This window comes from Streptopelia decaocto, assembly GCF_964273445.1.
Source record: "Streptopelia decaocto genome assembly, chromosome: 2".
In the NCBI taxonomy this organism is placed as follows: domain Eukaryota; kingdom Metazoa; phylum Chordata; class Aves; order Columbiformes; family Columbidae; genus Streptopelia; species Streptopelia decaocto.
Genome location: NC_138655.1, coordinates 134,504,478 through 134,576,566, shown reverse-complemented (window position 1 = coordinate 134,576,566; position 72,089 = coordinate 134,504,478). Strand labels below are relative to the sequence as shown.

Genomic DNA, 72,089 nt, shown 5'->3' with positions numbered 1-72,089 from the left:
CTAATGGGCTTTGCCCAGTACCTGTTGGTAGGAGCAGATTTTGTTTGGCTTTATTTTAGCTGCCAAAAGGACTCCAAAAGAATCTTTTCACAAGAAGATATTTAAGACCCCAAAAAATCACAGTAAAGGTAAGCTGCAAAGTTTTGCCCTTGATGCTAATTTACAGCTGAAATAATTTGCCAAGAGAAAAGCAGATTTTTTTTCCATCCCTTGCAGCATTGTAGAGGGGAACTTTTTAGGAAATGGGAAAAATTACCATCATAGCTTTACAATGATTTAACCTCTCCTTGCTTTACCATTTGATCCTCTTCATTTAGTATGGCTTGTGATTAGCTTCTGCAGCCTTCAGTCAGAGGTGCTTGTTCAGAAGCACTTGCCAACAACCATTCCCTTGGTACCATCAAATGGAAATGCTCAAAGATTTTGGGCTCGCTCTCAGTGTAAATGGGGCCAAAACACCCACTGCACTGAGGAGGGTAAATTTTATTCTATAGTGTGTATTTTTATGTGCATCAAAGGTGAAGCCAGGTTTTGCTGTGTTTGCTTCAAAAGAGTCATATAGCAAGACTAAGGTAAGTGCTGTTGATGTGAGGTTTCCTGTTGTTTTTATTTGTTTTGCCTGTGTCAGAAGGCACATCAGGATTTCTTTCTTAACATTTGGCAGAACTGAACTCAAACCGAGGTCTGCAACACTATCTATTCAGATTTTGTTGGAACAAATAGGAAAACACTTTGAAATATATCCATTTTGTTTACTGCCTACATTAAATTACAGACTCCTAGGTAAATATATTAGCCTGTTTTTGTTTTCTGTGAGACTCACACTGAAGTCCTCTGAGTTGCTAAGCAATAAAAAGTACAGTTAGAGCTTTACATTGTGAATTGGATATGCATGTGAACCCTCAGATGCACACAATTTAGAGGGATGTTTACTGTCTCCAGAATGTATTCAAATTGCTTGTTTTTCCCAACTGTCTTGATTACAAAGCATTGTCACAATGTTTGGTTTAGCTTTCTCATTTCCATGCTTTTTAGCAATACTGAACCTGATGGAGAGACAGATTTGTTTCCTTTTTTTTTTTTTTTTTTAACAATTATTGTCTACACTGATTACTTTCACCCTTTAAAACATAAAATATACTATTAATGTCATGAGCTGTAATTTGTATTCTGTTGTAAAGGTTGCAACTCTATCTGTGTTGCTTGTATGTTAGGCTGTAAACAATAAACTTGATTTTAGGAGCAAAGCATAATTGTGTTACTGTGAGGACAAACTGGAAACTAAAAAGCTGTGATAGACAGTCCAGTGGTGCTTTTCTCCTTCCTCTCTTATCAAGTTAATAACTGGTAAATCACAGGACCCTTATTATTCCACAAGCTTTCTTGTAGATTCCTTCTTTTTCCCAGATCAAACCATGGAGTCCCTCTCAAAGTTGTCATACTAATAAAGAAAAGGTACTTGGAATGTTTTTCCTACTATCTAGTCTGAAATATACCAGGCAGAAGTAGAATATTTTTAGCTAAAAAAAGTATGAGAATATTGCCTGCAATGGTATTAAAGCAAATATCTACATAGATGCTGCACTTAATACAAATTATTCTAAACAGTTCTCTATTAATCTGTGTATAGCACTTTCTCACTTACCATATTAACCTTTTAATTTTGACATTGTGTAAAATACTTTGCCATCTGACTGCTGAGCAATTCATCCTTGACAATGTAATGTGGAGTTAGTACTTTACACATCTAACCCAATATTGTGCCTGTTTATTCAGAATAGAAACTCAATAGCATTTGACATATAATTAAAATGCTGGCTGCACTGAGTTAAAAGGCTTTTTTTGGTCACAGATGGATCATAATTAGGAATTTCCTCTGTTTCCAAATCCTACTGTGGTGCCATACTGGATAACAGTGAATCTGCTTGGTGTAGGTCTTAGGGCAGATACCCCTCTGGTGTGTTAGGAGAAGCTAGGGCTCTAAAGCTACATCTAGATTAGGATACTAAAAGTATCCATGCCCATTTGCTGCTAAAGAGACTGGCCAATAGGCATGATGTACCCTGCCCCTATGTAAACTGTCTTACCCTACAAAAGAACAGGTTGGGCACAAACTGCCTGCTGGGAATGGTCATCAAGGAGTTCAAACTCTGTCGGTGTCCTTAGGGGTGGCCTGGGACAGTGCTGGCTGGCATGGCCAAGAGCAAGGCAGACCATGCAAGCAGTTCACCAACACAGAATTTACTAACTTCCCAGTAACAATCCCTGCCACTGTTTAATGCAGAACCACATGGTTAGCAAGATTTTAATGCCGATTTCATGCTAGTTCTTGCTGTTTAGCTGTCGACTTGGTTCACCACATCCCAAATTCATCATGCCCAACCCATTTGTGATTTGAATGACTAAAGGAGTCACTTTCCCAAGCAGAGAAGTAGAGGGAAGGCTGACTGGAGGGGGGGGTTGGGGCTGAATACTGAGAGGCCTGCCATACTTTGTTGCTTGTACACACCAGGAAATACTGGGATACTAAACTCCTACCTATAATACATACAGGTAGCAAAAAATGTCAGAGCATCCTCTAACTGCACAGTTTGGAGAGACGTTATACACAAAACCGTAAAGGGAATAATGAAGTAGGCCAGGCCAGAAGAATGTGTGGGGTACACACTCTCCTCTTGCCTCTGTGCTTTGACTGCCTTCTATCCTGAGTTCAGTTTTTTCCTTATTGTTTGTTTCTTATTTTTCTTCCCTTGCTAGAGGTTTACAATCCTCCACCAGCAGTTCATCAGCAAACTCAAGGTTAGCAATTTGTGATGCCCGGAAATGTACAAAATACCTTTTTTCAATAACTAGTATTTAATGGAGCTTGAGTAAACAAATCTATAAAACTGTGATTTTCTTCTGGCAAATGGAAATAATGCAGAGATGGATGGATTTCAGTGGGCTTTAGTTTTGGCTGATTACTGTGCATATGCTAATATGGAATTGTATTTCAGAATTAAAGACTATAAGATGATCACAAAAAAACCAAAAAAAATCACAAGTCTCAAGGCATTTTTTTGAGATTGTATTTTTTGTCCTTGTCAGATAATATATTATCTGCTGTTTGGATTTGGTACTTTGAAAATACCTCTTAATTATACTCTAGAAGTTCTGTTGTGGCTAAGTAATTCTGCTAAGTAATTCTAGGACCCATATTGCTGAATGTGAACAGAACCTAAAGAAACTGAGGAATGTACTGACAATGAAGAATAATTATGCTTCTGGCGAGCAAATAATTTAGTACATTTTGGAGAGCAAAAAAAGACCCTGCGGCGGGGTAAAGACAGCTAGTCACCATTAGCAAATAGATGGCAGGAAGTCATACTTCACATGGAACTGGAATAACACAAATGACACAGTGAAGCAAAAGCTAATAATTGCAGCCATTCTGCTGGGGGCAAGTAATTGAGAGACACAGGAAGCAGTTTTAGGAATGTCAAAAAATGCATCATTACTGGCTGTTTGATGGGACATGTCAAAAAGCCACAGTCAGCTAAAAAATAAGACACATTTGAATAAACGTATCTGTAGCATGTTGGACAATATTGTACAGATGTAGAGCTAATGCTCAGGAATGACATATGCCAGGAAGACATTAAGGTATTTACACTCCATTTTAGCTCCGTTTTAAACATAAACTGTGAAGAGCTTAGATGTGAAAACTCACCAAGTCCCAGTGGGACAATGTGATGTACTATATGGGCTGTGCAGATCGCTGGGTCATCTCCTCCTATTGCAAATCCATAATGGCCAATACTGAATGTGAGGATTGCAAAGGAGACACAAATTCTTGCAGTCTCATAATAACTCCATTCACTGTGCCAGACTGCATTGTGTATTGACTTCCATGTCAGCTTACAGATACAGATAACAGTGCTAGAGGAAAAATAGCTATGAATATGGTGTTATTCCATGCAGGTGTTCTTACCATTGAAAATAGGAAATAAAACTTTACTTTCCCAGACCACTATTAGATTATTTTTATTCTTATTATGAAACAGAAATATAACCCAAGGTTTTACAATTGTAATTTTTGCAACATTCCTTGTTTAGTACTAATTCAAAATTGGTTTTGTTTGGCTGTGACTACATACCACTTATTTTACTTTTGTAATTAGCCTCATTGCCTTCGCAGCAGTGAAAGTAACTGAAAAAAATAATCTCTATATGTACGCATTAGACTGCTACTGGCCAGCATCTAGGAAATAAGACTGGTTTTGCACTGGGTAGAGTTCAATGGGATAACTGTTGTACAGGCAAAATAATCGCAACCTGCCTTTGATAGGGCTGCTCAAGAGGAGCTTGTGTCCTTTTCTTCTCCTGGGCTGGGCTGGCCAGGAGCCACTGGTATGGTATATTTTTATGATGGGAAATGTTTCCTCCTTAGGGTTATTTGGCTTATCTAAGTTTTCACTTAGAAAACTCCATTCATCTGTTAACAATGAAAGTTTTGGCAACTCCCATTCTGCTTTAGAAAAAATGCTAAGACACTTAATGAAAGTTTGACAAAAAACTGTGTTAAAAAGGGGCAGTCTGTTCTGGCATTGTCTGGTCGCCTTCCTTAAGGCACAAGAGAGGCTACATAATGCAGGAATGGAGTTTTTCATCATTGAAATAATTAAAAATGAAATATTTCAACATTAATATTAACCATTGCAGAAAGGAAGAGACTATCTTAAAATCTGTTTGCATTATTTAGGCTTGTTTTCAGATTTCATTTTTTTGTACTTTTGTTATTCATTTCTCTTAAAATAAGACAGCACACATGACCAGGCCACCTATAAATCTCCAGCCAGCAATATTCAATTTGGAAGCAAAATCATATTACACACAAGCGATGTGAAATGAAAGTCTCAAGTGCTAAGCAGCTGGGCTTTTATTATGCTGATCTTCAACAAGTATAGTCAAATTTATACAGTCACTGTTTTGTTTTCAATTGTCTGAAACATTTTTGCTGAGCTTATTTCCACCATGTTTCAAGCCAGAGTGGTGTTTGCAGCAGCTCTACTCTCTTGTTCAGCAAGTAAGTCCTATATATGCAATACAACATCCATTACTCAGTTATAGGTAGGATCAGCATATATGAGGTGATGTGATTGATCATTTTGTGTCTGTGGGACACATTTCACCCAAGGACCTCTGAGTTTTTAGTCTCCTAATAGTTGACAATTAGGTGCAGAAAGATATCTCACTTAGATTGAATTACCAGTTGTGGTGGTCAGGACACCGGACTTTGATAACTGCCACCTTTGTCAGTGCTGGACTGAAACGACCTCCTAATAATTAGGTGATAAAATCGAAAAGCATGAATGTTCTCACTGTTGTTTTGTAGCAAGGAGAAGGAAGTTTTCCAGAAGAACCACAGACTAAGACATTGGATAAAAAAAAAATAACAAATGTAAAAATCACCTAAGGTAATGCAAGAGATTGCATTAGTAATGCTTGCAGGTGTGATGTCTAAATTAGCAAATGGAGAATCTTATGTCTTGGAGTTTAATTTTCAGGATTTTCAGACTGGGACTGTGCTAAAATGGTTCTGTTTTCATGGACATGTTTTCCGAGGTGTGCATGTATGTACAAGACTGCCATTTCATATTTATAAATAAGTGAAATTAAGAACAGTATTGCCAACTGTAGGAACTCAAAAGTCAGACACAAAAAAATGCTAACCAAAAAGAAAAATATTATTTTTCAAGAAGCTGGCAGAAGTTAAGAAGTTTATCTGCTTGAGTTTTCTAGGATCACATTCTTAGCTCTTTTTCACAGCTTTTAAAATTAAAGCTGAGAATTAAAACTACTCACAGGATTCCAGAACTGGTAGAGGAAGAAACAAACAAACAAACCACAACTTAACAAACTCAAAAACCCAAACAAACAAAACCACAAACTGTGAAAACCCTCCACAATTGGCAATACTGTCAATATACAAGTATGACAGTTACTACTAAATACAACATGGGAAGTCTTCACAGTCAGTGCAGATGAAAGCATTCATCAGAGCTGGTGTCCATCAAGGGTCTGAGTTTAAATGAAAGCACAGTGCGTGAATGGTGGAGACAGCTGAACTGATCCGTGGGAGACGGACCATCTAAGGGCACGTTTAAAAATAGACAGATGACAATAACAAATATGCTGGGTTTTTCCTACAAATTTTAAAATTTTGTCAATATATTTATTTTCTCCACCTGTTACCCACACATACATGAGTCAGAGGTAGATTTGAGATATTTTCACTGGCACTAATGATCACCTTCCCTTTTTTTTGTTTGTTGACCAACACAAATTTTAATTCAGTATCAACCTGTTTGCTCTGTCATTGAGGATTTAGGTTTGCAACCCTTGATTTTTAAGTTTCTTGGACCCAGATTCCAGCTCTTTTCAAATTAGAGGTGAGATGCCTCAATGTGATTATACCTATGCAGTTTGGAAAGAGGATGTCTACTGATGATTTTCAGATGAATGGCAGTGTTCTTTAGAAATAAACTGTTACCCAAATTCCCTCTTTTTTCATATTCATTGCCTGGCTAGATTTGCATGGATCACATGCAGACACATTTGCATCAGACATGCTGTCGTTATTTGAAATGTGGTCCAAACAAATAATACCATGTATACTTCAGCTTTGCTATTAGCTCTAAATGTGAGTTGCCTGACAACTTTCTGTTGCCTCACCATTTGTAAAGTGATTCTGCTCTTTAGTTTTCCCTCAGGAGTGCTGTGAAAATCAGCACAAGCAAGCAACGTTTATCATGAACTTTAAACTTGTAAAGTGCTACTAAACTTCTAAGTACTATTTATCTGAGGTGCCACTTTCTTCGTTCAGAGGTAGATTCGAGGTAATACAACTTAACAAAAATAACAATGACATGAAAAACATAGAAATATGTATTAAACCATTTTTTTAACCATCAGCAGCCAAACTAAAGTCTTCTCTGTTGGTGGACAGTAAATGACTGATTGTACTTTTTTTTTTTTTTTTTTAAAATAAGGGACCATTCAGACTGCTGATGTTTTGAATGAATTCCAGCATGAGTAATTACATCCTACCATATCTAAATATCAATTAGATGTGGTCTTTTTTAATTCATTTCCTGTTCTACATTGCTGGGTTGTGTTGCTGGGCCCTGTTGAACAGTAGCCACATTCAGCCTAAAGTTGGCAACATTATTGTGGCAGACAAAGTGAGATCTTTATGTCTCAAGGATGGTTCTCTGGATGCTTCCACAGACACTGGTTTTGCTCTGGGGCAGCTTGAGTAGTGTTGCTTTGGTTTACAGCAGCAAAAGTGTGCATAAGGATTATTGTACAATTTAACTATACAAATATCAAATTATTAATAATATTTGATATTGCGGACAGTTGATGGATATAAGGTCGAATCCTGTGAGGTAGAGATTTCACTACTGGAACAATATAAAATTGGCTACTCAATACTAAAACCCCCTTTTCTTAGAATTAGTATTTACCCTCTTGGGTTTTTTCCCTTGAGTTCATTGGGATGAATTATGAATATGGACTTTCCACTTCAATTAATTTACAGAACATTAGGCCCCTGGTATTTATACTGTGTGCAGTGGTGTGGTACCTGAGATATAGTCAATAGTTATACCAAGTGTTATTCAATTATTCTTTTCATTGGATATTATGCCAAATTTCTTTGAGGGTAAAATATAAGATTCAGTGACCAAAAAAAATCATTTATTTATGAGGGATATGGTTGAGAGCCCACAAGCAGTGAGGAAATAAAATTATTTTCATTTACTTGCAAGCCCACTTCAGCAACTCAGAAGACTACAGTGCAGGATGGGAAGAGGACTATTTCAATTTAACTTTGACAGCTTTGTGAGATACTGGGCCCTTTAAACTCCTGGCCAAATAGAAATTCAAGGTAGCTGGCACCTTGCAACATCATTCCCTTTATTTGCTGGGATGTACGGCCTGATACAACAGTCCTGAAGAAAATAAGGAGGTTTCCAGATGGCTCTAAAGGAAACTGGATGTGATATTTAAGTGTCTCACAGTCTTGGTTTATCTGGACTTTGGTCCTTAAGAATAATTTTTATATATGAATCACAGATTTGGTTTCTGCTGATGGGTATCAGCTCAGCATCTTTCAGATAATGCATCTATAGAGTGGGGCTGATTTGAAAAACCTATAACAAGCAGAAAACTCCTTAGTTATAGTGAGATGGGCCTCAGCTTTCAAAATTAAACCGGGCAATATTTGTGTAAACATTTGGTCCCTCTGCATTGCAGCTACTAACCAAGGTGATCTGCAGTGGAAGATCAAGGCCTTGTTTTATAAAATGACAACTTTGAAGTAAGGCTTTATGTTTGTGAAATCAGACAACAGGTCACTACCCTACCTGCTTTGTAGAAATGGAAGATTTCTTAGCTTAGACATCTACAAATGTTCCTAAAAGATACAATCATATCCAACAAAGAATTAAGGTTACAGCTGAAAACTGAGCTGTTTGCCAAGGAATAAGAGAAGCCTTGATCTTTTTGCTCAGTAATCTTTTGATGGGCAAAGAAACACCATTTATTTTCCTGTTGGGTAATTTTCATCCAGTATTCAAAAGAGGGAGTAGTGATCGGGTGACCTTGTCTTGCATAAAACAGAGCTTCAAACACAGCTAAACTGTTTCTAGTGAGCCTGGCTGGTCTTTTGACAACACTCCTGTATTGCTTTGGGATACCCAGAGTCCCCAGGCACAGATATATTCTCCACTCTAATTGGAAATGCCTAGGAAAGGTGACAATACAAGAGATTTATAACTAATCACAATGATTAAAGTGTTAATTCTGTAATATTTCACTAACATATACCATTTCCATGTTTCTATCTAGTAAGCAAGATAAATCTGTGAACAAGTACTTCAGCGCACATCAGTCTTGTTAACTAAACATCACACATTGAGAGTTTGCCATAATGTGATGAAAATTACTTATTAGAATAGTGGTTTTGAAAGTTGCATACAAGGCTGGCATCCTTCAAATGAATATATATATTTCACGTAAATTAAAATAAGTCTTCATATTATGAACTCAGGGCTAGGTGCAATCTGTTTATGCAGTCCTTAGAGACCCTTAATTTTGGACACCAACAAGAGATGTGCATGGCAGTTATGGATGAATGTTTGTACACAGCCTGTACATATACAGTATTTCTGCTCACCTAATTCACTCATGTGCATGTTTCAAAATAAACCCATATACCGTTTTCCTTCTTTTAGCAGAATTATAGTGACTTTCATGCATATTTTTCAAATGACACGGTAGCCCAATTGCACTGGAAGACAGATCAGTATTCAAACTGTCAATGAAGAAGACTGATGTTGGTTATAAGTCCCTATTATCTGAAAGATCTGATGTGGACTTGAGTTGGGATACAGCCTTGATCAGCGCTGCTTAACTGTATCATTACTTGACGGCTCATATATACATGATAGAATGAACATCAAATTATGCTGAAAAGTACTTATAAATGTGGGTGCTAATTGTGATGCTGCACTGATAAACAAAGTGGCAGCTCTGGATGACATTATTAGATGTAACTGAGTTCAGCTGTAACAGTGCAGCTATGTTTGTCAGAACTTTGAACCACATGTACTGCACAGTGCTAAAAACGAGGTTCACTGTATATAACACCTCCTCATGTTATCTCCCACCCCAGAAAATGTACATGACTAATGAGATACTGACATTTTATTACATTATTGTGCATCACCACTGCATAGGCACGCTCTAAAATTTCATATCCCAATTTCTAGACTTATAATTTTCTAACAAGTCAGTACTTTTCGGAGCAGGTTGTTCTGTGTTACAGCTGGCTGACTCAAAATCTCATGGCACATGAAGATCTGAGCTTATACTTGAATATTTTTCACACTGTAATGAAATAAAAGTCTTTGAAATAAGCAAGAGACACATGCACAGGCTCTAGGATGGCCAGAAGTGGGGTATGGAGTGGCCATGGAGTTGCGGGAGAGCCCAGGCCTTGTACCTGCTCTGCCTCTGCAGAATCCCAAACTCCAGGTGAGCATCCTTATTCCCACACTGTATCGCCAAGCACCTTAACTCAGATCATGATGCAGGTTTCACTTCTTCCCTGTCTTCTCCAGACTGGGCAGCAGTGCCCCTCAAGAGGCTGTTACATGTTGCTGTCTATGATACAGGCAGCCGGTAGAGCAGGAGGATGTTGACGCTCCTTCCTCTACTGTTCAAATAGGCAAAAAGTGAGCCTGTGAATGTCCTAGTCCTAAAAAGGCTTTATATTGGTTTTAGCTTGAAACTAAGTATCAAATATAACCATCCCGACATGAATGAATGAATGTGAATTCCCTTTGTCTAACTCTCTACTTAGCAACTCCATTAGCTGCCATCATTTTTTTTATCAGATTGTGCTTCTAAGGCTAAAACATGTTGGATGCCCGGAAGCGTTTCTGTTTTCAGTGAGAACCTCTGTTAACATGACACAATCCCTTTAAAATGCAGACATGCACTCAGCAAATTTGATAAGCCCTGAGATGAATTTAGATGCACAAAGATGGTGAAGCAGTCTAATCCTTCCTACAGAAGATAAAGTTTAAACAAATTTACTTAATTCAATGAAACACCTGGGCAAGCTTATTTAATATAGTCTTTGCATTTAATTATTTCCACTGAAGGGGCACTTACCGTATTTCAAAATATGATTATTTTATTCCATATTAATTATTTTAACATCCTCAAGGGAAACCTGCAGAAAAAAATATAAAAAGGGATTCTTAATTAACCTGAGCCACCAGAAGTCATCTTTTGGAACAGGGAAGCTGGGATATGGGACTGAAAATAAATAGTGCTGCAAAAATCAGACTCTTCACATGAATAATGAAGAAACCCGAAAAGAATTCTGTATGAATGAATTGTTGCTAGGCATTAATATTAGAAAGGCACACTTACACATTAAACTGGAGAAAAGACAAAAATAGAAAAATAATTCTGTGAAGAATTCTATATGGGCAAAGTTATTGGCAGAAGTCAAGGAAGTGTACAGCTATTGTATAACCAGAGAACAATAAAGCCCAGAGTCAGCATCTCAGTTATTTGCTTCTCTCCTTCTGCTCTTGTGGGGCTGACATAAACAAAGCTCTTCCTTTTGGTAAGAATTTATTCCCCAAAATATTTCTGGAAAGGAATTTTACCAAGAGTGCTCTCACTGCACAATCCAGTTACCCTGGTACTTGCAAGAAGGAGTACTGTCTACAAAACTAGGAGACACTGTTCTCCCCACCACAACTGGAATTTTAATATGAATAGGATTTGGATATCTGTTTTCCTAGACAGCAAATTTACAGACTATGGCAATTTATCCATGAGTACTTAGATTGTTGTGGGTTTGGGATTTTTGTGTGTGTGTTGTTTTTTTTTTTTCTGTTGTTGTTTGTGGTGGTGGTGGTGTTGTGGTGTTTGGTTTTTCTTTCAGCATCAGTACTACATGAAAGGATATTTCCAACATGGGTTTGCACAGGATGAATGTAATTGTTTGTACATTTTATCTAAAAGATGCTTTGGTGGCCTGGATACAAGAGGGGAATTGTGCCTGTTTCAGGCAATAATTTAGTAGCACTTCTGGGCTTCTCTTGTTTAATCATTTAACATGTTACTTTGCTCCTTGAAAAGCTAAATACAGTCTCACAAAAATCACATTACAAGTGCCTTAATCTGTGCAAGAAGCCAGACAGCACCTCATACTATCAGTAATAGATTTGCCTTGTATTTTACTCCCTCTAGGAACTGTATGTTTCACAGTCTGTAGGTGTGAAAAGGGATCAAAGCCAGTTTTCCAGCAGAAGTACTTTTGCCTTTTATTCTATAAAGCAATTACACATATTTTGATTTCCAGCCAAAATGAATTCAGTTATCAGATCATGCTACAGCTTCATCTAGGCAACAAATTGAACTGTTTTATGCCACTCACAAAACTAATTCAAAAGCAAATCTCACTGTTGCAGACTTGTTTTTTCCTTAGTTTTTCAAAAGGCATGAGGTTTGCTTCACTTTTCTGTAGATGCTTTGCATAGGTGTTTATACTATCTTTTTATTGCTATTGGTCAATCAAACTCATCTGAAAAAAATCCCTTAGGCTCAGTCTTGGCACTGGAAGTGTTTGCCTTCTCTGGGAAACATTTGAAATTATAGGAAGTGCTTGTGAAAGATAAGAAATAATGAGGGGAAAAAAAGGTTTTCTGATAATCTGTGTTTGTGTTCCTGCAACTGAGTATATTTTCATAGCTGAACGGAAATATGTTGCTATTTTGTCACAAAATTCTATTCAAGCCATAACCAGAGATGGCACACTGGATGAGGTGGCAGCATGAAACCCATATTCCTCCCATTTTCTCATCTGCAAAATGGCAGTAAGTTCAGCACATCAGTCCTATCTCTTAAATCACCCTCAAATATTGTGTCATGATCATGGAATCATAGAATAGTTTGAGTTAGAAGGGACCTTCAAAGTTCAACTAGTCCAACCCCCTGCAATGAGCAGGGACATGTTCAACTAGATCAGGTTGCTCAGAGCCTCTTCCAGCCTGGCCTGGGATGTCTCCAGGGATGGGGCATCCACCACTTCTTTGGGCAACCTGGGCCAATGTTTTATCACACTCACTGTAAAAAACATCTTCCTCATGTCTAGCCTGAATCCTTTAGTTTAAAAGCATTACTCCTTGTCCTACGGTAACAGATATTTGTATGATATTCACATCTTATGGTGACTTTGAAAATGAATAGAAGCTAGAGATGCTGGAGGCTCACGAGAGGGAGGGAGGTCACTTCCATGGCAAGAGCAGTGCCATCCTGGAAACGGGTGGAAGGTTCAGCAAAGTCCTTCACCTGCGGGCACTTCAGCCCCGCTCAGGGGCTGCCCACGGCTGGTCTCTGCCAGCGCGGGGCTCTGGGCCAGCGTGCGGCCCGAACACCCCCCGGGCCTGGTTTATTTCAGCCGCTGCGGCCGCGCCCCGGGAGCGTCCTTGGCCGCCTGACATGCGGCCGCTGCCGCCCCGACCCTGCCCGCGCACGGGCAACCCGCTGCCCGTCCCGACACCCGACACGCCGCGGGGGGCGGGGGGAGGCCAGCGCTGGAGTGGGGGTGAGGAGGAGGAGTGGAGGAGAACGGAGAGGGGAAAAGCGAAGGGGGCGTGAAGGAGCGAGGGATGAAAGGGGAGTGAGCGGAGCGGGACAGCGGCGAGCTGCCCGAGCCAGCGGCTGCCGGCGGGCGAGACGCCCGGGCCATGGCGCGGCGAGACGGCGGCGGCCGGGGGCTCTCTTGGGGGTTGCCCCGGCTGCTGCTGTGGCTGGCGCTGTGCGGGCTGTGGCGCGGCGGCGAGGCCGGCACCCTGCCCGCCCGCGGGGCCGCCCTGCCCTTCGGTGCGGGCTCGCCGGCCGCCTGCAGCCCGCGCTGCCAGCACGGCGGGCTCTGCCTCGGCAACGGCACCTGCCTCTGCTCCAAGGGCTACGAGGGCGAGCGCTGCCAACACGGTAACAGCCCGGCCTCGCCCTGCGGGAGGGGCGCTCCGGGGAGCCGCTGGGTGGGGAGGCCGGCGGGGCGCAGTGGGGTGCGGCAGCGACGAGCGGCCGCCGGGCGATAGCGGGAAAAAGCGAGGGGCAGCGTGGGCAGCACGGCGCCCGGGCCGCCTGGAGACGGGGCGTCCCGCCGTGCGTCGCCTGCCCGCGTCTGGGGGCAGGTACGTGAGGGTCTTTCTTCAGGGACGTGTCTTGACCCGAACGAGCCGGACACAAGCACCTGTGTGTGAACACTGGGGGCTGTCAGCTTTCCTGCAAGTGACCCCTCCGGGAATGGCTGAGGAGCCCGGCTCTGGAGATGGTGTGACAGTGGTTAGATGCTGGGAGGATGCAAACAAGGTGTGGTGGAAGAAGAGGGGTTAGAGACATCCAGGTTCTGGTGAGGTGAGGCAATGACAGCAAAACTGATAGAGCACAGCCAAGAGCCAGCTCCATTCTGAAGACACTCATTCACTTGTGTAAGTGAGTAGACCCAGCTGTTGGAAATGGCTGTGTTGTGAGGAGGTTGCATTTTACCATTTGAACTTCCACTTACAGGATAGGGTTCTGCATCAGCTTCCTTTAAGCATTTTCTCTGTGCATGTTTGAATACTTGCCTAAGTAGGGAATCGTGCTTTTAGAGGCCTGACCACTTTCTGAGACAGACACAGTCATTTGTATATCCCATTTCCATGGTGGGAAGCGTAAAGCCGAGGGGAACTGAAGTCTGTTCCTGTTGGTTTCCCAGGGGAGACAAAGGATTTTTGAAAATGTCACCCAATATGAAAAAGTAAACAGTGGCAAGAAGACTTTCAGTTTAAACCCTACTTAATTTAACATGCTCAATTTCTAATTCCTTTATTCAAAAGTTTAACCACAGACTGTTGTGGCTAATTGCTAAGTAATACTCCATATCTGGAGATGTTCTTCTGCTTTACCACTTGTCCTGTGTGAAGAGGTAATATAATTTGCATGGTATTTGTTGTAGTTCTCAATGACCTACATCTAAAATATGATTTTTTTTTAATTCCGAAATGGGATGCTGAAAATTTCATTCAGCACCATAATCATTCATGGGGCGTTGTTTTATTTAGAAACTGATGCTAGCAGTTGGTGACAAATGATGTGCAGCTAATGCGCTGCATGGTGGGGATGAACAGCTATGCACTATATGCTGTTCCAAACAACTGTTTGATCCTAGATATTTTGGGGTTTAAAGAAGGTGTGAAAGATTGTCAGAGATGCAGATCCATTTTTGAACTAGAGAGGTGAACTGTCTGGTATTGTTAAAGGAAGCACTGAATGCTGATAATGTCATCAATGCAGAAAAAAATGGATAAAGGAAGTTTCATCTTCTGTCAAGAATACTCAGATAAGTTCACTTTTTCCTCCTTTCTCTCACCAGAAACATACAAATGAAGGGTGGGACATGTCTGTCTGACTAGAGGCAGGGAAGTGTTTTTCAGTTTTGCACTTTGCTTTTTTGCTTGAAGTGTCATGTTCTTGAAATAATGGGCTGAAAAAAGTGTTTGTGATGCCTCTAGCCTTTTCTGGCCATTGAGATAGCTTAGAGGGAAAGGAGAAAAATCCGTTCTGTAATTAACAAAAGGTGAAGTGAATTTCATTAAAGTTGAAGGCAGTTTGGAAAAAGTTATATTTGCTCTCATTTTAAGTAGGTGATCTTCAAACTTACTTGAATTTGTGGTTAGAAGATAAATGGATGTTGAGAGAGGTCCTCCTTCCCCTCTGCCCTGATGAGACCACACCTGGAATATTGTGTCCAGTTCTGGGCCCCTCAGTTCAAGAAGGACAGGGAACTGCTGGAGAGAGTCCAGCGCAGGGCAACAAAGATGATTAAGGGAGTGGAGCATCTCCCTTATGAGGAAAGACTGAGGGAGCTGGGTCTCTTTAGTTTGGAGAAGAGGAGGCTGAGGGGGTGACCTTATTAATGTTTACAAATATATAAAGGGTGAGTGTCACAAGGATGGAGCCAGGCTCTTCTTGGTGACAGCCAATGGTAGGACAAGGGGTAATGGGTTCAAACTGGAACACAAGAGGTTCCACTTAAATTTGAGAAGAAACTTCTCAGTGAGGGTAACAGAGCACTGGACCAGGCTGCCCAGGGGGTTGTGGAGTCTCCTTCTCTGCAGACATTCAAAACCCACCTGGACACCTTCCTGTGTAACCTCATCTAGGCGTTCCTGCTCCGGCAGGGGGATTGGACTAGATCATCTTTTGAGGTCCCTTCCAATCCCTAGCATTCTGTGATGTAATTATATAGACAGATGCTATGTTGAGTGTAGGTTAGCCTGTGGGATTGCAAAATATGGATCTAACAGAGGGAAAAAGTTGGGCAAGACTTTTTCTAAGACTGGTTGTCTCCAGCTGGGTGGCTTGCTTAGAAAAGAGTACTTCCTGCTAAGTCTTCTTGCTCAAAGTTGGATTGCAATAACACACAAGTCAAGTGTAGAGGTAGTTCTGGGGGACTCTACTGTAACACCTGCGAGCAATCCTAACGGGGCTCTGAAGACAGGTGTATTGTAAAATACTTCAGGGTGCTTGTGGCTTAACCTTTCTTGGGGTGAGGCCACTGGTATCATGTTGTGCTATGAAGCTGCAGGTCAGATCCCTCCCGTTCACTGGAGGTACAGTCTTGCTTATTCTTAAAAGTTTGGGAGGAATTGCAGATGTTTTGGCAAAGGGTAAAACAAACATTAAAGAAGTGTGGTTTGGAGATTGTGGAATTGAGGACAATATTTAATTCTTTCACACAGCTCCTGCCCTTCATTGAAATCCCTGCTTTGTGAAACATATGTGCCTCATGGAGCGTCTTCCTTCATCTCTCTTCTATAAATACATGTTTTGCATGGGAAAGTATCTAGCAGTCCAAATGGTAAAAGTTAGTATTAATAGATGAGAACAGTGGAATAGGATCACAGTACTGCACAGTGTTTGGGATCTCATTGCTGTTCTCTTCCCGCCCCCTCTCCCCTGTTTCATGCTAGTGCTTCCCACCTCTGATACTTTATTTATGCAAGTGGCATCAAATTTAATGATTGGATCTTCTCGGCAGGGCTGCTCTGTTACTCTGTGTATGTGACTTCACAGTGACATTCTGATGCTGCTGCCATATTAGTATCTTTTAACATAAATAGGTAAAGTAAACTTTATAAAATTATGTGAAATAACACAGATACAGAGTTTTTCTTAGATTAAGAGCTATGGCATTTCTGATTAGCTGAAACCATCTGGGAAAATAGTTATGCAGAACTGAGTGCTGAATGGCACTTTCCTACACATCTGTGTCCTTTATTTGCATGCAAATATACGTTCTGCAGATACTGATGTAAAAAATCCTTTATTCTTCTGTTATTACTTGAAAGTGCAATAACTATATGTTAATTATATAGTTATATGTTAATTATATAATTATATGTTAATATATGTAATAACTATATGTATATGAGGTCAAAATCAGTGTCATGTTATTCACAACTTCTCTTTTCCCTCTTATTCCCTGTTTCAAAATTCTCACCCACTCAAAGGATAAAGCAGTGTGGTGTAGAGAACTCATCTCACACCTGCAGTTAATGCAGATGAGACTCTCTGAAACACATGGGTTTCTAAAATATTTGTTTATTCTCACAGGTTTTCTCAGATACTAGGGCTGATTCAGGAATGATTTATGAGTAGCAGGGTGGGCTATAGGATAAGTATGGGTCCAGATGAGATGCATCCACGGGTGCTGAGGGAGCTGGCTGAAGTCATTGCTGGACCACTCTCCATCATCTTTGCCAAGTCTTGGGAAACGGGAGAGGTGCCCGAGGAAAGCAAATGTCACTCCAGTCTTCAAAAAGGGCAAGAAGGAGGACCCGGGTAATTATAGACCGGTCAGCCTCACCTCTGTCCCTGGGAAAGTAATGGAACAGCTTGTCCTTGGTGCCATCTCAAGGCATATCAAGGATAAGAGGGTTATTAGGGGCAGTCAGCATGGCTTTACCAAGGGTAGGTCATGCTTGACCAACCTCATAGCCTTTTATGAGAATGTAACAAGGTGGATGGATGATGGCAGAGCGGTGGATGTGGTCTACCTTGACTTCAGTAAAGCCTTTGACACAGTCTCCCACAGCATCCTCACAGCTAAGTTGAGGAGGTGTGGTCTAGACAATAGAGTGGTGAGGTGGGTTGCAAACTGGCTTAGGGAGAGAAGCCAGAGTGGTAGTCAATGGTGCGGAGTCTAGTTGGAGGCCAGTATCTAGTGGAGTGCCTCAGGGGTCAGTACTGGGGCCAATATTATTCAATATATTCATTAACGATTTGGACGAGGGAATTGAGTGTACTATCAGCAAGTTTGCTGCTGACACTAAGCTTGGAGGAGTGGCTGACACGCCAGAAGGCTGTGCTGCCATCCAGCGGGACCTGGACAGGCTGGAGAGTTGGGCGGGGAATAACCTAATGAAATTTAACAAGGGAAAGTGTAGAGTCCTGCATCTGGGCAGGAACAACCCCAGGTTCCAGTATAGGTTGGGAGATTACATATTAGAGAGCAGTGTAGGGGAAAGGGACCTGGGGGTCCTGGTGGACAACAGGATGACCATGAGCCAGCACTGTGCCCTTGTGGCCAGGAAGGCCAATGGCATCCTGGGGTGTATTAGAAGGCGGGTGGTTAGTAGATCGAGAGAGGTCCTCCTTCCCCTCTACTCCGCCCTGGTGAGGCCACATCTGGAATATTGTGTCCAGTTCTGGGCCCCTCAGTTCAAGAAGGACAGGGAACTGCTGGAGAGAGTCCAGCACAGGGCAACGAAGATGATTAAGGGAGTGGAGCACCTCCCTTATGAAGAAAGGCTGAGGGAGCTGGGGCTCTTTAGTTTGGAGGAGACTAAGGGGGGACCTTATTAATGTTTATAAATATATAAAGGGTGAGTGCCATGAGGATGGAGCCAGGCTCTTCTCGGTGGCAAACAATGATAGGACAAGGGGTAATGGGATCAAGCTGGAACACAAGAGGTTCCACTTAAATTTGAGAAGAAACTTCTTCTCAGTAAGGGTGACAGAGCCCTGGAACAGGCTGCCCAGGGAGGTTGTGGAGTCTCCTTCTCTGGAGACATTCAAAACCCGCCTGGACATGTTCCTGTGCGACCTCACCTAGGCGTTCCTGCTCCAGCAGGGGGATTGGACTAGATGATCTTTTGAGGTCCCTTCCAATCCCAAACATACTGTGATACTGTGATAAGTAATTTATTTTGTATCTGACTGGTTTTACTCAGAATTTTGCAAAATGAAGATATTTTTATTTGTGCCTTGTCCAACTTGTCCAAGCTGTCAGCGATGAAAAAGTTGCAAAATCTGTGATGATCATAGATGCTTTTCTCCCAATGGATAATTACAGTTATGACAAAATTTACATTTATCTTGGATGCTGTACATTTCAGAAAGGTCTCTGAGAGGTCAACTGAGGCAAAAAAAAAGGGTGGAGGAGAAGGAAGTGCAGACTTATTTCTGGAGACATTTTAGAAAATAGGTATGATGAAGGAAGCATGTGTGGTTTTTTTTTGCTGGAGAGGTATATGGGAATCCAGTGAAGAGTTAAGTCTAATATTACATCGTAAGAATTGGAAGGCACCACTGAAGCTGCAGCACTTCTTATTCAGTCATTTCTTCTTATCACCTCTTTTCTCACTTGTCATTTCTTGATTCAATTATCAAAGGCTTCTTTGGCAGGCCAGTTATGTTCCTTTGTTCCCTTTCAATATGGCTCTCTTCTCTCTAGGGTCCAAAAGCTTCCTTAGTTTTGAGTGTTTAAAATCTTGAAATGGTGGAGTGCTCTCTGTGCAGGGAAGCTATTGCACCTGACTGGTGACGTGGGATGGTAGGGCAAATATATCTTTGGAAATGTGAAGACAAACCGAGTGCTCAGAGACTAAAATAATGCCAGTGTCTTATGTACTTAAGAAGTAATTTTGCTAAGCTTCACCAGTATTTATCCAAGCTTTGTTTCTTGTGTGTCTTACAGCAACATGTTATCCAAAATGCAAAAACGGTGGGGAGTGCCTCAGACCTGGAAAATGCAGATGTTCGCCTGGCTACGGGGGTAGATACTGTCACAAAGGTGAGTAAAACCCAAATAAGTGATAGGTTGGAAAGATAAGAAGTTTGAAAATAGAAAAAATTCATTTGGGGCTACTCAAGTCCGGGATTTAATGCACTTTGAAATAATGACCTTAATTCCTTAGACCTCTGACCTTACTATGAAGAAATGCATGGCCTAGAGGATCTGCATGCTTGCAGGAGAATGGGGTGGAGTATATGTACTGAAATGTGTTGTGAGAATGTGAGACAATTTTATCCCTTGGAAAATACCCCCTTTCTGTGTTATGTAAATGTTCTGTTTAGCTCTATAACAGACTTTCTAAAGAATTTAATGGGATGAGTTGCATAGATACATATTTCTGCATTAGGTGGTTGAAACTTTTGTGTAGTATCTTTTGAGTATATATTGAGGGCAAGTTGCTAAAGATATGTATGGCAATGTATTGTTGATAGGTAGTGGGAGGTGACAGAAACAAAGAGCATCAAAGACCAATTTTTATGTTTTTGTGAAGCCTATTGAGTATAGGCATGGATGGGAAAAAGTGATCCAAGAAAACATTGTTATGTTATGAACTGATTAGACTACTGTTGATAACTTGAGTTCTGGGATAAAAGGGGAAGCAATCTTGAAACAGTTTGAGGGGTAAATGATGTTGTAGGCAAGACATCCCCAGAGAGTCCAGAAGTTCTTTTTGAACAGATGCTGATAAATTAGTTGGGCAGTCATCACTGCGCTGAGAACTTAATAAGCATTCTGTCTGACTGGGGTCAGAGCAGCAAGCAGCACCTCACAGGATTCTCTGTGTATTCTTGATGTTTATTCTGTGGGCATTTTCTTTATTTCCTTCAAATGTGTAATAGCTACAGGAGTTTACTTGGAGTGTAGCGTAATTAATACTTGGGGAAGAAATTCAGCTAATTTTTGCAGCTCTCTGGAGTCTTGTTGGGTTGTCTGGAGTGGGGTTTTTTTGTTTAATTTTTAATAAAGCTGTATTTGGTATTTCATGATGAAAGCATGACCTGAGTGTATCTGAAGTGGTAACATCTGTCTAAGTTTGCAGAAGCTTAAACTACAGCTCTGGGATGTTAACTAGACTGAATGGGAATTCAACTGCCAGTGAGAATAATTTGATTTCAAAATTGTGAACATTATAGAGGACTAAGAAAGATGAGGAAGTGTCTTCTGCTGAAGATATGTGTAACACAGTGCTGTTGTGTTATGTATTGGGAAATAACTAATAATTTTGAGTAGACATAACAGTGTTGACAGCAATGAGGTAAACTGGAACATGGTCAGCATCATTTTCCAGCCAAAGGAATTTTTTTTTAATTTCTTAAAAGCCAACTGAAAGTGTAGGTTTGTGGGGTCTGTACAGAAGGGGGAACTTAACCTTCTCAGAAGAGCCTAAATTAGAAGCTAGGTGAGAGATACTACTTAAACAGGAAAAGCAGAGTGAGGATTTAGTTTATGCTAATACTACAGTCTAGACTTGGGTATGTATCTGGGTAAAACTACTTGTATTTTTACTGTTATCCCTGTAAGGTAAGGGATGTGCTTGTATTCACCTTTAAGGTGGAGTACTGCAGCACATGGAGCCTGGATATACAAACCTGCAGTGTGGTCCAGTGTGCTATAACAGACTGCCACAGAACCACAGAATGGCTGAGGATGAAAGGGACCACTGGAGGTCACCTTGTCCAACCCCCCTGCTCAAGCAGGGCCACCTAGAGCCAGTTGCCAAGAATCATGTCCAGACAGCTTTTGACTGTCTCCAAGGATGGAGACTTCACAGCTTTCCTGGGCAACCTATGCCACTTCCTGGTCACCCTCACAGTGAAGCCATGATGACTATTCCTGATGATTTTCTTGTACTTGATGTGCCTGGAAATGGTCTCCAGGATCAGCTGTTCCATTACCTTACTAGAGACTGAGGTGAGGCTGACTGGTCTGTAGTTCTTTGCGTCCTCCTTGACCTTCTTGAAGATTTGAGTGACATTTGCTTTCTCCTGGTCTTCAGACACCTCTCCCAGTCACGACAGTTGATCAAATACAATCAATATTAAATACATTAACTTATGTTGTGTGACAGAGGTATGCAAACAAGCTTTGAAGAGCTTTTCTAGCTCTGCTGAAGTTGACTTGTGTGTCCTTGCATGTTCAGCATTTGTGCCAAAAATCTGTTAGCTGAAATTACGCTCAATACTTTTGGTAGAACAGAGATTTGGACCTCTTTGTACCAAGTATCAAGCAGACGTCCCAGTTGTCCATCCTTATAATGAAGGATAGTTGTTTCTCTTCAGTACAGTGAAGGTGTTGTATACACTTCCATTCATGCTTGTGAAAGGATGCATTTGATTTTACACAACAGCAATTATGCCGTATTTCAAAGATGGTGCACACCACAGTTGATACCAGCTGTATGTCTGGCATAAATAATACTTCATTAATGAGGCCTTCAGGGCTCTGGCATGTAGAATAACTCTGGAATGAGGAGGCTGACTTAGATAGTTGATCTTTTGGAAGGCACCACTCAACTATAGTCTAGGGTCATTTGTCAAAGTAATATCCCCATCTCGTGTTATGTGTAGGTCCTGCCAGATAAGGAAATATGTGAATCCTTGACCACGTTATTGACTTAACAGCTGTGATTTGGCAAGACTGATAAGAACATGCATGTTAGTAGTTACTGTGGTGTAGCTGATGAACAGCTGGCTCACAGCTGGGGAAGGGAGGAGCTGTGCCATAGCAATAATAATGTTTGTTGGTACTCTCAGGCTAAATGCTCAACAAGCTTTTAAGCACATGCTTAATTTTAACTGCATTTTGAGTTGGCATTTGCAGACATGGTTCTGTCATCCTCACTCCTTATGGAACTGTGCCTTGCTCTGAATAGTTGAAGCTTTAGTCTTTGAAGATGTGATAAAACAAGCAGTTGATGATATAACAGCTGTTTAAAGATAATTATTTGAATCCCTATGCTGCTTCTGAAATGCACTGCGTCTGCTGTTCTTCCACAGTCAGCTGTGAAGGTGGCTGTCAGAATGGTGGGGAATGCATCTCTGTCAATGGAGTTGTGAAGTGCCTTTGTGCTTCTGGCTGGACAGGATCAAGATGCCAAGAAGGTGGGTATCTACATTCTTGTGCTCTTTTGTACAACAGGTGACTTAAATGCTGACAGTTCCTGAGGCCTGTTAATAAGTCCTGATGGGAACCTGCTAAGAGGGCACTGGAAACAGAAATAATTTTCTAGATGCCGAATTTAAGTAGTCTAATTTTTTTATCACTGCATTCTCAATAACAGAATTCTTACTCATTTGATTTGTATAAAAAGCAATGTACAACTCCCAAACCAAATGAAACTCTGTCTTTCTCCTAGGAGAAAAGTTTGAAGGAACTCTTCTCTCAGTTAAAATGCCTGTATTATTTTGCTATTAAATAAGAATGCTAGGGTGACATTATCATGGCATGGGTCACTCACAGTACCTTGTGTATTTACATAATGAAAATATTGAATAAAAACATAACTGCAGTAATAAAACCATTTTAAAAGGATTAAGAGGCTAATAACTACGGAAATGTCGTTCTTTTACTATAGAAATGACCTACATTATTGGTACGTACTCGGACAAAATAGTGTCAAACTATTTTCCATTAAAGTGTAAATCTGTTAGCGTTCACACCAAAGTTCATAACACAGTACATATGTATTTTTTTCCATTTTCATGGTTCTGGAAATGCCTTTAGAGTTATACCAGTTGAGTTATCTGGCTTGGAAGAAAACGTATTTTGCCATTTTGATTTGTATCATCTTGAATCTTTCATTCTGTCAGAATTCTTTGATATCAGTTTTATAAGTCCTGCTGACTTACCCATTCTTTTCTTCTAGCAATTTGTCCTCAAGGTTGTCGGAATAACGGAGCTTGTGTGGCGCCTGGGATTTGTAGCTGTCCAGCTGGATGGGTTGGTGGAGCATGTCACTTAGGTAAATGACTTCTGGCCTGACTTCTGGCCTTTTTTGTTTACCTTTTCTCTACTTGTTTGATTTACCAGCATTTGAACAAAGTGTTCAAATCTTCAGTGCCTAACAAAGCTACTAGGAAAGTATCTTAGGATAGTAAATGAGAGCTGCTTTTGCATACTGAGGGTCTTACAAATATGCATAAGGCTTTTCAGTTTGGTCAGAAGGAACTTTTCCACCTCAAGTAAATTCAGATTCAGGTTTTGATTGTCACCAATTTCATTTCTTGGTATGTCTTGTCAGTATTTCTGAAATATTTTCTATAAAGCAAAGACCCCAGTTTAAAGGCCTGAAAATGGCCGTTACAGAAACACTATCACTACTGATGTTGGTTAGAAGCTTCATTAAATTTTATGAACATGGAAAACTGAAACTCATTTAAACATTGCTTTTGAACTCAATATTGTGGGTGCAAGGTCTTCAGATTAAGTCCTCTGTATTTGAAATTTTTGTGTGGCTGTGGGAATCCAAATCAGCTGGTGTGAGTTCTTCTGCAATATATGTAGTAAACAAGCATTAACAAATTATACTTAAGCATTTTGCTGGTCAAATGAGAATGTTAATAATTTTTATTCATTAGTCTATCGAGATAGAGGGTGATATTAAAAGGTAAGTATGGGAGATGCAGAGAATGTACAAAATGCTTAGCTGCACCAGTGATAACGGTAGAAGTGTTTGGGTTCTTAAAGTCGAAATAATCACTGTTCCCAAACTAACTAGATCTGCATCCAGTTTGATTTCTGTTGGTGCAGATGCTCGTAAGCAAATTGCAGCCCCTGGCTTGTTACTTGAACTGTTGTGTAGCTGGGGGACAGCTAAAGCTGTGCCTGCTCAGTCCTCCTCTGGCCTTCTTTTGAGGAGCAGAGGAACAGCTACTGTGTGGCAACAGTTTCCTCATGGATGTGGATCCAGGAAGTGGCTTGATCAAGTTTCAGTAAGAATTTTTATTGTTCCCTCAACTTCATGGAGTCATCCATCTCAAAAATAGCCTGTGCCTTAAAGAACAGAAATGATAGTATTTTAAACGGGGAATGGAGCACGAATAAGACTAGAGGTACTGTGGCTGTATTCCAGTGAAGACACGATGCCATAAATTGAGAGGCATTGCTTTTCAGTTCTTCCATTATACTTTTATTTATATTGTCCCAGTGTGGTCACCAGGGAACAATTCTGCTAGCACAGTGAGACAAAGAAGAAAAATGATCCTGTGTTGTACTGAAGATGTGCCATGTATCTGGTGTCTCATTTCAGCTGTATGTAAACTACCTTGTCAACATGGAGGAAAATGCATCGCTCCAAACGTGTGCAGATGTCGACTGCCATACTCTGGTCTGCAGTGTACAAAGAAAAGGAAGGAATGAAGCATCTTCAGCAAAGATAAGCAGCATTTTATTCCTGTAACTTCCATACAAAGATTACCAACATGGTAACTCATTGATTTCAGATAGTTTTTTGTCTCCAGTATATTAAGTAAATGCTTTTCTGTGTGTAAGAAAAGTATTGCTGATTGTAACAAAGCTGTTATAAGTATCCAAGTGTGTGTAGTGTATGGCACATGTTTTCTTCTGTCCTTGTTTTGTAAGCAGAAGTATTATGTCTTGGTTGATACAGCTTATCTTGAAATGAAATTCAGTCTTCAAATAAAGTACTTCAGAGTAAATCTATGCTCTTTTTTCCCCCTTTGATTAGAATTATTGCATTATATTAATGATGTGTTTTTAAAAAGCATGTGAAACAAAATGTCCTTAATTCAGATCATCGGAAGTGGATGTTACTTCAAGTATAATGTACTATCAAGAAGCTTACACAGTTGCAGGAGGAAACTTGCAGTTTGCATCTTTCTGGAACATCAGCAAACTGCAAAGCATCTGACCAAAATCCTGGTTATCACTTTATGTGTACTTCCTTCCCCTCTACTCCCCCAGTCAGATTTGGATCTTGATCAGTTAAGCAGTATTAAAAAACAAAACAAAACACAGTACTTGTTCAGACAGTTCCACTCTTACTTTCAAAAAGCTTAATCCATGCTGATATTCTAAAAGAGTCCTTATCTTAACTACTTCTGCAATCATATTATCTGATCATATTTCAACTTCCTATTATTTCTTTGCCTTAGCCCAGTAAGAAGGGGAAATGTGTTTATCTTCCTTCTGGATACGAAGACATTGATGATTCATTCGTATTCAAGATTTTGTTGTTACAGGAGCAATTTACTGGACAACAGATTGGCAGTGAGGAGAAGCTGTGTCTGTCACAGATCACCTGTGTGGAGGATGCTGAGGCTTGTCTTCTGGACATGTTCCAGTTTGGCCTCATTTAGCTTTTGCAGCCTTTTGAAAAGGCTGTGCATTGGTCCTACGTTCATTGTTCCATGTCTCATCTGTGCTGTTTCTTGAATGCCATGGTTGGGGTTTTGCCAAAACATGCATCTTCCATCAGTCAACTTTCTGAATGATGCCCTAATCAGGGGGGTTTTGTTTTGTTTGTTTGTTTGTTTTGTTTTTGTTTGTTTTGTTTTTGTTTGTTTTGTTTTTGTTTGTTTTGTTTTTGTTTGTTTTGGTTTTGTTTGTTTTGTTTTTGTTTGTTTTGTTTTTGTTTGTTGTTGTTGGTTGGTTGGGGTTTTTTTTAGATTTATTTTCATTGTCTTCTGGGTGAAACTGGAATTTTTGGTGGGACAATTTTAACTATGCATTACTGTAATCTATTTACGTATGCATTGTTTTAATCCATTTGGTGGAATGACACTGTATCTGTGTATAAGCTCCCTTACCAGAACATGCAGCTTTCATAGGCAGAGTGACTTACATGGATGTGTTTCTCCAGGGATTACAAACTGCTGAGCAGTGACAAGAAACGAAGGAAACAGGGTCTTCTCAGTTACCAGCCTTGTCTAAAAGTGAGAACCGAAGTGTACAGAGGGCAAGTGAAAGACAAGGGTGTAGTTCATGAGACTCCTGGTTTTCTGTGAGGAGCAGTTGCTGTGTTGAGTGGTTGAGAAGCCTTCCCCTGCCCTTGCTATGGAGGCTATTGCATTTGGTTCAGATGAAACCTGCTATGGACATGTGTATGTTTTTTGTGCTGCTTTTGCTGTGATAAACTGGGTATTTTAGACATGATGGTGAAAAATGTGGGTTTCACGCATTGCACAATATTATTTCATCCACAGTTCTGGAGTAGGCTTTATGATGATGAAATTCTGTGTTGCAGTTCACTACAATAATAACCATGCCATAATTTATAAATTTGGAAGTTAAGCTGAATACCTTAGGTGATATACTGGTTGCAGGAAAGTGAACAGAAAAAAATAATTGCCTCAGACCCAAGACTTCAGAGTACATGAACAGAAGTATTTAAATGCAAAGAGGTACAGTATCTCAGTATTGTTCCTGAAAAGATGGACTTACACTAATCAAACCAAAAGTGACAGAAATGGTGATTAGAAGCCAATAGAGATATTAGCATTGTTAGGAGCATGAGACCAGGAGCAGTCGGTGAGAGAGACCTGTAATTGGTGTTTCTGAGCAGGCCAGAACAAATGCTCATTTAAATAGTTCCCTGTTTAGAAGTGATTGAAGTAAGTAAGCAGGAATTTGATGGCACTCAGAATGTGATGGTATATTTTAGAAGTACTGCTTGAATGTGGCACCATCTACTGGCCACAGGGTTTTTCATTGGGGTTTTTTTTGTTTTGTTTTTAAGAAAAATAATTTAAATCCCTGCAATATCTTAAGTGAGTTTAAAAGTGAATTTTCTGGTAGTCATTTTAAAGTAGAACAGGTTCAGAATGTATTATTAATGACAGTCCAGGTCCCCAAATTATTATTTCCACAGTTCCACATATATGTACTAAAAGAACTGTCAGTATTCCTTGTCTTTTGTTTTGTTTCCCACTTACTGGAGGATTGAACATACTAGTTAAAGCATGTAGTTTTTTGAGCTAGATTTATCATCTTCCTGTGAAACGCTAGTTATAAATACAGCTCAAATGTCAAGAAAAACAATACAGAGCAGGTTCCCTCATTTATTAGAGCTAACTGTAACATGCTCTGTAAACATGCTCTGATTTTCACTAAAAACAACTGCAGGGGTAGTGCACTGGTTGTGTTTTGGATGTTCTTTTTACAGCATCTGTGGGAAGGTGAGAAGTGTTTTTTCTTTTCAATTTACTTACATGCACATTTTATCATTTGTAATTTCTCTTTTGCTGTAAGTGGTTGTAGCAAGAATGGAGCTACTTGGTTTATCTGTAAAATATTGGTAATTATTGGCTAAACTGAGCTGTGGGTGGAAGTCGAATTAAATGCTGTGTGACACCTTTATACAAGAGAAACAGCATAAACATCTTTAGTCATTGCTAACACTTTCTAACATCTATGTCTGGTTTTGTATATGCACCCATGTGTTATGTTTTATTGAGAATTTAAACATTGGATTTTCCCATTTGGACAAGTAATGGAGTGGATTATAGCCAATTTGTCAAGTAGTTTAAGCTTTTATACTGATTTGCTCCAGCATTTGCACTGATTTTTCTTCAGGGGTTTGCTTTTGGTAAATGGAAATGTTAACTCACTTTCTGTTCTCAGCTATGAGAATATATAATTAATTTTGTAAAAAGAGCCTTTCATATGAGGTCTACTTTTTTTTTTTTTTAAAATCACAGGCAACATGGATATAAATGTAGGAAATTGAGTCCTTGCTGAGATCTGTGGTATCTTCTGTGATACAAGTCTTTCCTTCATAAAACATTAATTATACTGCATCTTAAAGATCTTTTCAAGATCATGGGCAAAAGTCAAGCTGCACTTGGGAGAATTTCTGCCGGCCTGCAGAGCAACTTTAGTGCAACCAGACAATAAAAGGATAATGTACATAGGTACCTCCCAGCACTGTTTAGTATGTAAACAAATCATGCAAGAAAATTCAGTGATGATACCTATATTCTGCATAATGTCCTAAGAATAATTAAGATCTTCAGTTTGGTGCAAGTTGCCCTTTGCTCCATCAGAGTGGAACCATGGCAGCTCCTGCACTGTGCAACCCTTCTCCTCCCTTCCAAATCCCCTAATTCTTTTAGGCCTAATTTCAGATCGCATTATGCAATTTTAGAACAATGTTGTTAACCTGTGTACACAAGCCCTCAATATGCTTCTGCCTCTTGTTAAATTGAGCAATTTTCCTGCATTGTTGCAATGTGCTTTCTAATTACAGTGAGTTCTGTTTCACGTGTATAATGGACTATCTAGTAACAAAACAGTTCCAACTAATCACATAATTACTGGGCAGTTTTGAAGTAGCTGTCTGTCTTTATGCATGTGCTAATAATTTTTCTGCATAATGTGCTTGCTGAAAATAGCACAGCTTACTACTGAGCGTTTTCAACTACTGTACCAAAACACTGCATGTACTTTTGTTTGCACAGCTCGCATTTGGAAAATGTAAAAGAAATAATTTCTGCCTTTAGAACCACTGAAAAGAAATGAGAAATACTAAAAGTTATGATTAAAAAAAAAAAAAACCCTTTATTCAGCCTGAAATCCGAGAAAGGTGTGTATATGTCGAATCAGTTTTGTGAATCGAGGGTTGCACAAACTCATTAACCAGAGTACTATTAACAGTGTTCCTGACAGATGTTATCTCTCTCTTCAGCACAACACCTCTGTAACTCACACATGGAATGGGGGTTAGTATAATATGAGATTATGTGATATTGGTGTGTTTGCATTTTAAAAACATTTTCAGAACCTTGTGTATTCAAAGCATCATCCTGAGGCATGATTTCCAATAGCTAGTCAGGTTTTGTTCATAGAGATCTTTGTGAGTTGTGAGAAAGGAAACAGTTCAAGTGGAGTAGGCTTTAAATAATAGAACAGTTCCCAGAAGATCAAGCTATCAGCCACTGGGATGCTTGGTTAAAAGTAACTATGGAAACACTGAAACTGAAAATGCAAGGGGGAAATTGAAAACACTTTTTAAATACACCAGCTGGGCACTTGGAAATCCATCAGGTATCATTCTGGAATGATGCAGAGCTCACAAAATGCCAGCTTGCTTTGCAAAACGACTATCAAAAGGTGAGTAGAAATGTAGGCAAAGAGCAGCTAACAACGATAATATGGCAATCAGCATCTCACACTGGCAGTAAATGGCAAAATGAGCTATTTTCTTCCCATTCAGAATTAGCATATGTAAATTTAACGTTGCTCAGGAGAACAAGAATTCATGACGTTTACTTTTGGTTTAAAAACAGAACAAATTAGTAAGCTTCAGTGGCTTAGCTAAAGGGATGTTTGTATCTATTACCAGAGGTCAGCTGGTTGCAGCAGAAAATGAAATGTCTTTCACAGCTTTAGGGGAAGATGATGGTGTTTCTCTTTAGGAAACCAGAAAAAACAATTTCATTTGTTCAAAAACTATCTGGCAGCTGGTAGTTGCTAACAGTTCGTTGGAACAATAGGTAATGGGGAAAAAAAAAACCTCCTTTATGATGTTTTTACAAATACTTTCTGATTTGATGTATACAGGTGGCATGATGTTATCAAATTCCTCCTCTTATTAGTTCCTATGTTAAGATTCAGCATGGCTAAAAGTATTGTCAAATTTCTCTAACAGACTCAGGGACAAGATTTCCTCATATTACTAAATGCCATCTCAAAATAGGGGCCTAAAAGTCTTACAGAAATCATTCAGTAGCTGCATACTCAACTTTATAAGTCATGAAGTCCAACTAGACAAGTTGGTATCTGGCTCTTGGCTATGCAAGTTTGCCATAGATAAACCAGAATTATTCTGTGTCTGGTTGACTGTTAACGAGACATGCATCCTTGCCTCCACTGGTAGTAGCCAAGCTGTGGTTTAGGTTCCCGCTCCTTCCTCACTACTAAATAGTCATTATAACAGACTGAAGCAAATACAAGACAAAGAAGAAAAAAATAGTTCTGCTCTGTACACAGCCAAATTATTTGTATGTAAACAATGTTTAAAAGGAGAAGGTACCATTCACAAGGGAAGAAGTTCTGCCTTCTTTCCTAGAGACACACAGCAGCTGTTGCAATCTTGTTCCCACAAAGGAAACCTCATAGTCTAGTCGACAACCTCAAGAAACTGCAGAACTTTGAGTTTGCATCAAATCTGTGAGCTCGGTGGAGAATCAGAGGCTGTGGGGATTCTGCATGAGGTAGCAAAAAAATTATAGAAATATACATATGTTTTAATGACCATAAGATTGTTGTTTTGAAGTTCGCCAAAACAACATGACTGTAATACTAATCTTTTAAAATAATGCTTCTGGATATTCCTTTCATTTAAATAAACTCTGTAATAGCCTTCAACCTTCTTGGTATTTTCCGTCTCATACCTCCATGCAGCATTTCAGTTTAATCAATACATGTCTTTTCTTCAACCATGATGCCTTTGTACCTTGGAGAGAAACATAAATAAATGTAAAAAGAGACTTCAATAATACAGCACATTTTTACTATAAAGTTTAAGAAACAATTTTAATGAATCTCTGCTTTCCTGATATGCAGAAACACAGCATTAATTAAATTTGTGCCTAAGTTGATTATTTCTTTAAGAAAATGTGCCATTTTATTCATTGCATGATACAGCACTGTCTGACTGATCAACAGTGTATTTTCTAGATTAAAAATATACTAATGCTTTGCAAGATGTTTTTATGTGAACATTGAAATAAAAATTATTTCTTTTTTTAGGTCACATTTTGGAAATCCATATTGCAAACATCAGTCTTATCTTTATAGGAAGTGTAGTTTTATATTTTCAAACTGTGTATGAGCATTTCTTAACTGGTTCAATATCCTAAATATATTTGCTCCATCTCCAGCAAGTTACCTGCTATCTGACCACAAATGGTGTTGGCATTGTATATTGGACTTGATAAAGCAGAAAAAAAGATCTAAACTCCAAGTAGTTTCAACTGAGAGAAACTGAGGCTGGATGAAGGTTGAACCTTTGATATCTTCCCAGGTTTTTACCCATTTCTCACTAAAACTGCCTGCACATTTAGTAGTCACATTGTAAATTTTACATTAAAAGACATTAGTGTGGCAAAGTACTAGAAAGAAAGGAAACTTGGGAAGGATAGAATATACTATTTTGGCTGCAGCAGGAAAGAACTAAATCGTACAGGTGTGAACAGTGGCATGTAATTAAAGATGAATGTAAAGGAACAGCACCAGCATGCAGTGCTAAAATCAGCTCGTCTATGGCCCAGCTCCACCAAAGGAATTCTGCTGGCACCAGAGAAGTGTCTAAATATGTTGAAATGAAGAGAAACATCACAGACAATGCAAAAAGAGTAGAACGCCTTCTACTCCAGATATGACCAAAAAGTTCATTGTAATGAAATGTTTAATTAAATTACTTCAGTGAATGACTGTCAGCACTCAAGGAAAGGAATACAACAGAAGATGATGTGACAAAACAGAGAAATCGTCATCACTCACTGTAATGCCAAAAAGAAAAGCTATTCCTGAAGTTACACTTGGGAATAAGGAATGTTTATATAAAACAGGGATGAACTGAGTAACAGGGTTGTTAGGGCTATCCAAGCTAAGATAGGACCCTATCCAAGCTAAGAAAGTCAGCAGTGGGGTACTCTTCCCCAAAATGGGGCCAGAAAAGAGAATAGTGGTTGTTACTAAGAGAACAGTTACCAATTCCTACAGCAGCCACTCAGAGAATGACAAGAAATAATCAGCTTAATTTGAAACAAAGGAAATTTACTTCAGGTGTTGAGAACAATTTGCTAAGTATTAGAGCCTATAAATTACTGGAATAGCCCTCAGGAATTTTATTAACTTTCCCTTACTGGAGACTGAAAGGAAGAAAGTGGACAAACACATTTGGTGTTTTCGTGCTGCTTCACTGGACAAGGGTTGACTAGAAAATGGCTCCTAAATTGCTGTATCTGTGATGGTGTCTTGACTCTACAATTACCTGAATTTTCTTCCCACAGAGGACTCCAGTATAACCAGGACGACAAGAGCAGACGTTGGGCAACACACACTTGCCTCCAAACAGACACTTCTGGTTGCACACAGCTAAAATCAGAGAGGCACATACATTGCTTTATTCATGAAAACAACTTGATGAAGGAAAAGTGGCTACTAGCTATATATTTATTCTGCCTGCTTATAAGAGCTGAGAACATGGTAGATATTTTCACAGGGAAACACACCTCAGAGTAAGAAGACTTCAAAGTCACATAGAACCAACAATGTTCTTATGCCCATTCCATCCCCCTTATGCTTTGATACAGATTTAACATGGGAACATGCTGAGGGCATGAATGAATCTGAGACAGGGACAGGAGTAAAGGTGGTTTTTTTAAAACACCTACTATTTCAAGTTATTGCAATGGCCTCTCAGGGCTGTTGCAGCAGTGTATGGTGTTAGAGCAAGCCACCACATACTGCCATGGTCCCAGATGACCACTGTGTTCTGGAGGGCTTCAGAACAAGCAGAGGTATCTCTACCGTTTATCCTGCCTTTGACAGATTTGTGTCAAAATACCACCAAGGTGCAGGACTTCCAGGCACTATACATTGCTGAAGCAGTCTTAACTGTGCTGAAGCAAAAGGTTTACAGGTCACATCATTCTTACGTGTTTGACACTGGATTCCTTCCCACTGCGGAGGACAATGACATGTACTCGGTCCAATGCACTCGCCACCATTCTTACATTCCTGAAGACAGATTGCTGCACAGACATCATCACAAAGTTTGGTTACATCCCAAGTGATTACTTGTACTTATTATTTACACTTCAGAGTGCGCACGAGAGGTTGAGCGCTTTCCATACACAACAGTCGCATCATCTTCACTGAATATCCGTCTAAGATCAACAGGATATTAAAGAAGAGAAGCAACTAGAGGCAACATAAAGCCCTGCAGCCACAGCATGCATTGAGATGTTCTGATGCATCACAGATTGATAGAAAAGCCTGAAACTCTGAATTAAGTCAGCACCAAAGCACCACTACACAGCTTTCTTTGTTTTTTCCCAATCTACCATTCTAAAACCCACACCTTAGTGTGAGGTCTTTTGTCTGTCATGCAATTTACCACACAGTGAATTCATGAACGTTAGATCCAGAGTTATTTTCTATGACTCATTTTTCTGCACATTCTTCCCTACTTATTAAGCCATAATCTAAAATCCTATTATTTCTCATTGGTTAACTGACTATTTGACAATCAAATCTCTCTTCCACAGTGTCCAAGAATATCTCACCCCTGTCAATATCAGTAATACTTTTTTTTCAATAAAACTTTCCATCAATTACAGAAATTAATACTGGAAAGATTGTTTTTCCATCATGACATTATGGAGCTCATTGGCCATATTATTAATAATATCTGAGCCTTGGGTGAGTACTATGACAGACACTAATGCTTTACCTCTTGGATTTCTACCACCCATCCTCATGCTGATTTTCATACATTTATCCATGCTGCTTCCTTTTATTTATTCCCCATCAATATCTTCATTAAGGTACAATGTGACCCACAGCTGTGCTACCATCACAGTCCTATTCCTACCTTTCCTAAAGAGCTTGTGCCCATTGCATCTTCTATTCCAATCATTTTCCACTATGTGTCCACAGTTTTTTTTGCTGTAGTTCTTTTATAACATATCTGCTTTATGTCCTACAGCACAAATTTAAATTCTTTCACTTCATTGAGTCAGGTCTTCACAGTTTTATGTATTCAGAAATACAGATGCTTCTTATTTAGAGATGAATTAAGAAAGAAACAAATACTATTTGGAAGAATTTAAAAAAAAATTTGGTCTCATGATTTAGCCTAAGAACTGCATGGTGTTAGTTCTCCACCCTAAATTTTGCTGCCAAGTTCTGGAGCATTATTTTTTCAATGAGTGTATATTCTTGAGTTCTTTGGCACTAACTTCATACTACTTGTGTGGACATAGTTGTCCTTTAGACATATATTACTTTTAAGGTATTGTTGTCGTGTTAACTGAAAAATACTTACGTGTGTTACATCTTTTTCCTCTCCATCCTGAAGGACAAGAGCAAAGGTTAGGCCCTACACACCTTCCTCCATTCATGCACCTTGGCTCACAGACACCTTAAAATAAAAAACACTTGCTGTTTAAAACATTTAACTGATTACAGAATAATTTATTGGTTACTTTCAAATGCTGGAAAGATTTTAACATTGGCTTACCTTTTTCACATCTTCTGCCTGTGTACCCATCAGGACAAGCACAGACATTGTTTCTCATGCAGTGACCACCATTCTTACAAGGAGGGCTGCAGACAGCTAGAAAATATAAACAGGAGAAAAAGGCTGTAATTTGCATTTTGTTTCCCTTTGAGATATCCTTCTAAGAAACAAGAGTGAAACACTAAAATTCTGATAGTTCACACAGACATCAAGTCTGTCTAGTAAAAATTATGTTAATGTGTATTGGTGCCTATGTCAATAGTAAATACAAAAATCAGATAAAAAGCAGTCAAGGTTGGCAACTGTATGTGTACATGAGTAACCAGACTATACAATGCAACTGGTTGAACACTCCTCAAATGTTGAGTGGAAGATAAGGCACATTTAGAGTCTTCCTTCTCCTTGCACATTAACTAATCAGGGATAAAATCTAAAACATAACGTAATCTGTTTCATACCAGTATGTAAATTGATTGTGGATTTTGTGTCTGAAGATAACAATGTTTGCTCACAGATTTTCTCAGCAAAGAGGGGAGAGGGAAAAAATATTACCATTCTGACACTGGGCACCAAAGAATCCACGTGGACAGAGGCAAACATCTGGCTTAGTACAGGAACCACCATTGCGACACACAGGGTCACACATCGCTGTAGGAACAGGGTCAGGAAGAGTGGGAAGCATGACAAACCACATGAAGTCTATAAAATAAGTGCTTCTGTTGCAAGGAAAGGCATTAAACACCTAAGACAACTGCAAGGTAGCACCATTCACTTAAAGTCTTTACCCAGAATCCTGAGATCGATATTAGACCATCTAGAGATGTTGCTGGCAGCAGAACTAACGTGCAGAAACAAGGGGGCTCTACGGCAGTCAGCAGCCACCCATCGCTGGCGTTTGGGCCATCTGGTTCCAAATTTCAAGCTACAGGAGGTCCCATAGATGCTCTCCCAGAAACATGAAAGTTGCAAGAGTGTTACCTGTGCTGCATGTAGGTCCATACCACCCGGGTTTACATTGGCAGATGTCTGGAGTAAGACATTCACCACCATTTTCACAGTGTCTGTTGCAAACCACTACCATCCAAGAAGTTGGGCAAAAACAAAGGGGGAAAGAAATATGTTAAAAATTATGCTTGATTCATTTTTCAGTTCTTTCCCAAATAATAACACTGGAAATAACATACAATTTGCTTAGTTGAAGATAAATTGCTGAATAAACTAATCCAATCTCAAAGCTGTAAAAAGCCAGCACCAGACTATGAAGGTAAATAAAACTTCTTTCCATGTAATTATCCACTGTCTGGTTATATTCAGTGTTTAAAAAACTAGAAAATTTGATGGACTCAAAAAAATTTCACTCAAGTGTCCTTCATCACTTCAGGAAGTGCAGCTGCATGCACAGCGTCAGGAGACAAACAAGCAAAGACATTAAAATGTCCTGGCTGTGGAAAAACATTAATCACTTCTTCAGGACAACATCTCATTCTCTTTAGTATTGCTTAACAAAGAGCAGCATTTTTTTTGTGTCACAATTGAAGCTAGAACAAGAAAAACTGAGAAGGAAGAGTCCAGGAGTTTGAGGAGGAGACTAACAAAGGACTTCTTCAGTTCGGGGTGAATACAGTGGCACGTTCAAGTGAATGACATATCAACAGCATGTCTACATTTGGACTGTCTGAATGATAGAAATTACCAGTATGAAATCTGCCCAAAATTTCGAGTTGCCAAATTGTGGCACATAAAATTCGATATGTAAAAGAGAATTCATGTGAGACTAACTAATTCCAATTTTTCAGCTGTGATCACAGCAAATTTGCAAATTTGCATGCCAGGTGACAAAAAAAAAAAAAATCCCATAATATGATTCTGAATGCAGTTTTGCAGTATCCCAGCTTTTCTGGCCCACCATTCACTGATACCAACTTCTGACTGTACCTCAGCACCTAGACATTTTAAGATGATAGAAGTTAAAAAGCTGGAAGTACATATTAAACATCCGTGTTTGTTCTGAAGGTAGTATCACACGCAATGTGGTCAATGTTTCCATGTCCATGAATCATAAATAATAAACTATTTGCAATTTCTATGGTACCATATGTTTTCAAAGGTACATGCCAACACTATCTAACTAATGTTCAAAAAGCTCAAGTATTGGCGCCTTCAAAGAGGCACAGGTATTATGTCATTTGCTAGCATCAGACAGAGTGCATCAAAAATTTAAACCATAATTTCCTTTCTTGCTCCTGAAGAACAGGAGAAATGATCTACATTCTTCTGTCATGTTTTTTTGCTTACTTGTGTCACATCTTGGTCCCACAAAACCGTATGAGCAGGTGCAGAGATTTCTGGCCAAGCATGTCCCTCCATTTTGACAGGGTGGATTACAATGTGCTGCAGATACAGAATTATGTTGTTCAAGAAATCATCTCTAAAAAGATGCATGGTTAAGTAATGCTTTAGAAATGTTAATAAGGGAAATGTTAATAATTGACAATGAGCAAAGAACTGGAAATAAAATAAGGAGATGTATGCAATGCCTTTTTACAAGAATAAGTAACAAGAAGAACGTAATTCCAACAGAGTACACAGAGTCCCAACAGAGGTGGCCACCTGAAGAAATCTGAGACAGTTTCTGAACAAGACTTCACACTCTCTGGGAGTGTTTAACTTAGTGGTATCTACATTCACTGCTGAACTCCTCCACTTACTGTGAAAGCTAGATTTAGGAATATCTAATCGCAAGCACCATTTACAGGAGAGAGAGATATATATATATATATGTATATATTAAAAAAAAGTAGGGTATATACCAACATGTAGCTCAAAGAGTTCTGTTAATCTATAAGTAAAATGAACATACCTCTTTGCTGTCAGAATGAACAGTCATGGAAGTTATTCTATTTACAGCATCACTGGGGTATTTATGGATTCAAAAGTTAAAAATATTCTATTTACCTTCCTCACAAGTAGAGCCACTGTATCCTGGTAGACATTCACAGACATTGGGCTTAATGCACTTCCCATGGTTTTTGCAATCAGGTCTGCATAGTGCTGTGCAAAAAAACCAACAGCGATCTTCAAATCATTAATCTGTGGATATGAGTTACCACAGGCTAAATCAAAATGCCATACTCACCAGCCTGACAGTTATAACCAGCATAACCAGGCTTGCATCTGCAAATATTGGGTGCCACACACTCCATATTTTTGCCACATGTTTGTCTACATCTTGCTGAAAGGCAATCAAGAAAGCAAAGAAAGAAATAAGCAAAGTGAAAGTGGCATTTCAGCACAACTGTGTCTTACCAAACATAATAAACCAGATCACACAGAATCCATTAGGTCCCTGCCCGTAACTGGGGAGCCTGAGACACATCAGAAAAATATTTTTAAGTGCATCCATGCAACTAAAAGCCCACAGGCTATGCCAATATTAATAATGAAAATGAGAAAATTTGATATTCTATGCATTTCATTGATTACACAATGTACTTTCAAGTTATAAAGATGTCGTAAGATTCCTTTCTGCAAAGCACTTAGTGCAGTTATTTGTAATACCTCTGCAAGTGAAGCCATCTCCGTAATAACCATAAGGACAACGACCGCACTTGACGCTTCTGTCCTGACTTGGTTCACAAGGTACACCGGGAAAACAGGGTAAATCGCTGCAGGTTACTGCTCCAGGAACCACTACTTCACTCAGTTCTTCAGGAGGCATTTTTGGTGCGACAGTGACTTCAACAAGGACAAAAGGCAAAGGACTCGCTTTATGCTTGACTGATAGGTGCTGAACTCTCTGAGTATTATTTCCACCTCTGAACACTTTGCTTGGCAAAGAAAGCCCTTTGTTTATATTTGTTCTGCTGCTAGAAGTCTTCCTGCTGGGCTCAAAGTAGCTGTAGGCCTCAACTTGTGCCTTTGCTTTCTTCTCGGGTGACACAGCATGGCTCCTTGAAGATGCAGTCACCACAGCACGTACTGAAGAACTCTCTTCAGTGTTAAGAAGCTGCCCACTGATGGTGCTGAGAGCATGAGCAATGTTTCCAGGAACAGGTTGTACAGAAGCACTTCTTTGAGAATTTAGTGACTTCCAAGCAGTGATTATTTTTGCTGTGGAGGCTGGTGGAGTGCTGCTACTGACCATTTTTGTAGAAATAAATCTCCCAGGGACATCTGTAGAACCAGGAATATAACTTGAGATGCTAAAAACCTTCTCAAAGAATGAATGTTGAAAATCTACAAAATGTTAGAAAGAAAGGGGGAAAAAGTATGCGACTATTAGAGACTATTTTTTTCCTTCTGAAGGTGGGTAATATCTTCTGAAGAGAAAAAATGTACAGCCCATTCATTCTGTGCTTCAGGAAGTCCCTCCATGTGCTACATCAGAATGCACATATGCAGTAGAACCTAAGTCCTAACTAGCAGAACTGGAGAAGATTAAGGTATTCTGGCTATGTCCTTTCCCACCCTCACCATGGCCTTTTCATGGCTGGAAGATAAGGAGAAAGCACCATATTTATGAGGCAGACAGCAGATTTTTCCCCTACTGTGTCAATAAACAGCTTTACTGTCAGAGCAAGTTCCCAGCTCTGTATACTGCTTCCAACTAGGTAAATGAAACAGTTTGAATAAAACATACTGCTTATGGTTCACCAGTGTGTCTAAGTGCTAGTAATAAGCCTAGAGTCTACAAGCAGATATTTAATCAAAAGTATATACATGCTTATACTTACTGATACACCATGTACAGTATTTTAGGTGAGTAATTCGCCACCTTGTAGCAAAAGTATTACCATGTTTTAGTCTCCAAACTTTTTCATCAGCTTTCTTAAAGTTTCTGCATGAGTTTTATTAGTAGGATATTTCATGTGTTTTATAAACAGAGACTGACTCAGCCTCCTGCTTGAAAGGAGCACAAAGTGAATGAAACGTTCATAATATTCTGCCCAGGAAAAGCTGGTGGTCTGGTGGGTTGTGGGAAGGAGTACGGCACTGTTATCTCAGAATGGCAGAATGCTGTATATGTGCTTTTAGCATTATGGGGCAGAGGCGGAATGAATCTGGAGGACATTGTCAAACCTAACTTAGGCTCTGTCACTAACCCCATTTAGAATGGTGATAGAAAATGGTCTTCAAAAGGTTAAACTTTCCTGAATCTTATTACAGAGTGCTGTCTCCAACTGCTCAAAAGCAAACCGTTTTGCAGCCAATGAAGAATTATCCAGCACTGGCAGCGAAGCAAGAGAGTTTTCCTTCTCCCCCACTAACAATTCAGAGATAAAGGGAAAAGACACAAGAGAATTTCTTGCAAAAAACCCCACCAGGCACAGAGTTGGAAATGCCAAAAACAGCATTTACAGAGTTTCGGAATTCAGATGTTCACTTGCCATATCCTTCACCTTTGCTTTGAGTTAAAGTAGGAAATGGCATTCAACTTAATGCCATAAACTTTTGCTTATCTCGTATAACAGATGTCCCTATCCCCATGTTACCTATTTCATGTCAGTGGTTAATCACAAAAACAAAAGGCAACAATAAGAAAGTCATATATCACACTGTCAATAAAATTACTTGACTGGCCTAAGGGATTTGTTGATACTGACATTTCAGGCTCATTTTTCAGATCAGAATACAGCCCCAGTAATTAACTGAATTGAGTCAAACGGAAAAATTCAAGTGAATAACATAAAACTGACTAGAACCTTTATTTGCCAGCTATATCCTTATCAGTATGTTAATCAGAAATTCCATTTTCTTGATGAAAAAAATCACCTTTATTCCCTCCAATTTCTCCTGTGGTATCTTTTCTTTCAACATTGGCATCTTCAAAACTTTCTAAAAACAAAAGACGCAAAGGTACATTAGTAGTTACTTTTGCTTCAACTACAAATGAATTACAGAGTTAAAGTTTTAGTACATAAAAATAACTCGAAGGGTAAAAAATGTTTCTTAAAAGTTTTCAATAGAGTATTTTAAAAATACAAGTTATTCAGTAATTGCATTGTAAATAAATAATGGGACATCTTATGTGGCAAGTGCCTTGATCTGGCATTTCCACGTTAAGCAATGTAATAGAAAAATATTTTGTCAATAATTGCTCATATTATGAAAATAATGCAGAAAAAATTACATTTCATTGTATTCTACTCTGATATAAAAGAACTGGGGTAGTTTGTATCTGTTTTTTCTAGACACCTGAAAAAGTGTTTTACAACTATATGACCCAGTGCAGTTTGATGTCACCAACTGAGATTTTGTCCCAGTCATCAACAGTCAGAGCCACAGTCCTGTTTTGCCGACAACGGAAAAGAGTTCTAAGTTACTGTTAGAAACATAAAGTGCAATTTTATCTGAAATAAAAGATAATATCATTCTTCTGAAAAACAAATAATTTTACCATAACATGACTTCCCATCTCCCTGCAGATTACTTGGGCATGGACCACAATAGTATGAACCAAAAGTATTGAAGCAAAATACTCCAGGGAAGCAAGGACTGGATACACATTCGTCTACATCATCTTGACAGTTTTTACCTGTATTGAAATGCAGAATTTTTTTTAATATTGTGTCACTAGACTTTGATAGCATGTTTATAAAAGATAAAAGTGGAATGTATGCAGCTCCTGAAACACAAAAAGGGCATCTATCAAGTGCAACAAAGTATTTCAGTACATCTAATAAGTACAGCTGACTTTTGCTATTCACATTTTTTCATGTTACATCAAGTATCTTGCTTATTGCAGAATATGGAGAAGATGGGCTGTGGAGACTACATGTTTATCTGCAGGCATAGGAGGAATCACACTGTAACCAAACTCATCACTCCTAAGTTTCACCATGTTGCTGAGTTTACCTCTGCAAACAATGGAAATTTGCTTTCATAATATAAACATCTATTCTATTCATGCAATACAAACCCTGAAGTACATCACATAATTTTATCACAAGATCATAAAATTTCTTCACATTCAACAGTAAGCTATTTAAAACCAAAAATTTTAAAAATATGTAGGCATAAAATTAGAAACACTTGTTTATCAATAGACATGATAAATATGTGTCGATAAAGTAGCAATTTACCTTGAAGTTCAGGTGGACATTCACAGTAATAGCTGTTTATTCCATCCACACATCTGCCAATACCACACTGGTTAAGTTTACAGTCATCAGTATTCACTTGACAGAGATCACCTTCAAATCCAGCTACACACACACAAAGATATCTTCCATTTCCAGGTGGGAAATTAATGTTTGTCACACATGAGCCATTATTTAGGCAATCACACGATTTTACACTGACCTACAAGACATGCCAAATAAGATGTTTTTTCTTTTTTTAAATGAACTAGCAATTAGTTTTGTAATTAAATATCTTAAACATCTTAATTGTATGTGTCATTTTACTGTAATATTCATTACCTCTATTTCTACCTTAGTCTTTGCATTGCAGTCATCTGTCAAAGAAAATGTTAATTTATGGGGATTCATTGACACAGCTTTCCACAAAAGTAGACCTGATGGGGAAAGACTGGCACCTTCTGGACCAGAATCCAAAGTGAAATGAATAGCAGAGCCCTCTGGATCTGAAGCCAAAAACTGATACACTAAATCTTCTCCATAAAAAGTCTGTAGCATACCCTGAAAAGTTTCAAGCACTGGAGGCTGGTTGTCTGTAACAAAGGAGATATTTTGTCTTTTAAGCAAAAGTTGCAACATATGGATAAAAATTTAAAAGGAGCATATATTTCTACTAAGGAAGTCACATGTAATTATTTCTCTTAAAGTCTGATGTCATTTGAATGGCATAGGAAAAACACACTGTAACTGTAACAACGTAACCAAGGCATTATTTATACTACGCAAAACCTTGTAAAGATGCATTGCATCTATACATAGAAAGAACTCAGAATTTATTGAATTTAAACACTATATTTTAACTACACAGAGAGAATTTGCAGATCGAAGTATAGAAAGCCAAAAAATTCAGAGGTGACTGCTGTTTCCTTTGAGAAATGAACAGATATTGAGGAGCAATACTTGAGAATTGGCTGCAGTGACTATCTTGGCAAAACTGTGCATGAGGTGACTGAAGAAGTCATTCACTCACTGTTCCTCAGAAGGATTTCAACCACACAACAACTTACTGGTAAGATACTTAGATGCCTGCACCGTTGAGCTATAACCAATCTGGCATGAGTAACTAGATTTCTAGAGGCATCAGGTGAAAACAAACAAAAAAAACCCAGCACCAGGAGAAGTTCTGTGAATGAGAGAAGCAGAAGCCCCGAGGAGAGCATAGGTTTTGAAGTTGGGACATAGGAAGGTGATTAAAATTGCTAAGTTTTGGGTTTCAGTGATCACTTCAAGCAGGAACCCACTCACTGTGGCAGAAACCATGGAGGGAAAAGAAGCGGTAATCCATGTCCCAGCAGTTCAGTTCTCACACCCTGTTCCTAATGTCATCCAATCTGGAAAAGAGGTTGTGTTCCTTGTTTTGGGGAATTGCCTCTGGTTTACTCGTTTCTGACTTTGACAATATGGAATTCTGGTTCACGGCTGTAACGTGGAAGGAAATCCCTTGACTTCCTGACGGCTGGATGAGTTTCGTTTCATTAATTTTTCATTCTTTCAGAACAGGTATAGCTACCTAGGCTTTTGGTACAAGTTTGAACTAGGAAAAGATTCAGCAAGACAGGCAGCAAAGTCCCACTCATGCAGGACTCTTCCCAGTACTGACTGAGTCTTGCTGGCATGTTCACCCATGAAAACACCAACAGAACTCTTGTATTTGAGATGTTACAGACTTGGGTTGATGGAGGAGGCTGGATGGCTACTAACAAAGCCCCAAGAGACATCCCATTTGGCGAAGGGACCAATGTGATTTGTATATCTGAAGGCCAAGATCTGAGCCAGAAGAGCTAAAACTTCTAGGCTAGAACTTTGTACTATGGAGAAGGAAGAATCTAGATTGAGGTCTTCTTTTCATAGTGAGGTTCCTAACTGGACTAAGACAGCCTTGGCTATACTTTCAAGTATCTATGCCATCAATGTGAATTATGTCCAAATATTAAGTGGTTAATAAATAAGACATGCATTTAAGTCAGTTTCTTCTGTTCTTAGAATCTGAGTCCTTTGCCGGAAAATATCTTTTATACATAAATGTTGAAGACAAACATTTGTGGATGTAGCTGTGCCAAATATCAAAAGACTGCAAAGTGCTAACTAGGCTGAAAGTGGTTAATTTTCATTAGTTATTTGTGATGTCTATAGGGTGCAGGGAAGCCTTACTTTTACATGTATGTTCAGAAAACAAAATATCATTTTCAGAAATTAGGAGGAATGTCAAATGAAAAACAAGATCAAATTACAAGCGGAAGTAGTGGGTACTGAGCTTTAAATGAAACACTTAAATAGTTAAACTTAAAACTTCACTATTTCCATACATTTTAAAAAAATAGTAGATTTTCAACTTCTTGCTATTAAAAAAAAAACAAAAACACCTCTTTAGAACTTACTTTCAACAACTGACCATGTTAACTTTGATATGTCAGGTCTGCAGAGTAAGCAAGGGCTGGTTGGATTTGTGTCACCTTCACCGTAACAGAGTCCATCTATGTTGCACGTTTTCTCCTTTTAGAGAAATGACAATGCAATTGTTTAATTTTCAGTTACCAAACAGTAAATCTGGATGAATTTGTAAAGCATAAAATAAAATCCAGTCTATTAATCCCTACCACTAAGCAACTTAAGTTGTTTTTAAACCTAAACAATTAACAGCATATTTGGTTTTATTTGGTAATTACACAAAGTGCTTTTTTTTTTTTGCCTTTTTTTTTTTTTTTTTCCTTCAAAATTGCCTCGTTCCAGCTTCTCTTTCTGTGCTTATCATTTCCATGCATGGAAAATCCCTGTTGGAAATGAGAACAGGGTATGTTCTGCTGATTTTTCTAGATTTTTTTCTGCTTGAAAAAAATACATATTGTCATAATAAACGTAGAGAGTAATTAAATATTTACCTTTAACGTACATAAACCAGACTCCTGTGGTTCACACATCTGACAGGCTCCATCATATAATATCAGTGTTTTAGAGTTGCTATAAGTGAATCCATCATTAGAAATCTGCAAGACGTATAGTAAAAATGGATTAATCCATACAGATATCAATGTATCACCAGTATGGACTGCTAGCATAATATTCAATTTCCTGGTAGACACCTACATTTAGCTGTTTAAACCCTTACAATAGCCAGCAGAAATCTAATCAATCCTGTTAATAAGACTAAACAGATATTTGACCAACCACATGTATGTGTCTACTTTAGGGTAAACTGAATACTGTCTAGGCTCTATTGACCTTATTGATTCAATCTGCGTGAGATCTCAGATATCTGCTTCACACAGAGATTCACATGTTGAGACCAGGCTCAACTCAATTTTCCCATAAATGTGTCTAATGTCATTTGAAATGCTTTTGGGTAACTACCTGACCTTTAACTTCTACTCTTGAAGAACACGTGTCTCTGTAGGTCATGTATATCTATCAGTCCCTTTTCAAGAGAGCACTCTCAAATGGCACTCAACACTTAAGCTTAGGTGAAGAAACTGAAACCCCAAGTTAAGCAAGCTGAGTTCCACCCTTACTACCCTATTTCACCAAAAATAAGACAGGGTCTTATATTAATTTTTGCTCCAAAACTTATTACTTTTTTACATGTACAGCTGCCTGGACACTATTTAAGTTGACTTTTTAAATGAACTCTAATGAGGCCTTATTTTTGGAGTAGGGCTTATATTTTGAGCATCCTCAAAAATCCTGAAAAATCATGTTATGGCTTATTTTCAGGGTAGGTCTTCTTTTCAGGGAAAGAGAGTACCACTAAAAAGGATATCTATGTAATATATTTTCATCTTATCAGGAATACTTGTAAATGAATATTTTAAATTTCTGTGAGTACCTTTATTTGCCACCTGGCAATGGGTTTATCATCAACCAGATCCATGACATCAGACTGCTGGTCATCATTTGGTAACTGGCAGCTGACAGTCCTGGCATTTTGGAAGGCAGCTGGCATACTCAGAGCTTCTCCAGGAATCCATTGGCTATCCCTATACTAAATGTTAAGGGAGAGAATCTGTTTTTCAGTTAAATGCATTATGAAAATATTTTGATGAGGAAAAAAAAACAAACAACAAAACCAAAGCAACAGATATATTGCACAGTCTTTGAACACAACTGTCTCTGGACTAGAATGCAGTGAAAAATATTGAATGCCCTTATTTGCACACAGAGATATCTACCTGAGCCTTTAACTGTGGAAGAAAAGGCAGAGAAGTCTTTCCTGCCCCATGGTGCTTTGGCACTGCATTGCCAAGGATGAACAGTTCTTCCAGCTGGAGAGTAATGGGAAGGTTAAGCAGTGGGTGATCCTCTGCCAGCACTGATCTGATGTATCAGTGCATCTATTCCCCTCCATCTCTGCTCCCAGAAGAGGACAAGCTTTAGTCAAAGGAACAGATAATGTTTTTGGCAGGGCGCAGGTATCATTCTGGGTGCTGGGGGATATTGGCAGTTTGCCATTAAACCCTTGCACAAGCCACTGGACTACATCATTAACCCTGTAAACTTTTATTCTAAACTGCAGTGAGGACAGGTCATCCAAGGATCTACCTTCAGAGTTCAAGATGACAGAATAGTGATGATAATATTATTTGCCTAAAGTACTGGTGTGGAAGCAGGGACAAGCACACTGAAAATAAAGTTAGATAGAAGTAAGAATCCCAACATAACAAGAGAACAGCAAGGTCAAAATAATTTTGAGCCTGACTAGATTATACTGAGCTGGCACACTTTTTCAGTTACTGGAGCCAACTGAGACATTTATTCAATCCTAATCCTGACATGGGAAGTCTTCTGCTGATAAGGCCTTGCATTTTCTTTTTTTTTTTTTTTTTTTCTTTACAAACAGAAAAATAAAAGCTTTTGCTGAGAATACATATGGGCTATTTGTTTTCCAACCAAACATTTTGTTTTTCTTTCACCCTACACTCAGTTAAGGAAATGACAGCAAGGGTGTGTAAAAATGTAACAACTAAACATTTCTAAATATGTAATTTTGAAACATTAGTACCATAACCTCTGAAATGTGATGCAGAAACCTTTTGTTATTAGCTGGAGGCAAGTTCAGACAGATTTTTTTCAGAAATACATTAATCTTTCAAAAAACAATTAAAAAAATCTTCAGATTTACTAGCACTCTAGCTTATTATGTTCATAGAACAACTTACTTCTGCAGTTCAATACAAATAAGAAGAAACTAAAACCGTATTTTAGTTTTGGAGAGCTTAAACACACTCTCATCCTTTAGAAAAACCTCAGTAAATTCTGCATCTGGATAATCACAGGTTCCTTGGCCATGTCCTACCCAAACCTCTGCTAAGGGATGTGCAGTAGTCCTGCCTCTGTGAGGTACTTCAATACAGAATTCTCTGCATCACCTCTTTCAGCATCACGCACAAGACCTATGTCCTTCCTAACATGGTAGGACAGCCCATGGACAATGGATCTGATTTATTCTTTCAAGAGTGAAAATACAAAAAATAAGAAATTCAGTACGTATTAGCTCTAAATTCTGCCAACGCACCTCTTCTTTGAAATTTTGATCATTTACGTTTAATCGCAAAATATATGGAGTCCTATACTCTTGCAAGTCCATTGACATTAGCATAAAGGCACTATAGCTCCATCTTGAAAATTGAAAAAATCAAAACTAAAAATTAAAAAAAAAAAAAGAAAGAAAAAAAAAATCCTTTCTTTTGCATTTTCGACAAAAGAATCCTAAGCTTCCTCCTTAACTGCAGGTAACAGTGGTGGTGTTCCTTTTCTAACCAATAGAAAAGATTTTGTAGTTAGGAGCCAAATATACTACAATAAAGAGCATTCTAGCAGAATATCTTGCCGTGAGTTGAAACTGAGACATTTCAAACTGTGATAAGTGAATTCCCAATGACTGTCTCACTGTGAGCCTTGTCCAAAAGTCTTGTAACTTAATGGAGTGTAAACTTACTCTCCACTTTATAATTTCAAGCCAACTTGCAGATAAGTGGATACATGTGTTTTAAGAAAAATCTATAGCCAGCATTGCTTAATTTGTCAAAATAATTTTAGCATCTGCTGGAACTAACTAAGGAAAACTATTTTGTCTCAGGAACAAAAGTTTCCCATTGAATGGTTCCCCTTTCACCATTTCCCCCCCAGCCTCTCTATCATCACGTCAGTGAAACCCAATTTTACATGGAAGCTTTTTGTATTCTAGTGTCTAACACGACATAAAACCTTGTAATTGTAGATAATTTATTCCAGGCTAACACTTGTAAAATGCTTGTAAATTTGCCTTGAGCAAATTCTAGGTCTGAGGAACAGTCTCTCTACACAGATTCCTCTTAGTTTACAGTGCAACATTTTTAATCTCCTGTTCAAACCGGGGGTATGGAGCTGACACATATCATTAAATAGCTGTGGTATTCTACCCCAGGGAAATAGACAACACATGAAAAATGCCTTTCTCTTTTTGTAGCAGATTTATTATGTTTATAAAAGGGCTATTTTGAGCATTAGATTTGAGACAGGAATCTAGTAATGCCTTTAACCTAACTTCTTTGAAGTACCTTCTTCAAAGAAGTGATACTTCAATTCCTCTCCTTAAGCACTTCAGAAAAACGAACCACAATGTACTGGTTGCTACTAGCAGGGCTGCCCTCGCCCTTTTCTACATGGATAGCTGCCATATGGTATTATCTCCCTCTTGGCTGCTGAACGTTCCCATTATGTTTTGTGTTTCTCTTATCATGGAGGAAATGGCCATCTTGCAGAGACTCAAGTGTCTGCTGCAAAGCGCTGAGTGCCTTTGCTTTAGCTTCAGCTTCTACTAAAGTATTGGGTTGTACCCACATCAATGAATAATATGTTAGACATTTTGACCCTCATTCTCTCAAAGGTTTAAAATGTAATTTTTACTATTCACGGAGACCAACCTGTAATTTGATAATTTCACATTTCAGATTCAGTGACTCCCTGAAGCCATGTCCAAAAGCTCTCACTGATGTGCAGTCGTACTGTCGAATATCGCACAGCCCAGCATTCTCCAGCTCTGTAATTTCTGGAGCCTGGTCTTCAAAGTAGAAATTAGACAATGAATGTCAGTATATTAACTCATTCGCATGCTTTTACATTAATCAATATGTTTATTTCTCTATCCAACTAAGAAAAGCAATGAAATCTGGAACCAGCTGAAGAAAGGCGTAAACAGAAATATTTTTTTACTGTTAAAAATGAATCTTAACTTGAAAGCCAGGCTTTTTGTCTTCTCTTGGAGTGTGAATATTATGAAGCAGAGAAAATATTCATCTGATAACAAACACTTGTGAATATGTGTTTTGCTTTCTCATCCATGGTTCTTTACACTACATTTGCAGTACAAAATCTAAATGAAACTCAGGCCCTAGTAACAGGAACTGTAAAAGTTACAGTTATGCAGTAATTTATAATAGGAGCTTTTTGTTTAAAGACTAACCAAAAACATCTCAGGAATTATTATTTCAGGAAATAAACTGACAAAGACTGGAACACTCAAATAGTTTTTATGAAGCAAAACCAGTTTGACTTCAAGAGGAATAAAATATTTATTTTTTATTATTCTGTTACCTCTTTCTCTATTTGCTTTTAAATAGGTTACTAAAACAAAAACAACATTTCAAAACAAAACATTAGCAGATTTTGTTTTGAAAGGGTTTTGACTTCTGTGGTGCTTTTCATATTTTTCTGGTGTACCTCTTAACTGAATTTTAGTGAGTCTTATTTACTGAAAAGAAAAATTTCTGCCCAGCTCTATTTGCTGCACCTCTGTTTTCTTCACCATCAATTCTGCTCCCACCACATCTAACAGTTATCTAACATCACCAAAGAGAAAAACATCCCACTTACAGTTAATAAACAGGATCACATAGACTATAAAAAATTATGGAATGGATGGATGTAGCAGATCTTTCCCAAAGAAGACAGCGTGCAAGAACATTGCTAATCTCTTGGGGCAATATTCTGGATTGCAAACTCGCCAAGTCATAAATTTTTAAAATCTGCCATATCAGAAACTAAGCCCATGTTTTGCCCTTCAGAAGCAAGAAGGATGAATAGAAAACAATTACTACTGTATTAAACTGGAGCTAAATTGCTGGATAATGAACAGGGCCACCATAGGGAACCCCTGTCAATGTACAAAGGCAGGAGAAAAAGGCAGCAAAATGTATGTATATTGCACAAAGATTGAGAACATTATTTAAGTAAATCTCTTGTTTTCCCCCTCACTTACCAGACAGTATGCTGCAGTCATATGAGCTGTAGCCTTGAAAACACACACAGCCCCATTCTGTACACTCCCCATTACCACTGCAGAGACTGGGACACTTCAATGCCATAAGCAGACTCTCAACTGACCCTTCTAGTTCCTGTTGGTTATAATTTATTTCTTCTAAAACTCTCTTCTCACATTCATTCTCTAGAAGAGCTAAGGAAGCTTCTGCCCAACTGAGGTCATCTTTCAGCAGCAAATCTTTAACACACATAACAATCGCATCCTCTATTCGCCGGCCAAGAAGGCCACCACAAGATCTTCCTATACTGGAATTAGCTATTGCATGCTGGCAGAGTAACAAAGCGCTGGACTCGGTGAGGCCAGAAGGCGTGGGCCAAGAAGGAAGAAACTTTTGGTCTCTGTCAGTGGCATGGTCCTCTGGGAAAAAGTAACTGTATCCCTCCAAGTCTGTTTGGCTAAGACTTTGGAACAGAAATACCGGATGGTATTCATAATAATTTTGGCGCTTCTGCCTGCTTGTAACAGATTGACTTTTGTGAAGATGACTACTGTAATGGTAAGAATTTCTTCTAATGCCTGAGCTTGAAGTTCCTTCTCTTTCTACACCAGTATTTCCCGCTGAGGTTGCAGAGACAAGTGTGTTTACTAGTGATGTTTCATGAAGTTTGGTTTGATTATCCTCCCCATGCAGAAGTGTAGATGAACCCATGTCATGTGCAGATGAACGTTTCTTTAAGCCTCTGACAAGACCAACAGGACCAAGGTACTCAGCAGTGACATCCAGTCCTGGTATCAAGGAAAGAAATCTACCGTTTTCACTATCTTTACAAGACAGAGGAAGTTCTGATCTAAAAACTGTGTCTTCTTTATCCACTGATTGATATAATCCAGCATCTTCAAGTGCACAGTCACAGAAGACTATTTTTCTAGAAGACGTTAAAGAAGCAGGAGTCTTGTCAAACAAGCTCTCTCCTGGTGAAATTCTGCAGAAGAAAAAAGAAGACGAAACTGTATCTGAACTTTCTTGCCTACTTTCACTGTTTTAGTAAAGCATTAATGTTTCCTTTTCTTTTTGTTGTTTCATACTTCTACAGAATAGATCACAGAGTCTGCAGTACACAACTATATTTAAGCACTTCAGTTAAATCACAAAACTGTGAGAGTAACTTGCAATAGAAGAACTGAGAAGAGTGGATCTTGTGTCCAAAACCTACTCAAACTATATTACTTAAATACTAATTTGGCTCTTCAGTTTGTATTTGCTCTGAAACTTATTATGGAACATATCTATGACATTATAACATTAATTTTAAAACTTAGGAAGATTTCTTTTTATTTCAACAAGTTTTCAAGAGTGTAAAGGAAATGTTGAACCCAAAGTGATGACATTCGACTGAAACAGAAAAATTTTGTTACCTCCACTCCTTAATAAAAGAAGAAAGAATATTAGTATGGTCTGGGATTTCCACTCCACTTGCAGTGTGATAATCATTCTCTGCACTTCCATCAAATGTGCCACAGAGTCCCATTGTGTGTCTGTAATCTGTACTGGGTGCCCTAAGTGTTATGCTCATGCCCCATTCACTCACATCAGCACGAACGAAAGCTCCAGAAGAAAACAAAACCTAGAAAGAGATAGGTGATACCATCATGAGAAACATTATTTTTATTTTACCTAGTAAAACCAGGTGTGTTTATTGGCCAGGAACAATTGGACAAGGCCAAGAATATAAAGACATTCCATTAAATTCTGGCTCTAACTGTTCTGGATCAAATTTCATTATTCCTTCTTCTCGTGAAGCCCTGTAAATAAAAACCCTATACATCTCAAGCTCAGCAGGCAGTCAAATGGTACACTATAGGTCCATAAACTTAATCCACCATTAGCAGGTGTATTGTGGAAGGTCAGTGACTGCAAAAACACAGAGAATCAAAGATCAGCTGGGCTGCTCACTCTTCACATGCTTGCATATGGAAAGGAATGAATCTGGTAATACGAACAGATTCTTTGGCACCATCTTTCCCAAATTTCTTTTTGTCAGCTAGATGATTCCCTGTGGTAGTAGCTTAATATAGAGTCACTGTCTACCTGCAAAGCTGATCCTAAATATTCTGGATAGCTCAGAATAGTAACAAATATTTACTATTTAATTGTAGGCAACTGTACAATCTCTTGAAATAAATACTAGAAGTCTCAAGAACAAAATCCACCACAAGTTTAAACGCTGTCTCTATTACTAACTTGCTGTATGAATCCGAGCAATTCACTTAATTTTTCTGGTTCCTCAGTATCTTTTTACTTCCTCTACTGCCTAACATTACCTTAATATTTAATATCCGAGGTCTTCAGATGAAGTGCTTCAGATAAAAGTATTTAAAATATTCTTATACCAAAAGCCAAACCCAAGTTGAAAAAGCATATCTGTTTTTATGACTTGCCTTCCAGACCAACAGAGTGATTAAAGAACTGTTGAGGGCTTCATTTTTACATTCTGCTTCATATGACATTCAGTGCAGTCATAAAGCAATTCTATCTACAAAAGAAAAGCTACAGGAAATTACAAAAGCAAATGGGAATGTTTATCTGAGGGCCACATTCTCTAGAGAAACCATCTACACTTGTAATACTGTGGATGTCATTTGGCATTCTTAATTATCTATATGCACAGCCTTTCTATATAACAGTGGAATGAGCAAAACGGAGCATAAAGAGATCTCATTTTGGAACATTAGGGCTGCTAAGTATGCGCATATCGAATCTGAAAACCGCACCTTCCACACAAGGGTTGTATACTGTGATTGACAACATGGTTCCAGAAAGGTATGCATGTTGATGCATCCTTGTTTTTGAGGACAACACCTTCACTTACAAGCAAAACACTGGCCAAAGGGCTAGGATTGAAAGATAAATGTTATGCTATTGCTTAATTGCAGAAAATAAAGCATGTTTTAGTTCTGCAGTTGGTGTGAATTGGTAAAAACAATTGCTGAGATAACCATTATGTCCGCAAGTCATTATTTACTACTTACCGTTACTTTTCTTCCTAGGTAGGATTCAGTGATTTTGACATTGCTTCCTGTTGTGTCGCTACTTATTACAGATAAGTGTGGCTGTGACTCGCGTAGCTGACCACTGCACATGTCAAATGCAATTATATCACTTTCTTCTTTGGCAACAAAGCCGCAGTTACAGGATGCTGGGTAGTGAAGACTTCCACAGTCCCACTGGCGAACATGAACTTCAAAATCTCGAGATGTACTCTTATAGAGAATAAAGGTTCCTGTTTTAAAATTGTCATAGAGTCTGGAATCAAAAGAACAGTGTGTGATATTGCTTTAGTTATAAAATAACTATATCATCACGTGTCAGCAACTTTATCTAAAACACATTTCTAATATTTGGTGAACTTTGATACTGCAACTCATTTTCCTGCATCAGAAAAAACAAAGTACAGCTCACAAACCAACACACAACTTTGTTCTGAACAAGCACCATCATATCTCCCCCTGGATAGCTCCAAAATAAAAAAAATAAACTTGTTTTACAGCAGAAAAATAGTGAATAAAAGAAGGATCATAAGTGGAGTATATGTAGACAATGGTTGTAAATGGAAACATAACCATGAAGCCACTGCCATTCTTTCTTTTTTTTTTTTTTTTAACAGTGCATATGAGCAGGAACTGGAGGGTACTTCTCAACTTTTGTGTTTCTATAGCCGTATATCTATGCAGCAAGAGCAATAAGATACATAGTAGTGTGCCTGTGGGGGCCAGCTGCTGAAGACTGCATAAGCACCCTTGACAAAATGATTTGGAAAGTCACATACTTTTAGAAAGGTCTGCTTTGTTAAGATGGAGATAGGGAGTGCTTACTCCCACAGATTTGAAATTGATTTAAGATGAAAACCATAAAATACTACTTCCTTTTTTTTCCTTAGGGTTAGCCATCTGTTCCCTGAAGCAAGGTTAAAATAGCCAATTTAATGATTCAGCAGTAAGAAGGAAAATAAAAAAAAAATTAAAAGAGCCCAAATTTTTGCTGCAAGTTTAACAGCCCCTTGGCTATAAATGGCATTTCACAGTTAATTGCAGAATGGCGATTTGCTTTGTGTATAATAGGGCAGCAGACAAACTGCAGATGGTTACCCTACTGGGACTGCACAAGATTATCCATGATTCAGTAAGGACAGTTCCTTTTCTATTTGTTTCCCCCATTTCTAAAATAAAGTAGCAACAGACTTTCTTTTTAAGGATAAAGTTCTTTCCCTGCAGCATCATTGCTTCATAAGAAATGTTGATCAAAATGCATCCATGGTTAAAATGCCCAGTGAGTCCATCCCTGTAATTTCCACTGAAGGACAAATTGCAAGATCAGCATAACCCCAGTGACTTTATTATAATTATTATTATTATTATTATTACTAGTCGCAGTGCCATCAGAGAAGCAATTACAACTTGTCTTTTCCCCTCCTTTATCAAGCTCACAAGAATAGGGTTGTGGGCTGAACATCCACTTTTGGAGGCAATATTTCCTCCTCCTCTCACCCTGCTACTTGAAGAAATGTGCTTCTGCTGAGCAGAGAATATACAGGTCCATGTGTGGCACCTGTGTTTATTTTGACACCTTCCATGAATTAGAAACACTTGGAAAGACAGAAGCACACAAAAAACATGCCAGCTGTGGCCAAGGAAGCTGTGTTCTCTTCAGAAAGAAGGTCAGTGATGTGCAAGTGACAACAGCAAGTCCCTTTCAATGCCATTCATGAACTCAGCACAATGTTACAGACAGCAGATAGCTTCTAGCAACTTGATCCATACAGGGATTCAGATACTGACACCCAGAGGAAAGGAAAACTATGCTGGCATACTTCTCTAAAAATAGAAATAGTCTATTTGCTTCATTCTTTTGCCACAACCTAAAACTTGCATTTAGAAATACAAACACTACAAACATCATTGTGACTGGCAAGCTTTGACTAGAGACAGCATGTTTATCCTTATTGTCCAACAAATGGTATTAAAAATAAGCAAACAAACAAAACTACTTAAAATGAAGAGCAGCAATCCAGTGATTACCTGCCATCAAATGTAATTATATGAGGGTCAGTAAATGAGTAGCAGTAGGCAGTGGGTAGATCCTTTACTGTAATCTTCAAAACAAAGCAGCACATTGCCATGTCAGATTAAGAAACAGACTCAGGCACATTATTTATCTTATCATACTAGTTTACTTTCTAATAAATATGTTATATTATACTTTAAACCAAGCTAAGTAGTTATATTTATATTCAAATTTAAACAACAACCAAAAACCACAACAAAACCACAAACAAACAAAACAAACTTCATTTTAATGAAAATGCAGAATTTGAATGAAAATAAAACAATGTAAAATTGACCACTTAGAAATCTTGATGTGAGCTAGCATATCACAACTAAAATAGATGCTTCATTTACATCAGCCAAATTTCTGGCCAGTTGCTTTTACAGAGCTATTAACATGAAGATTTTCAACCTGTGTACTTTCTGGAACATAGCCATTCCACAGGAAATTCTCACTGGATATAGGTTCGACTGCAATCCTGGTAATTCTGTCTCCATCCTGCATGAAGTCTGTTACAGCAGTGAAATAAATGACAGCTTGACTACAGATTCCATCATTGCAGGGTTTCTGGAGAAGATCCACATGACAAGAAGAAAGAGCCAAGTTTAAACCTAACTGCTCTTTACCTGTTTTAATGAAAACACAAAATTAGTGAGTTTTACTCTAAACAAGTCACATTTTGTATACTACTGTTAATATAGATACTAACTTATTTACAAGCATTTTTGTAAATGAAAATAACTATACATTTTCCTTCATACACACATCCAAGTAAATGGTTTTGAATATTCCAGTTTGATAGCCAAATGAAAATCACTATAGTCTTGCTGATGTGACACTAAAACAGTTGTCTGCATAGGCAAGGCTTCTCCTGGGGCTCACAGTACTTGTGGTTCAGAAAGTACTACAGAAAACAATAATAGCAAAAAAAAAAAAAAAAAAAAAAAAAAAAAAAAAAAAAATGAGGACTTCACAACTGCTTATACAATACTTGGAACACAAGTAAAAGTGAACGGAATTATAAACTTTGCTAGTATTACAGTATTCTGTCCAATATCCATAGCTGCCCAAAGCACCTGCTGACTTCAAGTAGTAATGGATTATTGACACACATTCTTCCATACTTTCAGCAGCAGTATATACAGCCTGTCAATATTTTGTTTTAACATTTTAGGAAGTATCTTACAATGTTACAGCTTCTCCAAAGAAGCAGACCAGCAGGAATATTTGGAAAAACACATTAAACACAGAAAATGCAACAAAAATCGGGATACTTACCTTCGTCAACAGTTATTAATGTTAGTGAGATTTTGCAGTCACTTTCAAGCTGGCTAAATTCAGGACAAGGAATAGGAATGCTACTTTCTATTGCCAGTCTGTATTCCTTCCCATCTTCTGATATATCATATGTTTCCGGATGTATCTAGCACAGAAGAAACCGTACTTAAAATGCAGTCTTTGTGGGTGAACTACAGTATTGCTCACTAGCAGCTAGGAGTAAAGTATAAAAAACTAAAAAGACTGAATGCCATGGCGCATGGCCTGATCCACTTGATCAGGCTTATTTAGATGGTCTGAAGAGCAGTGACATACTGGGCAGAAGATGAGGACACATCAGCAAGTCTTGAGAATAAGTGGCAAAGATAAGGAAAAGGCAAGAGTAAAGACTACCTAGAAAGGTAAGGAATTAGCAAGCCACATTAACACCACGAAAATGTATTCTCTGGGTCACTTCTGGAAACCAAAATCCAAGCAGTTTGCTGTATTGTCTGGGAGGAAGCAGGAGGAAGCTACCTACAGACAACAATGTCCCAAAAGAATTTGGGAGCACCTTAGTTCTCCTGGGATTCCTCTCTGTATACTTAAAACACAAGTCACTATAAATACATGACAAAAAATGCAACTAGAGGTAAGTAACAGGGGCCTACAGCTGGGCATTGTACACTGAGTGAAACAGGATGATTCCCAACAGATAATCATGTACAATATGTCTTTCGGGGACTGGGGTCCTTTTCCTGGCCAGCAAATTGGCCGCTGTAGCTATAGACACAGTAAGAATTAAATAAATCTCGACCCTGGCACCTGACCAAGTGGCATGGCACAGCTCATGTCCCCGTTTCCATGTCTAAGCCCAGACTAAGTTGGTCTCACCCATCCCTCACCCTATGACCAGCAGGGAAGAGGCCCTGCCTGTCCTGTGAGAACCTGTTGGCATGGACCAAAATCACACTAGAAAAGGCAGGAACAGTGAAATGCAATGGAGTACAGTGTGCCAGGGCTCAAGTCTGAGCTGTGGTCCTCCTTAGGTTACAAATATCAGCAACAGAGTCAACTCTAGCTGCTGGAGATTGGGGCTTTCACTATGTTGTTACAACTTGCATGAGTTACCAATTCAGCCTTCCAGCACCTTGAGTACACAGGGACAACAGAAACAGCTTTGACCTTTCTGCTTTTTGGTAAATTTAAGTTCACTACAGTCAACAACATAATCTTTTAATTCACAGTTACCACATTTTGAGTGCCTTCTAGTCTGAGGACGCTCTGCTGTGACAATACTCAGAAAGACTACCACAATAATGTAAACATTATTTTCTTTCAAAATTACCTTAATGCCAGCAAAAAATTCCTTGCTCTCAACAGAAGAGCTTTGTATATCCGGCTTCTCCACAAAAAAAGTAGAAATGCTACAGTAGATCTGTAGGGTAAAACCAAAATAATAGAATACATTTTTATTATGGTAAGATAAAACCCAGTCATCACAGGTCAGTCTGATGGATTCGCCATGCCCAGTCTTCTGTATGCACCAGAAGATAACAATTGCCAGTGGTGCTGCTTAAGAAGAACACAGAAGTAGACTGAGCATCCTAAGATCTTTTCCGTGCATGCCTCACCAGTGGTGCAGGGACTTCCTGAGCTAGAGGCTGCATATAAACCATCATGTTTAACAAGCAACTAAGTCTCCATGGACTTTAACAAATCAATTTCGGAGAATTTCTACCCCTCATGACATGTTGTGGAAATGCATTCTATACTTTATTACATGTTACTTACTCCTTCTGCTTCATTTCACATTTGTTGCCTTGAGAGCCCATTAGATCTTGGATTCTGTAAAACAAGCATCCCTTCCTCCTCTTCTTACTTATACTTTTTTTCCTGATGTTATGGGCCTGGATAATCTTTTTCAAGCTGAAGAATTTACCATAATTTCCCTCTTCTGAATCAGTTCCATGCTATTTGACATTGTGGTTTTGATTTGCCTTTGTATTTTTTGCTTGTTTATTTTGATGTATCCCTTCTGAGATGTGTTGAGGACACATGCAATATTTGAGATCCTGAGAAAACCAAGGATTCATAGCAGCAGCAGGTAGTTTATGACTGTGCCTTTCCTTTCGACTGCCACTGAGCTAATACTGTCAGGCAACTATTCAAAAAATCCCCAGAGGATTTTTGAGGATTAGCACTTGCTCTTGTTGTCCATAAGCCATCCAAGCAGCCTGCCTTTGACTTGAACACACATGCACAAATACATCAATCATGTGCTTTTTCTGGTTTTGATTTTGGCCAGGAAAAATTAACCTGTATTTTTATGTATACAGGTAGAAATCTTATTGATTTTCCAATGCTTAAGCTTTTCAAAGTTACCATGAGAGCCTAGACCTTGATTCTGCCACGATGCAAGTTAATGCAGGTACTCCCGCTGCTTTTGGTGGCAGAGATTAAACCATTTAAATCTGACACTAGAGACAAAGCCATCAAGCAGCAGCTCATTATTGATTCAGAGTAAATAAATCTATCCAGTGAATCAAAACCACAGCTTCTCACAGCCTCTAGCTCTCACAGCCTCTCAGATGCAGTTGTGTCCAAAAATCCTCCTAATTTACAGTATCATACAAAATCACAGTAGAGGATGAAGAAGATGCAACTTGAATGAACATTTATCTCCTGGAGACACACTATACTGTATTAAGTCTCAAAACCTCAACAGCAGTGACAATTATATAAATCTTCTGTGGTATTTTCACATTCATATGAACACTGTTAGTGTAAATAACAACTAGAGGCAATATGCTTCTGTCAAGAAAAATTATACAGCACAGTGCTGTGACTCTGTCTAACAACTGTTAGTATCTCTGAGCATTTATGAAATCATATACCTTTAGATAAAGTAGCTATCAAGGAGAAATAACAGATTTACTAAGATACAAAGACATCATAATTATTTTTAACATACTGTATCTCCAAGTCTGACGTTTATCCCATCTAGTTCTAGAAGTGAGAATGTATGAACTGCTGTCTCATGTTTCAGTTCTTCTTTGATACCTTCAGGAGAAAGTCTTGACCAAGTTATAATGAATCCGACCGAGCTGTTTGCAAAAGGAGCACCAAAAGTACACCTTAGGTAAATGCTGCCTTTGATCAACTCTGCTACAACTTCAGGAATGGCTGGTAGTGGTGGTGACACAGATGGAGATGATGAAGCAGCCATGTTACCTAGTCAAACAGAAGTGTTGTTTGCACATTTTATTCTGTGCCAAAACAATATCAGATGAAATTACACTGACATACATTTTGTCAATTAGTATGCTAATAATATTTAACTTTTTTTCGTATGCAAAAACATTATATAATTGCTTAGAGAATCTGAGAAAATGTGTATGTTCCTTTTATTCATTATTAAAAGGAGAAAAACCTCTTTCTCAGCTGTTAATTATATTCTAGCCCATAGGAAGGTGATGAAGAATGGGGAAAAAAAAAATAAAACCAAGGGAATAAAATGTAATTAATTATTTTACCAGACAGGAGAGAGCAACATGCAAAGGAATTTGCCTGACAGAAGAGTACTTACTTACAGAGAAAGGGGGAAGCAGGGAAAGGCTAAGTAAAAAAGAACAGAATGAGCAACAGAATTATTTGTAGATTCATCTTATATTTGAATTCCCAAGAGTCAAAGTAATCTGTAAATCAGCATTATTAAAATTACTTTTTTAACATTTTGGTACTTATTCTGAATATCATGATATGAACGCATTTGTAATCCAAGGTCTGAAATTACCTCCAAACTGCTCATTTTGCAACCAACCAGGCAAAACACTTGATAACATGAACCTGTTTTTATTCAAGACAGAATATGACTAAATGTTGACATTATTGGGTCACAGATGCACAGAAAGTCTTGAAAATCAAAGCAAGCTACTTACTGCTACAGACACCTTGAATTTCCTTTCCCTCAGGACCACAGGTCTGTGGGTTTGCATCTGTAACAACTAAAAATGTTTCTTAAATTGTATATTCACACACATACAGAGTATGTACACCCATGCTCTTTAATTATTGCCATATGTTAAAAACACGCCAAATATCACAAGACACTAACTGAAGTGTAAATTAGCAGAACAGAAGCAATCTTGTAATACTATTCACATACAATTATGGTAGCAGTCAGTAAAAAGCCTTGCATTGGAAATTACAAGTAGATTGGCTACAACTGGGTGGAAGGGTACAGAACATTCTACCACCTCTACATCTTTTACTGCAGGTGTACCCAGCCATAATTTATAGATCTTGTTAGCAGATAAAAAGGAATTAGATCATTATCTTGAATACAGATCTTGTTTCCCCCCAAGTCCACATCTGAATGCTTATTCATTAATTGTAACCCTAGACAGCTAAACTCAAAACAGGCAGACCTGCTCTGAAAAATCATTTTTCATGCAGTGGCCTAAGAAAAACTGCTTGTGCGTTGCTATTGTTTGCTACTTTGAACATTATTAAAAAAACCCAACAAACCACACTTTGATTAAACATTTAGAACAGCAGTAAAAAGAGGTTAGTCACTCCACTCAAAACTAAGTCAAAAAGGCAGCAGCCAACACTGAAAACCCCCTTCACCAAAAAGAATGCAGAGCAGGTTTTGATGTTCCATGCTTCAGTGATACAACATTTGAATTTCTTAGCATGTTCAGGAGAGACTGAAAATTTGCATCAAGTGTTTACAGCTATCCAGTGCTACAGAGAAAACACAGTACACATGGTAACCTAGATACAATAAGAAGCACAAGAGTACAATGCACTTCATGCGAAAACATCATCCTAAAAGAGGGCTTTTAAACCCCAAAATGTGTTTCAGATTTACAGTATCCTCCAGAGGCAAACCAGACTTCTGTTTCTTGCCTATTTGTTTTGAAGCAGTAAAACTCAGCTAGCTCTCTGCCTATGGTTTTTATATCCTCCCTCCTCTTCATGAGCCATCATCCGAAGCAAATGCAGAGTCCTATAGTGCAGGAGTTCTTCATTGCTTCAGACACTTGCAGGCTGAAATAGGCCATTTCTGGATTTTTTTTTCTGTCTGTAAACCGTTGGAGAATACCTTAACAATTGGACCTAAATGTATAATGATGGGTCAATAAAGCACCAGAAAGCCCACTGATAGTTTTGCTCTTGAGCTTTTGCAAGCACTCAGTAATAACAGAATATGACTTAGAGCAATAGAGTATATGATGCATTAAAATATTGCTAGCATTTTCATAAGAGTGTGTTATATGAACCAAGAAGAATTTTCTACTACACTAAGTTGTCACTATTTCACAGTATTTATAATTGTAAAGATTTGATCATGCCTTCCTCAATGGTTAGACTCAATGATCTTAAAGGTCTCTTCCAACCTAAATGACTCTAGGATTCCTTAAGTTATCTAAAACATCTGGCACGAATAACAAAATGCTGAAGTTTTGAGCTGTGAACACTAAAACACTTTTACAGCCCCAGAGTCCAAGACAACGTGAGACTTTGCAAAAGGACTCCGCTTCAGTTCTTTCTCATGGTACTAATAAAGTGTGTATCAATAGAGCACTTCTGTGTTAAATCTTCTTCTAGCAACAACATGTATACTCTCCAGAACAATTATGAAAGAGTTACAGTAAGAAAAATATTCCTAACAACACTAAACAATAATTGATATATGTACAGTTTGGTCAAGTTCTTAAAATCTATTCTGACACACAATTCTGTGCATAGTCAGTAATGGGGAGTTGCAGAGTATGGGTGCCATGTAGGTACTCTGAATTCTGACTCCCAGGTAGTGCCATATCCCCACCTCATTATATGGAAAATTTCAATTAATAAGTTTGCAGAAATTTCTGTTCCGCCAAATACCTGTGAAACACACTTACTAAAACCACAGATGCTTAGTTGAGTCAGAGCACGCATTTTCTCACCTTCTGCACAATACCCCATGCATCCTTGGGTGGGCTGCAGTAAATAAACAAAGAAATCTCCGCAGTTCCTCACGCTGACAGGGATTCGGAAAAGACAGCAGTCTTTTGAAGCGCTGAAGAAAAACTGCCATGTAGCACAAGCTGTTAAGTGTTTGATCTCACCAGGTCGAGGCATGGATTCTGACTCCCTCAGAGACAACCAGACAGGGGCTTGAGTACCACAGCGATTCATCTTCAGCACCAGAGGAAAACATCAGAAAATGGTTAATGCTGCATCAAACTGTCGCTGTGCTTTAATGAGAGGTACATATGTATTCAATTAATTTCCTACATGAGCTTTTAGCAAAGTTTAGACAGCATAACTGAGGGATCACTTACATTACTCCTCAAGGTTGAATACAAATATACACGAAAGAGACTTAAGTCATTCTTTGAACCTAATGAATCTGTGTTTCTAAAGACAGGCTATAATTTAGTGCCTGAGGAAATTAACTGGGAGCCACATGTGAGTGTTTAGCCCAAAAAAGCTAACAGTTGTGTTATGGTTTAGTGGGTTACTCTGTACCCACTAACCTATAGTAACTGCGTGAATGCTATCAGAGCACAGCAAATACAGGGCAGAACACACATATACTGAATACCAGCTAAAGGCGTTAAAGCTGACACATTTTATCGGCCCTTTGCCATAGACTCAAGGCTCAGCTAACCTCCTGGATGTCATTTAAGAGATGTGGCCAGCTGACACTGGCTTGCAGCCTTAGCCAGAAATGCAAGACACCTGACAAGCCCTGTCTACCTTTCAACTCCTCACCTTTAGATGCAGATATGCTTGTAGCACCCCTCAAACAAACACAGGGACTTTGTAGCAACCCTAAATCCTTTGGTGTTTACAAAGCAGAGGGCTTCACAAGGTCTGTGGTTCAGATGTCAATTTGACAGGTGATTTAAGAGGGTTGTTGCTCCCCCTCTCACAAATACAAGCCTCGTTCAGTGTTTTCCCTCATGGAGTGAGAAGTGTGCTGTGGAACAGTCCCCTTCACCCCACACCACTGTGGCTATGTGAGGTCTTCAGATCAAGGAAGCTGCCATGCAGCTCACTACTTAACAGTAGTGCCAATCATGGCAAGTCTGATTTAGCAAACACCAAAGTTTACCAGTAGAATACAGAAAATTAAATCCTGAGAACAGGAGGCAAAGGAGGAACCCGGTTCATGGGTTACCAGAATGAGATAACTATTACATCTGTCTTTCATGTGCTGCAGAAAGCGAACTGAAGAGAAACACCTAGAAGGACCCAGCATGTTAAAGCTAGCATTTGGAAAGTATTTACATGAAAACCATAAATTTGAAATTGTGAGATTTTTAGAACCTTTTCTTCATACAGTGCCTCAAGTATTCCTTCCTTTGACCTGATAGCAACACAAGGCCTCAGACTACTGCAGACCCATTACGCAATTACTCATCTCAAAAGTACACTTTCCTAATCTAGAATATCTGAGCCTACCATCAATCCATCAGACAGAATTAATGAGAAGTAGACAGAAATGTGATGGAATGTTTAACAGTCTGAACCTTTGTCAAGGATTAAATATAGCTATAATAAAAGTTCTCCTAAAAGGAAAGAAAGAAGAAAACTTCCCAAACAAGACATCCATTTTACTTCGGTTTTAATGTTTTGACTTTGAGATTTCAAAATAAATGTTTTGGTTTTGTCAACAGATGCAAATAAGCAGATGTCAATATATGAGTTTCATTTGCTGAATAAGTTTTGAAGCCATCCCTTTCCAACAGTAACTATTTGGACTCCTCTGTATAAGGATGGTAGCCCAGTTTTACTAAATATTTACTAAGCACTGAGAAGTTTGGTCTGATTTCTGAAACATTCCTAGATAATATGAGTTAGTATCTTCCTAACCTAACCTCTGTTCTGAAAATGATTATTTTTCTCCTTGTTTATCATGCTGGTTCTTTGTGTAACAGTATCCATTTTGAGATAATACAATTAGTTAATTAATTTGTTTGTATTAAATCTAACTGAAAGAAAGTCCTCTAGGAATCATACCTTTCGCTAGTTTTGTGCAGTATAAAAGCCCAGGTAACAGTAGCCTCTGCAGCATAGTCCTCTGAGTCCTTGAGTCAACTACACATTAAAGGTACTTGTGGCTTTATACTGCTGTCAAGATTTAATTAAAAATATAATCTAGTACATAAAAACAAGAGGTGCTGCTATAAACTCAATTTAATTTTATTAGTATATTTTGACTATTTCATATTCCTTTAAAAGTGTTTCATCGTTGGGTTTCTCTGGTGGGTTTTTTGTTTGTATTGGTTTGGGTTTTTTGGTTTTGTTTTGCTTGGGTGATTTTGTTTGTTGTTTTGTTGTTGTAGTGTTTGTTTATTTGTTTCCATAAGAGACTGTGACCAAGCTGTTTGAATTATTTAAAAAGTCACAGTTGAATACTCTAATTACTTTAAAACAAAACAAAACAAAACAAGGAAATGTTTTAAAATAGGAAATTACAAAGCTATATCTCCTTAGGCTATAACTATCACAGAGCTATAACTATCACAGAGCTGTTGGAATGACTCCAAAAATCAAGCATTACCAGTCTTAAGTATTAAATATTCCAAGTAATTCTTGAGTCTTAGGGGACATGCAGATGACAAGGCAACTAATCTTCAGTTAGCTGTTAGTTCAAGTCATTTGAGAAGTAATCTCGTCTCTCTAACATGATCACTTTAAAAGCTCCACAGTTACTGGATTCATGTGGCTGCAAATCTTCGTACAGCTTTCACATGGCTTTCCTAACAGACTGACCATCACACAGTTGCAGCTTTACAACATGACATCCCTGCTATGCTGCCACTGAGAAAATCTTCAGTAGTGACTATACATGACAATTTTTGAGTGCTCTAAAAGCAACGTAATTCATCATCCTCTGCTATTGCACATTCAGTGCAAAATTTTCAACGTTTAAGACTTAATTGTCCAGTTAATGGATTTTAATTCCTCCACATCAGCCTCCATAACTGTATTCTTTTTTTTATGCCTACCCCACTGAAATATTCTTAAGAAAAATATCTATTTCTCATAATCAAATGAGTTGTAACAATACCTCTACGCACTTGGTCGGCATCTCAGCAGGCTTATCAAAAATCATAAAGCGATACCATCCTGGTGTTAGGGAATGGTCACACAGTAAATCCTGAATAGCTGACTGCTGGAGGTGGGATGAATCAAAATCAACACTTCGGTAAGGGCTCTGCAGGATCTGATGTCCACCAGGAGAGCATTCAAGAACTGTGGAGTAAGACTATTTTGAGTACCAGGCGTGTTAGAAAAGATGTTACGTATTTTTAACTGGAAAATATGGATATATCACAATATGACGTGAAATTAATTTTACTGAAAAATATATTTCAATCTTAGTAACAACAACAAATGGGTAAGTTAGCACTCTAAGACTTAATATAATTCATCATGTGGTAACTTTACCTCCTTTAAGTGGACAATAAATGGAAATTAATAACCATATTAGGCATTTATCCCAGATGTAAAAACAGAGGAGAGGAATATGTTTATCATTTCTCTCTGGATTTTGACTTTCTGGTTCCACTGATGTTTTTAAAACCTAACAACCTGAATAAAAATGAGGTGTCAGATACATGAGAGGATTATAATCTTACCTCAAGAGGAGTAAGGATTATCTAAAGATCTTTTGTAAATAGGCTACCACTTTACAGGGTTCCTATGCATGAAATGAAGAATACCCTCACATGGATGAGAGGTAGTTGCATATAGTTTGCATATACATGCAAGAGTGTGTACAGAAATGGGCAGATAGTTACACATTTTAAGTCAATTTGCATTACTAACATGCAAAATTTTAATAAAGTAAATACAACTGACAAACATATTTTTGGACAACTAAGTGACCTTGTGGCCTCAAAGAAAAATCTCAAAATTGCTGGTAGGTAAAATGAAGGATCAAAATCTGAACAAGTCTTTACAACAGTTTGTTTGTTTGTTTTTAATGCAGACTCATTCAGAAATAAAGCATAATGCCACAATTTCTGAGTCTGGTCTGGCAGCTGAGTTGACTCCTGTCAAAGACAGTGACAATAATAGTTCTGTCTAATGGCATATTTGCCTGCAACATACTGAACAGCCATTCTTGTTTGGGAATGTGCTTGCAAAGTGAAAGTATGGAAGAGTAAAGTAAGAGAATGTTTATAAAGAAATAACATTTAAAATATACAGATCTGTTTATGTTGCTTTTAAAACTGGATACCGATGATGACTGTGGTTGGAATTTCAGGTTATGCTGAATTACACAGTTAATCTTAATTCTTGCCTCTACTATGCTACTAATGAATTTTAAAAAATGCAGCTGTAAGCAAAATTCTGCATTTTGAATGTTAATAGTATGATCTTCAGTTGTCACTCCCAGGTTTGCTGTTTGGTTTTGTGTGTGTGTTTTGTTTGTTTGTTTGTTCTTTTTTCTTTCTTTATTTGTCCCATATTTTTCATGGTGCAATTGTGTAACTGATTACATACATATTTTGGTTCAAATCGTGCAGTATTATGCTACCTACCACATGCTTTCACACCATTGTACAGATAACCACAATTATAGAACAGTTTCAAAATCAGGTAATTCCCTTCCTTTGAATGGAGAAGATACCCAGGAGAAAAAACAGACTTAATGTCTTTCAAGCACAGTGTGAGAATCCCATAGTCTTTCAAAGAGTGAAGATTTAATCTGATATGGCTTTAGGCTACCCAGGCAAGTAACAATAGCTTTATCTTCTATCCTCTAAGGGCAGCTGGAAGTCAATGTGATTGACTGTGCCACCACTGTGCTTCTGAGTTGCTTGTAGTAGCCTGTAGGCTATTCGTGTCCATACAAGCTGACCTTACTGAGACTTTATCCCTCATTGGAATTTGAAGAAAAGCCCTTGAAGAATCACAGGTCAGTCATGTGTGTTATTGAAATGTTTTCCAAGCAAGCTTCAGCACAAGCAGTTTACGAATCATCGTGAAAGTTTCTTCCTGTCTTCTATTTTTTATTGGAATTCAGCATCCTCATTAGATTTCTTTCCTGTAACTGAATCGCTCCTGAAACAATTAATATCTGTTACCTCTTCCATTAATAAATCAAGGCAGACATGAGACAAGTCTTTATTTTCTTTTCCTCCACAGTTTAATTAGATCATCATTTGATAGATCTTTAAAACAGCTGACTGTACTCATTGTAATAGGGTTATAAATCCTACTAAAGATCAAATACGTTTTTTCTTATTATGCACATCACTTTAAAGTGTCACCCAGCTCTTTGGGTATTCTTTTTTCCTTTTTAGAAGTATGCTAGTATTTCTGTAGTTATTGCTTGGAAATCTCATGTTGTGTAACACTGGTTGATTTTTCCTTTTATTTTCCTTACCCATTCTGCAAAACAACTGAAAACAACTACCATCATCAATACTAAAAATTAAAATATTTTATTACACGTCTGAGTGTGTAGCTGATGTGCTGTTTAACTCTAGCAACAGCAGAAACAAGTAGAACTATAATATTTATAGACACATACACAACACTGAATGTTGTGTTCTTCTGGAAAAAGTTACCCCTGCAGACCAGACCCCCTCAAATCACAGGCATTTAAGAGGGGAGATGGCTAAATTTTTCACTGAAATAATTATTTCCTTATCTAGGATTTATAATAAAAAGAAAAATAAAATTGATATATGCATTCTTTCAAACTTCATTCTCAGAATTATTAATAACAATTTTGCTGTAATGCTCCAGAAAAGCTTTGCCTGTGTCTAACACCCAGCAATCTGCAACCTAATGAGGCAGGTCTGACAAAACAATAAGGAACTGAAAACAGGGTCTGGTGCTTGAAAAGTGCTAAGGAAGCTTACCCACAGGGCAAGCTTACCTATGGGCTAGTACAGGTGGAACATTAAAGTGCAGAAAGGCATATAGGCTACTGTCGACTTACACCATCTTCATCCACAGTAACAAAACACTGACATGTCCTGATACAAAATGGAAAATTCATGTTAGTTTTAACAGAATTTATAAATTAAGAATTATTATTCTTGGTGGAAATATTTCCATATATATATGGGACTATATTTTTTTATATATTTTAGGACCTTTAAATGTATTAGTGATTTATTAACTTGAAATGTAAATATTTGCTTTAGACAATGAAGTCAATCTTCTAATTATGAAATACACAAATGAATACTTAAGACTGTGCAATTCAGCCTCCTTTGAAGATTGGACCCTTGGTTTAACTTAACCTAGTGGAGACACACATGATAGGCTATCAGGAGAGACTTATTTCTGGGAAGTCAAACTCTCCCATTTTGTTTGGAGGTCCAAATACTACATACTGTCTGCTAGAAAAGCAATCTGGCTTGGGAAAATATGCAGCTGTTTCCCCAAAATTTGAGGGGTTTTTATCACATTCAGTGCTTCTTTCCACAAATACTCTATATACCGTCTTACAGCTCTCTACTGTTCTTTAACAAATGCCTCTGCAAGTCAGGAAGAATCTGATTCCATATTTGCTTTTTCCTGACCGTCTTCAGAATTAATACAGTGAATTTCCCTGGATCCATCACAGACTTACTTGGTCCTGCCAGATAATGAGAAATGTGATCTTAAGCCCCAAAAGAAATAGACTTTTGCAACATCTTAAACACAAAGATAGGATTGTGCCGGAAGATGAGTAATAGGAAGTGCTTCACTGGATCACAGCTACTGCTTACAATTGAAAGGCTGAGGCCTCATTATTAAATCCAGTCCTGAGTTTATATTAAAACTTCCTTGTTCAGTGAGGCTAGCACATCTCAGCATTAATGCAGCATTTCAGATACCATGTCTCTGGTCTATTTGCTACCCAAAATTCACTGTAGGTATTTGTTACATTGGGTTATTCTGAGAGGTGTTTTTTGGTTTTGGTTTGGTTTGTGGGTTTCCTTGTTTGGTTGGTTTAGTGTTTGTTTGTTTGTTTGTTTGTTTCCTGTCTGCTCTCTATATTGGGCAGATTTTTCCAGTAATCTACCTGAACAGCTTAAAATACACAGACTAGTACACATACATCAGGCCTTTTTGGGAGACATATAGATGAAATCTCTGAAGTGACAATGGTACCTGTTTCTGGAGGACTGTCTTTGAAAAGCCAGAGTTATTTAAGTTCTGTTTGGACGATTTTAGGCAGACCATTGGGCCAAGCCTCAGGCAACTGCACTCTTGCACTTAGTGGCACTTACTGCCAACACATGGGGGTTTGTACCACAGCTGCCACAAACAGGGTCAGGTAACAGGTACTCTGAACAACACACATTAACCAAAAGTCAAAGAGGTTCTTGAAAGACACAGGAGCCTGTTTCCCACAGAGATATTTAAGTGGCTCCTGACAACTGCCTGTGGGGCAGAGGAAAATGAGCTGTGTAAAGGAAGGACTTTTCAACTCCCTGATCACAACTCTGCTCCCATACATCTGCAGGGAGAGGCTGATACATGATTTTCCACCTGTTCTTGGGCAAGACCAGAATTACAGGGCAGTCAGGGACTGAGGAGTGTTGGGTGTAAGCCACAGACAAAATGGGAAAGGAGCCACTCATAGAGCACAGGCAGCCAAGGGCACAGTGGGAGGACTGGCAACTCAGTTCCTCAGGTACAGAAAGTTTATAAGGTCATATCTCCTGCTGACCAAAGGCCAGGATGTGGCAAATGACTACAGATAAAAATATATTGCAATTAGCAAGTGCTTACTCCAATCCTGAATGTGCTTTTTCTTGCACCTACTGACTGCAAAGGATACAGTGTAACAACATCCCATGGCAGAAATTAGAACTAAGACTGAATTTAACAGAAGTGCTCAGACGTATTTCTGGATTTAAACTCTTTCAAAGTACTAAACCAGAAAGGAATTAACTTTTAGGAAGAAGTTTAGGGGAACACTTTCAAAGAAGAACGTAAGGATGAACGTAAGTATTTACCTAAAAGATACCGTTTGTTTGGATGAGACATATAAAAGAACACGATCACAAATGTTGAAGCAATGACAGTATCACAATGACATGCAACAGGAACATGAACACTCCTATATGTAGAACCATGAAGAAAATAGATTCAACACGCACACATTAATACCTCTGTATAAACAGCATTATTGGAATGGGTGTTAAAACTGCTCAACCACTGATGCCCACAACCTAAAGGATGCTTTGTAAAGGTAGCAAATAGTTGCACAGCCTTAAAAAAAAATGTAAAATATGTGCATACAGAATATTTTCTAGTAGTTCTACATATGTTATTGTATCTTCCCTTTATGTGGCTTTTTTTTTTTTCTCAGAAATTTGAAACAACACGGATATGGTTTTTGCACAGGTTTTGCAAAGCATTTTGCCAAGGTCCCAGGTAAGGGTGTGCTAATGCACCGCACGTGCTCCAGCACTCACGGAAAAGAGAGTAAGGAAGAAAGTGGGAGAACTAAGATTCCTGTTCTTCGATTTTCACTCGATAGGTTTTCCCTGCAGGCGCAGTGTGCCAATGACAATTCCTATTTTGTCAGTTCATAAAGTTAAGCCTCTTCCACTGAAACTACCTACGCGGGACCAGCGGGCTGGAAAACAAGGGATGTGCGGGTACAGGGCAGGGACGTGACCGAGTCGCTCCCCGCCCGGGGTCGCTTCCAAAGGCGCCGCTGCTGCGGGCAGGCGCTGCTCTCCCTGCGCTGAGCTCCGCCGCCGTCTCCGCGCCCTCCCGTTCACCTGCCGGCGGCGATGCCCCCGCCCGGGGCCGCTCGCCCCTCTCGGTGCCCGGCTCGGTGTCGCTTACCTCGCCGGCGGGGCCCCGCCGCCGCCAGGCAGCCCAGCACGGCCGCGCAGAGCCAGAGCCGGCGGGCTGCAGGGGCGACCCCCGCCATGGCCCCGCCGCTCCCCGCTGCCGCCCCGCTCGCTCCCCCGCCGCGCTCCCGGGCCGGGCGTAATCTCCGCGCACTTCTGGCGGCTCCGTGCGCCCACCCGCGCCTTAGTGCCGCCCCTCCCTCGGGGGGTCGTCGGCGGGGCCCGGCCCTCAGCCCGCCCCCATGCCGGCCCCCAGCCCGGCCCTGCCGGGGGTCGCGCTGGGGGTGTCCGCTCCGCTCGCGGGCGGACACGGCTGGTGGCGGTCACGGCGGGTGCGGTCTGGGCATCCTCTGCCCCGGTTCTTCGTGGAGGGATGTCATCATCAGGCAAAAAAACGAAACAGCGATGTTTGTCGGAGGCTTTATGGAAATGCTTTTCTGTAGCCCAGACAGACCCAGAACTGATCGGTGTCGTGAAGGAGCAACGTCCTACTGTCTGTCCTTGGACCCATAACTGTATTCATTTCCTAATGTGCAGTAAAATGCTGAAAAAGGGTCAGTTTCACATAGTTTGCCATGAATGCTTCAGTCAATGCCATAGATCACCAGAAGTGTTTTATACTTC

The 72,089-nt window shown here is 38.9% G+C and overlaps 2 protein-coding genes across 2 annotated transcripts; one reads left to right on the top strand and one right to left on the bottom strand.

Annotated features, from left to right (window-relative positions):
- The first annotated feature begins 13,250 nt into the window (after positions 1-13,250).
- Positions 13,251-25,108, top strand: LOC309436257 (uncharacterized protein). The gene is made up of 5 exons (XM_082045284.1): positions 13,251-13,563; positions 19,601-19,696; positions 22,696-22,800; positions 23,565-23,660; positions 24,948-25,108. Exons 1-5 carry the CDS (start codon positions 13,317-13,319, stop codon positions 25,055-25,057), a joined length of 654 nt encoding a protein of 217 aa, XP_081901410.1. The 5' UTR covers positions 13,251-13,316; the 3' UTR covers positions 25,058-25,108.
- A 5,678-nt stretch (positions 25,109-30,786) lies between these two features.
- VWDE (von Willebrand factor D and EGF domains) lies at positions 30,787-71,545 on the bottom strand (the record flags this gene model as incomplete). Its single annotated transcript, XM_082044972.1, has 31 exons — positions 30,787-31,112; positions 32,655-32,758; positions 33,322-33,417; positions 34,713-34,808; positions 34,908-35,003; positions 35,460-35,555; positions 35,886-35,981; positions 37,203-37,298; positions 37,863-37,958; positions 38,044-38,139; positions 38,466-39,143; positions 40,680-40,742; positions 41,305-41,442; positions 41,990-42,209; positions 42,329-42,579; positions 44,425-44,539; positions 44,926-45,030; positions 45,867-46,022; positions 48,943-49,079; positions 50,277-51,262; positions 51,696-51,904; positions 53,310-53,583; positions 55,356-55,429; positions 55,795-56,009; positions 56,662-56,806; positions 57,989-58,078; positions 59,615-59,874; positions 60,582-60,647; positions 62,598-62,829; positions 65,714-65,898; positions 71,458-71,545. The coding sequence occupies 31 exons, from the start codon at positions 71,543-71,545 to the stop codon at positions 31,092-31,094; spliced, it is 5,580 nt and encodes a 1,859-aa protein (XP_081901098.1). The 3' UTR covers positions 30,787-31,091.
- Positions 71,546-72,089: the final 544 nt, after the last annotated feature.

Coding starts and splice junctions, on each gene's coding strand:
- LOC309436257 (XM_082045284.1), top strand. CDS start 13,317: ATGGCGCGGCGAGACGGCGGCGGCCGGGGGCTCTCTTGGGGGTTGCCC. Junction 19,697..22,695: donor GGGTAGATACTGTCACAAAG/GTGAGTAAAACC, acceptor GTTCTTCCACAG/TCAGCTGTGAAGGTGGCTGT. Junction 23,661..24,947: donor TGGTGGAGCATGTCACTTAG/GTAAATGACTTC, acceptor GTCTCATTTCAG/CTGTATGTAAACTACCTTGT.